The following is a 72,089-nucleotide window of genomic DNA, read 5'->3' as shown; positions in this document are numbered from 1 at the left end:
TCAGGGGATAGTGTTAAATTTTGCTATTTTAAATTTATAACTCCTCTATAGTGCAGGGTTTGCATTAAAATAATATCTGTACATTCTGCAGCATTCTCACAGCCTCTGACCCACCACCCCCGGTACCATTCTTTAAGCACAATGCCAGACAAAGCAAAAAAAAAAAAACAGGAAAAAGCTTAACATCAGTAATTTAAAACGCTCCTAAGCATGTAAAAATGCTAGATAGGTCGTAAACTCACATTTATGAGAGAGTGAGTGGAAATACCAGGCAAACACAAGAACATTCTACAACATTCTCACAGCTGCTACTCCCCTCCCAATCTCAGCACAATAATTCTGGACAAAGCAGAACATTATCATAGAACAAAGGCATCACATCAGGGATGGTTGTAAATGTCTTTATAAACTTGAAAATAAAATGCTAGAGTACCAGGGTTTGCATTAGTATACATTATGCATTTTGTAAGCTGCTACTTAGTCATCTTACATAATTTTACTAAACAGTTAAATAAGTAGTTTTCACGTCCAGAGTGGATTTGCCACTGCCATCCTACATGGTTTTTAGGTCTCCTCAGTTGCTTTCTCCAAAGTAGATTTTGTACTCTCCCTTTGGTAGGGATTTCTGTGTAACAGTGATAGGGAATGTTATAGTACAGTCGTGTATGTCCCATTTTTCTCTCTGCACTGCATGGGGACATTTCTGATGATCATCGTGTTTCACTGCTGCAGTCATTACACTTGGGTTATCCTGCCATCAGGCGGTCCCGCAGTCGGCCAAAGTCTTGGTCCGACGACGTTTGCTGTCGCTTCTTCCATGATGTCAGTGCGCCAGGGGTATATAAGATGCAGCAGACGCCAATTTTCTTCAGTCTTTCTTGCCGCGTGGTGCCCGAAGCAAAAGCAGTTCGCAAGTGCCAGTCGGCTGACTCCTGAGATTTTCAATTCGAATTTTCAGAACCGACGTTCATTAAAGCTAAGTACCCCGTTGGGGAAACTTTTTCTTGCCTCAGACTGATGTCAGTAAAAGTTAATAATTGTATTTCTTGTGGGAAGCAAATAACTCATAAGGATTTTCATTCTTAGTGTATTCCATGCCCAGGCCCAGACCACGACGTCACTAGTCGGTTTTGTGCTAGATTTAACAAATGCACTATTAAACGTCGGTTTGATTTTGCTCGCCATTACTTTGGACGAAGGTTTAATTATACCATGCCATCGGAACAACCGACCGGAATACACAAAAAAATGCAAAGACAAGGATAAGGACAGGCATCCGAGGCCCAAAACTGACTATGAAGCCTCTTCTAGGCCAGTTCGCCAGTTTTCAGTGAGGTGCTTTTGCAGCCCCTGACACCCGCTACCTTAGAGCCACAGGCTGCCTCCGACTCCCACGTGGAGATGTATAGGCCTCTGGATACTCAAGTTGTTGGGCCTACGGAAACTAACCCTTCAGATGGGTCCAGAGCCGCTGAGCAGGCATCTGCTTCTGAGGGTGTTTTCAGACCTTCACAGATTACCATAAAACTACAGCCAAGTCTAAAACTCCATTAAAGACAAAGAAGCAAGTACAGCATTCACCTGGACAGGCCTCCATGCCTAAAAAAAGATGCTCAAAATGGCCGAAGACTTAATTACCCTGATTAGGGGTACCCATCCTCCTCCTGATAAAAGGCCTAGGCAGGATACAGACTGATTTCTCTGACCAGGTTTCCATTTATTCTGATTCCTCTTCAGACCAGGGATACTCTTTACCCCCCTATGAGGACTCTGATGCTGAAGAATCAATTCCATCAGCCTCTCCTCCAGAGGATTATTCTTTTGGGGAAACTTTACATACCATGAGGGAGCATTTCCATTCTGAGAGCCAGGATTACTCAGAATCCAAGAAAAGGCTCAGAGATTTTCTTTTATTACCTCAGCACAGATCCCTTGCTATTCTGCCAGTGTTAGATATTGTGGATGATGTGTTCTCTGAATCCAGTTTAAATCCTGATTCTTTGCCACCTGCTCCAGTCAAGTCAGACAGGTACTACAGAGTCCCTGACTCCCACAAATTTCTTTATAAAAACCCTGTTGCTGACCCAGAAACTATTTCCCAGGGTCCCAAAGGGGTAAAGGCTTTCACGGCTAAGAATCCAGTTCCCTCTGACAGGGATTCTAGAGCATTAGACAGATGGGGGAAGAAAGTTTACACTTCTGCAACTTTAGCAGTGAGATCTTTAAATTGCCAGTTTCACATGCTTAAATACCAACAGTATTTAATGTCCCTGTTAAAGCAGAAAATGATTACAAGTTCAGAACAGCCCGACTATAAGGAAACGCAGGAGTTATTGCATGCAGCTGAACAAGTGGGCAAACATACTCTGCAATGTGGTGTTGATTAATTAGAGGCTTCTTGTAGAGCAGCAGTTACAGGATCTGTGATTCGAAGGCATGCTTGGTTAAAAGAACAAGGTTTACCTGATCATGTTAAGGCTAAATTATTGGATGCTCCTTTACAGCAGGATATTTTATTTGGTGTTAAGGCAGAAGAGGTATTAAAGAAAATGGAGGATAAGGCAAAATATATGCAAACTGTGAAGGATTTCTTACAGGTACAGCCACCTAGATTTAGCAGAAAGTGGCCTTCAAAAGAATTGGTCCTTTCCAGTGTCAGACAGACCACAAAGAGGCAGATACAGATGCCCAAGAGGCAGATCTCAGCCCCAAGGCTGTTACAGACCATGACAGTGGGGTACTTCAACCCCAAAAGGAGGTGAAGACAAGTCACAACCTTACAGGAAACAGTCCCAATGATTCCCCCCCTTCGAATGCCAAGCACTTACCTTTTGGCAGCTCCCTTAGGGGGAAAACTTGCACTTTTTTCTCAAAATTGGCAGATAATCACCCAAGACAAATGGGTTCTGAATATTGTGTCTCAAGGTTACAGGTTCCACTTTCACACTACCAAGGCTAAAAGGAATGCCAGACCTGCCATAAAATCAATGGGCAGAGGCACAAAAACAAATCACAGCCCTCATGGACATGAGAGTTATTCAAAAAGTGTTACAACAGGAACAAGGACAAGGATTTTACTCAAGACTTTTTCTGGTCTCCAGAAAAGGACAAAGCCTGGAGACCCATAGTAGACCTTTCTAAATACTTACCTGGATGTTCCGAAATTCAAAATGTTGACACTACAGCTTCTTCCCATGCTAGGCAAGAAGGCTTGGCTTGTTACTTTGGACCTCAGAGGCATACCTGCATGTCCCTATCAGACAATTGCAGAAGATACCTCAGATTCATAGCTGGTTCAATGCGTTACCAATTCTCTGCACTGCCCTTTGGCTTATCTACTGTGCCCAGGGTCTTCACAGAGTGCTTGGCACCAGTAATTGCATTTTGCAGACAAAAAGGAATTTCAAATATATCCATACCTGGATGACTGCCTTATTCAAGCAGAGAGCAAGGACAATTCTTCTAAAGCATCTGGCATTTGTAAAAAGGTTGCTAATTTGCCTAGAGTACACAGTAAATGAAAATAAGTCAAAACTAGTGCCCTCACAAGAGAGAATATTCCTGGGTGCCAGCTTAAATACTACGGCCCAGATGGCTTGTCTCACGCCGGACAAGCAAGGACAACTGACTCAGTACTGTCAATTGATGGCAACAAAGACCCAACTCCCTGCAAGAAAAATTCTGCAGGCCTTGGGATTCATGGCATCCTGCATACTACTAATTCCATATGCCAGACTGCATATGAGGAAATTACAGTGGTACCTAAAAAGTGTGTGGACTCAACACTGTCAGTTTGGAGGCAGTAATACCACTAATTCCCTGCCTACAACAGGAGTTCCGATGGTGGGCACAGGCATGTCACCTCAACAAGGGACAGCCTTTCACTCTACCCACAGCCAGGCAGACACTAACAGCAGATTCTTCGGATTATGCCTGGGGAATACACATGGCAGGAAAATGTATTCAGGGCAAGCGGACCGCAGACCAAATGCATCTTCACATCAATCAAAAAGAGATGTTGGCTGTACAAAATGCCCTAACAGCTTTCAAGGACCTTATGCATCCAGGACAACTATTACTAAAGACAGACAACACCACAGTTATGTGGTACATAAACAAGCAAGGGGGCACTCATTCTTATCTCCTGTGCAAACAAGTCATGACCTTGTGGGACACAGCTCTAGCTTATCAAATTCATCTACAAGCACAATTCCTGCCAGGAAAGAAAAACACTCTGGCAGACGACTTGAGCAGAAACATCATGGATCCTCACAAGTGGAAATTAAATCCACAAGTATTCAGCATAACGCAGAAATGGGGGTGCCCAGACATAGATCTCTTTGCCTCCCCAAAGAATTGCCAACTACAAAAATTCTGCACAAGGACTTATCACACACAAGCATGGAAGGTGGATGCTCTCTCGTTCAGCTGGAAAAGCCTAAACGTTTATGCCTTCTCACCACTGCCTCTCCTTTCAAAGGTACTCCTAAAAGTCAGACAAGAAAAACCACAGATGATCCTGATTGCCCCAGACTGGCCACGTCAGCACTGGTACCCAATCTTAAAGAACTTAGCTCAAGGCCCACCATGGATTTTATCTCAAACTCTGCACCTTCTGACTCAACAAAACAATCAGATCCTGCACAGTTAACTCAAAATCTTAAACCTGGCTGCATGGCAAATTCATTAGTCAAGCAGACAACACCTCTCTCTAAAGCTGTTATGGATGCCATTTTGGAGGCCAGGAGGCCTAGCACCAGGAAATCTTATTCAGAAAAGTGGAAGAGATTCTGTGCCTGGAACCAGGCTCAAAGCTTTGAGACTCTTGTCCCAAATATTCCTCCGATATTACAATACTTAACTGAGATGCTGGACAAAGGATTATCTTTTTCATCCATTAAGATCCACGCCTCTGCCATCTCGGCTCATTACAACACAGATCCTCCTATTTTCTCTCATCCATCGCTAAAACAGTACCTCAGAGGGGCTAAAAATATAAGACCGCCCAGGAGAGCACCAACACCAATTTAGGACCTCACTTTTGTCGTGGAAAAACTAACCTTACCTCCTTTTGAGCCAGCCAATTCAGCAGAATTAAAATATGCATCATGGAAAACTGCTCTGCTTCTGGCAATAACCTCAGCACGAAGAGTCTGAGTTACAGGCACTAATGGCAGTGGAGCCTTTCATCATTTTTCACCAAGACAGGGTTTCTTTACAAACAAAAACCCTTCATTTATGCCTAAGGTGGTATCCAGTGTGGCTCTTAACCAAACTATACAATTGCCAACTTTTTATCCAAATCCCCAGAATAAAGGGGAGAGACTTCTGCATTCCTTGGACATACACAGGCAATTACGTTTCTACTTGGACAAAACAAAAGCTTTCAGAAAAACTGAGCAGTTGTTTGTAGCATATGCTGCAGGATCACAGGGTAAGGCTATTTCAAAGCAGACCATTTAAAAGTAGAGAGGACACTGTATCCGGTTCTGCTACACACAGCATGGGAAACCTGTACCTAGTAATATTAGGCCACATTCCACCAGGGCAACAACCACTTCAACTGCCTACCTTAGAGGAGTACCTACCAAAGATATCTTGGAAGCTGCAACTTGGAGTTCAGTGCACACCTTTACCAAGCATTTTCAATCGCCTCTCTATTCTAGATCCAGAGCTGGCTTTGCCACTGCAGTGCTGCAGGGCCTCTTAGCCACCCCAAATCCTCTATAGAACCAGCCACCCTAACTCAGCTTTGGGATTCAATGAAAGTGTAATGACTGCATCAGTGAAACACAATGAACATAGTACAGTTTTGTACCTACCATAAATGTAGATGTTAGTGTCTTCACTGCTGCAGTCCTGGTTACCCACCCACCATCCCCTCTTTCTTAGCTGGGACTAATCTATATCTTTCTTACCCTATACTACCTATGTGGTGTATTTGCTGGTAACTGAAGGTTTTGTTTTACCTTGTATGTTTTATTAGCAATATGTATTGCCTACCTATTTGGGGGCACCTGACATCTGGGGCAAGAAAAACTGAAGAAAATGGCGTCTGCTGCATCTTATATACCCCTGGCGCACTGACGTCAGGGAAGAAGTGACAGCAACCGATGCTGGACCAAGACTTTGAAACTCTGGTCGACTGTGGGACCGCCTGAAGACAGGATAACCCAAGTGTAATGACTGCAGCAGTGAAAACGCACTAACATCTACATTTATGGTAGGTACAAAACTGTACTTTACTGATGTTTCATGGAAAAAGGATGGATTGCCATGGCTATTTAAGTGTTGAACTTGCTGATCAGAGACCTCAAAATCTGTTAAGTGGCAGCATCAACTGTTGAAAAGCTTCCATACCACAGTGTCCATTTGCCCATCCCTTTGAAAAGGGGTTTCTGACAATGGAATAATTTGAGAAGGTTGCTTGTGTCTTCTGTCTTTGCAGTGACGTCTTTGAACTTAATGTCAAATATGACTAAATTCCAGAAGGCACCATCTGATGGGATGTAGCAGATTATGTTAGTGACCAAATGTGTAGCTGAAGCAAAGACTACAGTCATAGCTGGGTTTAAATCTCAGCATGAGACTGGCATACAGTTCAGATGAAGACTCATCCGGGTCACAAGTACTAGTTTTTTTATGTGCTTTCCCATGCCTGACATTAGTTATGCTGAAGATACCAAAGTTACATTTGCCAGACTATCTTTTAATGGGTCCACAATATTTTGACTTGCTGTTTGCATCCATTTTGTTAACTACAAAAAAGATGTTAACACATTTACTGCTGTTGAAATATCAGGTCTCTAAGCACCTTCATGGCCAACAGGAAAAAAATTAAATCTCTGAAGAGCCAAAGGTTTTATGGAAATTTCCAAAACTGATTCAGCCCAGGAGTAGAAGTGACTGACCACAGTACAAGAATTGTGGCCCTCCTTTGATGAAACAGCAAGTTGACCCCTGAGGCTTCCCCACTTGTCCCTCTTTGGAGGCAGCCACCCCCCCCCCCTTTGCTGGCCATCACATATGACAAGTACTACACACTCCTCCCATTTAATAACTTTCCCTGGCCCCACACTCTTAACTTGTCTCCCTATCAAAATTTAGCTGCAGAAGGGAGGACTTAATAGAAAAATAACCCTTCTAGGATGTCTTGCTAGACAAGAAAGAGCAAGATCATTACTGAAGAAATGTTTTGATCCCAAGAAGACAAAAGGATCCTAGACCCATTTTCAGGTCAAGCAAAGTATTTTATTTCAAGACACACTGTAAATTATCACTGAACTACATCCTTCATGTCCTTCAGGAGGTGCTGTATGTTCTGTTTGGATCTGTTACGTACCTACACATAGTTGCTCAACCCCAGGGTGTTCACCAAATGCATGATGTGGTTACTGTAAACAAGAGGCTGCAGGGAGTGAAGATGTCCTTCAAGAATGCAACTGCAGTCCTGACATATGGGTTGTCCTGCCTCAGGCAGCCCTTCGGTCGGCCAGATTCCAAAGTCTGGGTCCGGCGTCGACCGATGTCGCCTCCTCCCCGACGTCAGAGCGGCTGGAGTATAAAGGCATCAGCCGACGCCACCTTCAGTCTTTCTTGCCGCGCGGTGCCCGAAGCAGAAGCAGTTCGCAAGTGCCGGTCGGTCAGCTCCTGTGTTTTCAGATTACCGAAGTCATCTAAAAGCTAAGTACCCCGTTGGGGAACATTTTTTCTTGCCTCAGCCGATGTCAGAACAAATTGTGCTGCCTGCGCTTGCTTTAATAAGCGCGCACTCAGGCTCCGGGCAGAGTTTGCTGAAGACTTTTTTGGCGAATCCTACGCTTACAACATGCCGTCGGAACAACCGACAGCACAAACGACCAAAAAACGAAAGGACCGGGGCCGACATCCTTGGCCCGCGTCTTTCCACCGATATAACGCCTAAGCCCTCTGCGAGTGCTTCGGTCCCTTCGGAAGCGGTAATTCAACCGCTCCAGGCCGACGACACCGCGTTAACTCATCCCTCTGTCTCGGAGACTACAGCGGTGCCGGTTGTTGACTTTCCTCCGGAAATCGAAGTTCTGGATCTACCCGACACCATTCCCGTGGACAAAGTTACCCCTGCACGTGGGGCAGCTAGGCCTCCTGTATCCATGTCAATCAAGGCCTTTGCACGTGCTAAGGCCGCCAGCCAGGCCAAGGCCCATCCTAAACCTACTTCTCAGGCCCCTTCTTCTGACAGACAAATCATGTCTCTGGCTGCAGATTTAATTTCTCTTATCAGGGGGTCTCAGCCTCACCCAGAGGTTCTCAGCCACCTGCAGAAAAAAGGCCTAGAACTGAGCAGGCAGACAACCTCTCTTCAGATGAAGCCTCTGGGGATTCAGAGCATTCAGATACCCAAGAAGAATCCTTCCAGGCCTATGAGGACTCTGATGCTGAGGAATCTATTCCCTCTGCCTCTCCTCCAGAGGATTTTTCTTTCGGCGAAGTCCTCCACTCCATGAGGGAACATTTTAAGTGGCAGGGTCAGGAATTTTCTGATTCTAGGAAAAGGCTACGTACCTTCCTTCAGTTACCCCAGCACAGACCTTTAGCTATCCCTCCAGTTTTGGATGTCCTGGATGATGTTTTCTCCGACTCCAGTGCTTCCCCTGATTCTCTCCCTCCTGCTCCTGTCAAGCCAGACCGATATTACAGGGTCCCTGACACTCACAAGCATCTCTTTAAGGCCCACTCTGTGGATCTAGAAACTATTTCACAGGGCCCCAAAGGAGTGGCTGCCTCCTCCGCCAGGAATCCACTGCCAGCTGACAGGGAAGCAAGGTCCCTGGAGAGATGGGGTAAAAAAGTTTATACCTCTTCCACCCTTGCCATGAGGTCACTTAACTGCCTTTTTCATATGTTTCAGTACCAGGATTATTTACTGGATGATTTGCAGAAAAAGATAGCCTCTCCTGAGCCTATAGATAGAAAGGCATTGCAGGATTTGGTTCATAATACCCAGCATGTTAGTAATCATTTTCTACAGTGTGGTTATGATGTATTGGAGGCTTCATGTAGGGCAGCTATGACAGGGGCTGTTATCCATAGACATGCTTGGTTGAAAGAACAGCCACTGGCAGATCATGTTAAAGTAAAGCTCCTGGATGCACCTCTGGATAAACAGAAGCTTTTTGGTACTAATGCTCAGGATGTGTTGAAATCTATTGAGGAGAAGGCAAAGTCAGTACAGACAGTAAAGGATTTCCTCCAGGTTCAGCCACCAAGGTTCAGCAGGAATTGGCCTTCAAAGAATTGGTCCTTTCCAGACTCTGACAAGTTTCAAAGGGGAAAGAACAGGCGTGCATGAGGTAGAGGGCAATACCGAGGCTCCTACAGGGGACGCCAATGGCAACCACAAAATCAGAGAAGTGGCACAGGTAGTTCACCTGCACCACAAGGACAATCACAATGACTTACCTTTCACTCCGCCTACCAAGGCTCAAAGAGAAGCACCTCTAGGCGGAAAATTATCTCTGTTCTCAAAAACCTGGCACATTATAACAAAGGACAATTGGATTCTGGACATAATAGACAGAGGTTACAGGTTCCACTTCCATACCTTACCAACAGGACAAGGCATGCCAAACCTGCCACAAAATCAAAGGGCAGAGGCACTCATAGAAGTCTCAAAGCTGTTACAAATAAAAGCAATAGAGAAGGTTCCTCCTCAGGAACAAGGCCAGGGATTTTATTCAAGACTGTTCCTTGTTCCAAGAAAAGAAAAACAATGGAGGCCTACATTGGACTTGTCCATTCTAAATACTTTTCTCATGGTGCCAAAATTCAAGATGCTGACGTTACAGCAACTTCTTCCCATGCTGGGCAAGGGGTCTTGGCTGGGTTACTCTGGACCTCTAGGAGGCATACCTGCATGTCCCTATCAGACACAGTTGCAGAAGATACCTCAGATTTCTTGCAGGAACAGAGCACTATCAATTCTCAGCATTGCCGTTTGGCTTATCTACTGCGCCCAGAGTATTCACGAAATGCCTGGCATCAGTAGTGGCACATTGCAGACTCCAGGGGATTCAAATATACCCTTACCTGGGCGACTGCCTAATACAAGCAGACAGCAAACAGACCTTGATAAAACACTTGGATTACGTCATTCAATTGCTGCAGGCTTTGGGATACACAGTCAACATTCAAAAATCAAGACTACTGCCATCCCAAGAGATTATTTTTCTAGGAGCAAAAGTGGACACACAGCTACAAATGGCTTTCCTCACAGAGGAGAAACAAGAGCATTTAACAGCTTACTTCAAAGGCCTAGCAAAATTAACCCACCTGACCGCAAGGAAGACCCTGCAGGCCCTGGGGTTCATGGCATCTTGCATTCTTCTAATCCCTTTGGCAAGACTACACATGAGAAAGCTGCAATGGTACCTAAAAAACTTGTGGTCGCAACACAGCCACAACCTAGAAGACATAATACCACTCATACCATGCCTGCAAAGGAAATTTTTGTGGTGGGCTCAAGCAAGTCACTTAAACGAAGGCATGCTTTTCAACAAACTTCCAACAAGTCAAACTATTACAACAGATGCCTCAGACCATGGATGGGAGGCGCAGATGGACGGCAGATGCATTCAAGGGCAATGGACTCCCATGGAAATGCATCAGCACATAAATCAAAAAGAGATGTTGGCAGTGATTAGGTTCATAGGTTCATACTAGGCTATCTGCCCGAGGGCATTTACAAGCCTAGTCCATAGTTTTGTGGCTTACGCCACCCCTTTAGCATGGGGAACTATACCCATTATTTTGCTGTGCCTCTGTCGAGCAGTGACACTGAGGTAATCCCTGGGGTATATCTGCGATCTCCCATCCATTGGTCAAGATTTCTCTTGAACAAGGCCAGCGAGGTGCTCTGCCTCACATATACCGGGATTTTGTTCCATAGCATAGGGAGTCTTTGGGTGATGAATCTATCCCTCCAGCACGTCCTATTAATAGCCGTGTTGAGGTTCAAGTCTCCCGCCCTTGTGGCTCTGATGGATCTAGATTTTTTGAGGTGAAGCATATTCATCAAATCTGGGTTTGACATGGCCTTGTATGTCAGGCAGAGGTCACCTCTGAGCAAGCGGTAAGCGACTGAATAGAGCTGGAGTTCTTTCAGTCGGGCAGCATAGGACAGATTTTTGAGACCCTTTATCCTTTTGGTGAGGAACTTTTGTGGCCTCTCCAGCTGCTGCAAGTATCGGGTCAGATACATTCCGAATGGGGCATTGTACTCCATCATTGGTCTGATGAGTATAGGGAGACTATGACCTCCCTTGATCTAGATGTGAATCCCTTCATGATAAGGTGGGTAATGTAGAAAGTCTTCCTAACTACTTTAGCTACATGGGTGTCGAATGACAGGCTACTGACAACCTGGGTCCCCAGGTCCCTGATACTTCTTCTGTGCTCAGTGGATTGCCACCTATATGGTAGCTAGGGGTAACCTTGTTTTTCCCGAAGGGTATGACTATGCATTTTTTGGCATTTAACTTTAGGCCATGGCTCTGGCACCAGTTATCCGTTTCTGAGACCCTTCTGAAGGATATCTGTGTCAGATGTGTTTTCGACTATGGCATCCAGTTTGCAGTCATCTGCAAACTTTGTCAGCCATAACCCTCCTGTGTTTGCTTGTACTTCAGAAAAGTAGATGCCAAACAAGAGTGGGCCCAGGACTGAGCCCTGTGGGACACCACTTGTGACAGGCTTTGAGTCTGACATGGCGCCAGCAACTCTGACCCTGATACATGCAATAGAAGCCTTTGGAAAATCTCTTCAGCAAGGTCATCTGCTAATAAGGACAGACAACACCACTGTCATGTGGTACATAAACAAGGGGGCTCTCATTCCTACCCCCTCTGCAGACTAACAATGATTCTTTGGGAAAAGTCCCTGAAACTGAACATGTACTTGCAATCCCAGTTTGTTCCGGGCAAGGACAATGTTCTGGCAGACAGGTTGAGCAGAAATTTCTTGGATCCACACAAATGGATGCTACACCCACGCATTTTCTCACAAATAGCATCTGCATGGGGAAGACCAGACGTAGACCTCTTTGCATCTCATCTCAATCATCACCTGGAAAGGTTCTGCACAAGGATACACCATCCTCTAGCTTGGAGAACGGATGCTCTTTCCTTCAGCTGGAATGCTCTAACAATTTATGAATTCCCTCCTCTACCTTTGCTCACCAAGGTGTTACTGAAGATCAAGGCAGAACAACCAAGAGGAATCTTGATAGCTCCAGACTGGCCAAGGCAACACTGGTATCCACTACTACTGAGCATAACTCACACCAAACCGTGGCCCTTGCCTCAATGGCCTCTGCTCCTGACTCAACACAGTTACAAGACTGTTCATCAGAACCTGCAAACCTTAAAGCTGACAGCTTGGAGAGTTCCATGACTCAGACCCATGACTCCCTCTCCGAAAAAGTTCAGGAAATTTTGCTGGAGGCACGCAGACCTTCCACCAGAAAAACCTATTTGGCCAAATGGAAGAGATTCACCATCTGGAATGTCAACAAGGGCCAGGATGCATCAGTGATGAACATACCTCGGATATTAGAATACTTGGCAGAAATGTTTCACAGTGGCGTCTCATACTCTTCCATCAAAATCCATGCTTCAGCTATCTCAGCATATTACAACTGTGATCCACCTGTGTTTTCGCATCCCTTGCTAAGGCAGCTTCTAAGAGGCATAAAGAATATCAAACCTCCAAGGAAGCTACCAATTCCTGCATGGGACCTCAATTACGTCTTGGAAAAATTAACTCTTCCTCCTTTCGAACCAGCAGCATCTTCAGAAATGCAATTTCTCTCTTGGAAAACGGTTTTCCTGTTGGCAGTCACCTCAGCAAGAAGAGTCTCTGAGATACAGGCCCTCATGGCAGTTCCTCCTTTTCTCATCTTTCATCAGGACAGAGTTTCCCTTAGGACCAATCCTTCATTCATGCCTAAGGTGATATCCAGAGTGTCTCTAAACCAAGCAATTCACCTGCCTACTTTCTTTCCTAACCCTCAAAATAAAGGGGAAAAGCTGCTGCATACTTTAGACATTCACAGACAACTGCGCTACTACTTGGACAGAACAAAGTCCACCGGGAAGTCTGACCAACTGTTTGTAGCCTATGCTGCTGGAGTGCAAGGAAAAGCAGTCACCAAACAAACTATCTCAAAATGGATTGGACACTGCATCAGATTCTGTTATTCTTTTCATGGAAAAAGTGTGCCAGCTAATATTAGACCACACTCCACCAGAGCTATGGCCACATCCACAGCTTTTCTAAGAGGAGTGGCTACAAAAGATATTCTAGAGGCTGCTTCATGGAGCTCCATGCATACATTTACCAAACACTACAACCTGCCATTATACTCCAGATTCCAAGCAGGCTTTGCTTCGGCAGTCCTGCAGGGCCTTCTAGCTACATCATCTCTTGCTTAGTCCTACCACCCCCAGCTTGGCTATGGTATTCAACCCATATGTCAGGACTGCAGTTGCATTCTTGAAGGACATAGTACAGTTTTGTACCTACCATAAATGTAGATGTCCGATAGATATGCAACTGCAGTCAGGTTTTCCCTCCCTCCTACCCCTCTGTTTTTCCCCTTTTGGGTCCTTTCTCCCCTTACCTATCAGCTGGGGATATATATTATGGTGTATCTGTTTATTACTGTTGTGTATGTCTGGTTTTATCTGTTTATCCATTCACAAAATTTAGCCTTCCTTGGAGGGCACCTGGCATCTGGGGCAAGAAACACTGAAGAAGATGGCGTTGGCTGATGCCTTTATACTCCAGCCGCTCTGACGTCGGGGAGGAGGCGACATCGGCCGACGCCGGACCCAGACTTTGGAATCTGGCCGACCGAAGGGCTGCCTGAGGCAGGACAACCCATATGTCAGGACTGCAGTTGCATATCTATCGGACATCTACATTTATGGTAGGTACAAAACTGTACTTTTTTTGTATGTCAGCGCCTGTCTCCTTGCTGCTCCCCCACCTTAGAATCATAGCTTCTCATGAGTCCCCTGATCATTTTTTTCCAGTCCTTGGCAGTCTGGATGAATGTTGCAAATTCTAAGCTGAAAGTGTTGCTGCTGCTCACTTATAGGCTGCACTTTAGCTCATTGCAAAGTCAGGTTACATCAAGAGAGATTCTTCCTGTTCAATTTATGGCACATAACATATCCACTCCTAGTTTAGCACCGCTGTTTGCCTCCAGTTTCTAAGATTGATAGTGGTGTCCATCCTTTCTGTAACTTTTGTGCTGTTGGCTTCACATAAGGGTTCCCCTATGGAACGTAAGAATACAGTGGTCACAGTTACAGGACGCAGTCTCTCTTTAAATCTGGGCATCAAAGCTTGCAAGGAGCATCTCTATTAGTTTGTTCAAAAGCACGTTCTTACCATAGAAATCCTTTTCACACATCTGTTCCTGTAGTGGCTGTACAGGAGTGTGTGTGGTGGTGGAGATTTTCATTGGTAGACTCCCCAAGGTGTATGATTGCAGCCAGTGGCCAGTCTGTACATAAAACTTATGAAGATGCTTTTTCTCTCCTGAAAGCCTTGAGACTTCCTAGGATGTAGTAGCCATCCACAGACATGGCATTGTTGTGGTATATCAATAAGCAGAGGAACTTGCTGTTTTACACTGTCAAAGCATGGAGGATGAGGTAATGGGCTTTGTCAAGCAGTAAATAATACAACACCTAACAACTTACTGATAAATACAGATATTAATTAGCAAAATATATACGCAAAAATGAAATATCTGGAACCATGGTGATAAACTATTTTAGCAACAAAAGCTTTTAGGGCAGTATCTTGTACTTTCTCAAGTTACTTTTTAACTTGAGAAAGCACAAGATATTGCATGAAAGCTTTGCTGTATTGGTAAAACAATATTTTGTTCCATGGTTCAGTTGGCTAATGACCACCAGGGCCTTTATAAGCTTAGCCATGCTATCCAACCCAGTTGTGTCCCTGTGTCATTGTACGTTTATTAAGAGGGGGGTATTCTAGGATGTTTCTAGAGATATGGAGGGATATTGATTTGGGCCTTACTGTCTGCCTCTGTCTGTTGGAGACAGTGAGGCTAGACCTGGGCTAAATTTCCAGATGTCCTTCATGGATGCATCTGCAGTCATAACAACTGGGTTGTCCTGTCGTCAGGCAGCCCTTCAGTCGGCCGGATTCCAAAGTCCGTTCCGGCTTCGGCTGATGTCGCACTTCACCCGACGTCATCTCTGCTGGTCTCAGGGTATAAAGGCATCAGCCGACGCCATTTTCTTCAGTCTTTCTTGCCGCGTGGCGCCCGAAGCAGAAGCTGTTCGCAAGTGCCGGTCGGTCGGATCCAGAGATTACTACTACCGAATACTACTTCGAAGACTTCTAAAAGCTAAGTACCCCGTTGGGGACTCTTTCTTGCCTCAGCCGATGTCAGAAAAAGTCAATAACTGTTTAACTTGTGGGAAACAAATACCTCATAAAGATTTCCACTCTTACTGTTTGCCTTGTTTAGGCCCAGACCACGGCGTAGCAGCCTGTTCGCCTGTGCTTCATTCAACCGACGAGCTTAGGCGTCGGTCGGAGTTTGCTGAACAGTTTTTCGGTTCAGATTTTGCGTACATTATGCCGCCGGATCCTCTGACTACCCAAATTAAAACGCAAAGAAAAGACCGACACTCGCGGTCCACGGTTTCGGCGAAACCATGGTTAAGCAAACGCGAGTGTCTCGGTTTCGCGAAACCGAGAAAACTGATCAAAGCACAGCTGAATCTTTGACTACTTCTGAGGTTCCTGCTACCTTACTTGAATCGGCCTCTGAAATTTTACCTACTACAGTGGTTCCTAGTGAATTATCAGACACCATCCCTTTGGATGTCTCTACCCCAGCACATGGTGCTGCTAGGCTTCCTGCAGCCATGTCCATTAAGGCCTTTGCCAGGGCTAAAGCAGCCAAGTCTACTAAATCAGTGCCTGTTAAACCCCCCTCAACCAGGCCCACTTCTAGTTCACAAATGCTTACTCTGGCAGAAGATTTAATATCCTTAATTAGGGGATCTCAATCTCACCCAGACAGGGCCTCTCAGCCCCCAGAGAAGAGACCTAGGGCAGAGCCCCCCGAGCCTGTTTCCTCTGATGATTCTGCGGATGACTCCGATATTACAGACCAGCCAGAGGCTCCTTTCTCCAATTATGAAGACTCAGATGCTGAAGAATCCATTCCAGCTGCTTCTCCACCAGAAGAATTCTCCTTTGGGGAAACCTTACATGCCATGCGAGAACAATTCCAATGGCAGCAACAGGATTTCTCAGATTCCAGAAAAAGACTTAGGACTTTTCTGCACCTTCCACAACACAGGCCCTTAGCTATACCTCCTGTCCTCTCTGTTGTGGACGATGCCTTTAATGATGTCTGCTCTGCACCAGATTCCTTACCTCCAGCCCCTGCCAAACCAGACAGATTTTACAGGGTACCAGACACTCATCATCACCTATACAAGGCCCCACTTGCAGACCCGAAACTATATCCCAGGGGCCTAAGGCAGTAGCCTCGACCACAGCAAAAAACCATATTCCTTCTGAAAGGGAAGCCAGGTCTTTAGACAGATGGGGCAAAAAAGTTTACACCTCAGCTACTCTCTCAGCTAGAGCTTTAAACTGTCAGTTTCACATGATACAATACCAAGAGTTTATGCTTGATCAGTTAACTAAAAAGCTATCCTCTGATGACTCTATAGATAAGAAATATGTATTAGAAATGGTAAATAACATACAACAGGTTAGCAACCATTCCTTAAAATGTGGCTATGATGCACTGGAGGCTTCATTTAGATCAGCCATGACTGGCACAGTGATAAGAAGACATGCATGGCTGAAGGAACAAGTCCTACCGGATCATGTTAAAGCTAAGTTATTAGATGCTCCTATGGATAAGACCAGTTTGTTTGGTACACCTGCCCAGCAGGTAATGAAGAAAATGGAAGAAAAGGCAAAATCTGTTCAAGCGGTTAAAGATTTCTTGCAGGTTCAGCCCCAAGGTTTAGCAGGAACTGGCCTGCCAAAATTGGTCCTTTCCTGACTCCACAAGATCCCAAAGGGGCAGGAATAGACGTTCCAGAGGCAGAAACCAATCCAGAGGAGGTGCCTACAGAGGACGACAGTGGCAAGGTAATAACAGAGGCACAGACACAGCCACTACCACTACAACAGCACAATCACAGTGACTTAACTCTAAATCCGCCTACCAGGGAACAAATAGCAGCTCCATTAGGCGGAAAATTAACCTTATTTTCAAAAACTGGCACTATATCACAAAAGACAAGTGGATTTTGCAAACCATAGACCAAGGTTACGGTTCCACTTCCACACTTTACCAGTCAAAGAGGAATGCCAAACCTGCCTCCAAATCAAAAACAGAAGCTCTACAGCAGATAATGCAATTAGCAAAGATGAGAGCTGTGGAAAGAGTGCCAATAACAGAACAAGGCAAAGGATTTTACTCCAGACTATTCCTAGTTCCAAGAAAGGAAAAAAGTCGGAGACCTATTCTCGACCTGTCCACCTTAAATACATACATCATTGTCCCAAAATTCAAAATGCTGACCCTACAGCAACTTCTTCCCATGCTGGGCAAGGAGTGTTGGCTGGTAACTCTAGATCTCAAGGAGGCATACCTGCACGTCCCCATTCGACCAATTTGCAGAAGATACCTCAGATTTCTTGCAGGATCAGAGCATTATCAATTCTCAGCATTGCCCTTTGGCTTACCTACTGCCCAGAGTATTCACAAAATGCCTGGCATCAGTAATCGCCCACTGCAGACTACAGGGAATCCAAATTTACCCATACCTGGACGACTGCCTGCTACAAGGGGACAACAAAAGCAAGCTGACAACAGATTTACAAAGGGTCATTTACTTGCTACAAGCACTGGGATACACAGTCAATTTACAAAAGTCAAGGCTGATACCATCCCAAACAAGGACATTCTTGGTAGGAATTGGACACAGTAAAACAAATGGCATTCCTAACGCAGAAAAACAAAAGAACTCCCTCTTTACTTCTTGGCTCTAACAAAACAGAACAAGTTAACAGCAAGAAAAGTTCTGCAGGCCTTGGGCTACATGGCATCATGCATAATCTTGGTTCCACATGCCAGATTACATATGAGAAAACTACAGTGGTACCTAAGGAATTTATGGTCCCAACACAGGCACAGCCTAGAAGCAGAAATTCCACTAATCCCATGCCTAAAACAGGAGTTCCTATGGTGGGCTCAAGCATGCCAGTCAAACCCAGGCCTACCCTTTCACAGCTATCAAGCAAGCCAGACCATCACAACAGACGCCTCAGACCTAGGATGGGGGGCTCACATGCTGGACAAATGCGTACAAGGATTGTGGACGCAGGATCAACTTCACCTGCACATCAACCTAAAAGAAATGCTGGCAGTAAAACTGGCAATCCAAAATTTCAGACCATTTCTCAGAGGGCCATTTGATGATAAGGACAGACAACACCACAGTCATGTGGTACATCAACAAACAGGGAGGCACTCATTCATACCCCCTATGCAGAATGACTTTGGAGCTTTGGACCCTGGCACTCAGCTACAACATCCAGTTACAGGCAATATTTGTACCGGGAAAGGACAATACTCTAGCAGACATATTAAGCAGAACCACATCGGATGCCCACGAATGGATGCTACACCCGGACATCTTCAAGACCATCTCAAAGAAATGGGGAAGGCCACAGATAGATCTATGCCCCTCTCAATCACCAGCTCAAAAAATTCTGCACAAGGACATTCCACCCACTTGCATGGAAAGTGGATTCGCTCTCCTTCAGCTGGAAAGGTCTAACAGCATATGCATTTCCACCTCTTCCCTTGATACACAAGGTATTACTAAAAATCAAGGAGGAACGTCCAAGGATAACCCTGATAGCTCCAAACTGGCCAAGACAACACTGGTACCCATTGCTGAGGAGCATGTCTCGGGACAACATGTGGCCAATACCCCGGATGCCTTTGATGTTAACTCAGAACAACTACAGCATCATGCATCCAAACCTAAAAGCGTTTCCACTGACTGCATGGAACATCACATAGCAGCAACTAACCCAGAACTTTCCCAAAGGGTTAAAGACATTATCCTTGAAGCCCGCAGACCTTCAACAAGAAGGAACTATGCAGGAAAATGGAAAAGGTTTGTCATTTGGAGCACTGAAAGAGGAAAAGATGTGTCAAATATAGATATGGCTAACATTCTGGAGTATCTGGCAGAGCTTCTACATACAGGCCTGTCCTATTCCTCCATCAAGATACATGCATCAGCTATTTCAGCAGAATACAGCTTTGATCCACCTGTCTTTTCACATCCTTTACTCAGGGAGTTCCTCAGAGGAATCAAGAATGTAAAACCTCCAAGGAAACCACCATTGCCAGCTTGGGATTTGAACTTTGTGCTAGAAAAATTGACACTCGCACCTTTTGAACCAGCAGCAACAGCGGACCTACAGCATCTATCGTGGAAAACTGCTTTCCTACTGGCAATAACCTCAGCAAGGAGGGTCTCTGAACTTCAGGCCCTAATGGCAGTACAGCCCTTCCTAATCTTCCACCAAGATAGTGTCCATGAGGACTAATCCTACGTTTATGCCTAAGGTGGTATCCAGAGTGTCTTTAAACCAGGCAATCCACCTACCTACCTTCTTTCCCAACCCACAAAACAGAGGGGAAAGAATGCTGCATACCTTGGATGTACATAGACAGTTACGCTACTACCTGGACAGAACAAAAAGTAGCAGAAAAACTGACCAGCTTTTTGTAGCCTATGCAACAGGAAGGGAAGGAAAAGCTATTTCCAAACAGACAATCTCCAAATGGATAGGAAATTGCATACGATTCTGTTACTCCTTCCATGGAAAACCAATTCCACAGAACATAAGGCCTCATTCTACAAGGGCAACAGCCACTACCACAGCCTTCTTACGAGGAGTGGCAACCAAGGACATTATTGAGGTGGCTACTTGGACCTCCGTGCATACATTTGCCAAGCATTATAATTTACCTTTGTACTCCAGATCCCGAGCAGGGTTTGCCACTGCTGTACTGCAAGGGATCCTAACCACACCATAATCTATTTTTTTCCTCCCCCCTTAGTTGGCTATGGTATTCTACCCAGTTGTTATGACTGCAGATGCATCCATGAAGGACATAGTACAGTTTTGTACCTACCATAAATGTAGATGTCCGAACTGGATAGCATCTGCAGTCAGGATTACCCTCCCTCCTTCCCCTCTGTGGTACTCCTAGGGTATTTACCCTCCTAATAGCTAGCTAGTGGGGGGAGTCTCTTATGGTGTATTTGTTTGTATATATGTACATACATGCTTATTTTCTGAGTTTGCCTTCTATCCTTTTGGAAACATTGGCATTTATCCAAAAATTAGCCTTCCAGGAAGGGCAACTGGCATCTGGGGCAAGAAACACTGAAGAAAATGGCGTCGGCTGATGCCTTTATACCCGGAGACCAGCAGAGATGACGTCGGGTGAAGTGCGACATCAGCCAATGCCGGACCCGGACTTTGGAATCCGGCCGACTGAAGGGCTGCCTGACGACAGGACAACCCAGTTGTTATGACTGCAGATGCTATCCAGTTCGGACATCTACATTTATGGTAGGTACAAAACTGTACTTTTCCCATCCATTGGTCAAAGTTATGTAAACAGGGTTAGTGATGGACTCTGCTTCACAAAGATGCAGAGCCTGTTCCAGAACATGGGGATCCTGTGAGGCACATCTGTCTTGCCAACACTCATGTCTTATTTATGTCACAAGCAAAATTTAAATCCTTGGGTTCTAGTGGTTCTGATGCTGTTTGCTTTTCAGATTTGCAAAGGTACATCAGAGCTGAATCCGAGGATGCCTTGTATGTCAAGCATAGACTGCCTCTCGGTAACCTATAGGATGCCAAGTATAGAGATGGGGCTTTAAGGTGATTGTGTAGGACAGTGTGTTTACTATCCTGGGTTTTCCTGATGAGGAATCCTTTGAGTGTTCCAGCTATTGCGTATGTTTGGTCAGTCACATGCCAATGAAGGCATTATACTCAATGATGGGTGTGATGAGGGTTGAATAAAGTGGCACTGTGACTTCTTTGAGCCTGGATGCCATGCCCTTACTTATAAGTTGGGTGACAGATTTATTCTTTTGCTGCCTTGGCTACATGTTGGTCAAGGGCCAGATTACTTGTGCTTCCAGAACCTTGACTGCTGGGTCAATGCTCAAGTGCGTCTTATCAGTGTAATTAGCTTGGGTGGCAGATGTTTTGTGTTTCACTGTTGCAGTCATCACCTTTGGGTTATCCCTGTTGTGGTAGCCCTCTGCCGGTACTTTTTCCAAAAAGGCACTATAATGCGTTTCTTGGCGTTGCGTTTTGGTCTGTGACTTTGGCACCAGTCATTTGTCTTTATCTCTTGTAAGATTTTTGTGTCATAGGGGCAATCTGTGATAGCTCCCAGTTTGCTGATATCTGTGAACTTGGTCAGCCAAAGGCCCTTGACATTAGGCTTTACCTCTGATAAGTGGATGCCAAGTATTAGCAGTCCAACATGGAGCTCTGTCGTACCCTTTTGGTGACTAGTCTTAGTGGAAGTCTTCCACCAATTCTGCCTTCTTGGGTCCTGACTTTGAACAGTGGGTTTATAGCCAGTTCAGTGAGTTTGTCAATTATACCCAAGTGGAGTATTGAACACCTTGGCTAGGTCCAGGTAGGCAGTATGCACCATTTTCTTCTCATCCATTGCCTTGGTGACCTTTTCAAAGAAATCCACCTTGTGAAGTAAGCATGATGTTCCCATGACAAAGCCAATCTGGGTGGGGTCTAGTGTATGAAGGTTGCCTGTGTCTTTGTTCATTTACATGATTTGTTCCATGGCTTTTCATATTAGACTAGTCAGATTAATAGGTCTGCAGTTTCTGAAGTTGGTTGATGGTCTACCCTTGGAAGTGGGATAGCAGTTGCAGTCCTCCATTCTCATGGTGCAGATCCCGTTTTGAAGTAGTTGAAGTGACTCAGTTTGTCCTGATAGGTCATGTTTCCAGTGATTAAGGACGCATCCTGGGATATTTTCAGGACCCATTGTGGCTCTGTTTTGGCCTTGGTGAGTGCCGCCAGAATTTGCTCCCAGTTGATAGTGGAGGGTGGGTAGGCTAATGGGTATTTCTTGGAGGGAGGTGGGGGAAAGGGGAGTGGTGGGTGAAGTTTGAGGTGAATCGGTCAGTCAGCTGTGTTGCTGTGCTTAGCAAAGGTGGCACCATTGACCACCAGTTCAACACACCGATGTTTTCCGCCTTTGAGTTTTTGGACATAGCTGTAATAGCCTTGTGGGTTGTCTTTAGCTTGTGAGGCTTTCTTGACCTCTTAATTAGCCTTGGACTTAATTAGTCCTTTTAGTTTCCTGTTTAGTTTAGAGAGCGCCTATCAACATGAGAGTTGCTCTTGTTGATTTTAGCAGTAACGTTTTTTTTCCGTTTGTTATGTACTCTGCTAAGGTTAGCATTCCACCACTGTGGTTTGCTTTGTTTTGGATTTGCTTCTGTTAGGTTACAGCCATTTACATGATTGTGCTGACTCTCTAAATTCTGCATAGGTTGTTATGAACTCTGGTTTGGGATGGGCATTGACTTGTGCTAAACTATCGCTTAATGGGGTGTAGTTTGCTTTGGAATAGTTCCTAACTGTTGCGGGGTTTGCTGGGTTTACCAAGTTGATTTTTATTTCGAAGACTGCATTGTGGTCCAACTTCACCAGTGAGGACATGACATTGGAGGGAGTGTAGAGCTGTCCCATATTGGTAAGTACCAGGTCCCATGTGTTTGAACCTCTGATGGGTGCACACACTATTTGGTTAAGGGTATTTGTAGTAATAAAGTCCAGGAATCATTGTGACTATGACTGAAACTGTTTCCTACTCTAGAGTAGTAGTCTCCCATGAAGAGAGTACTTGGTTTAATGTTAAGTGTCTCCAGTAGGTCTAGGTACAAGATATGGGTTTCTAGGGACATAAAAGGTGATCAGTAGTTTGCTAGGTTATGGTATGCGACTTTCTGTAGTGATTTGCATGCAGATAAATTCCAGGGCATCTTTCTGTTTAACCAACGTAGTTATGTTTGTTCCTAATATAGATTGAGACTCCTCCGCCTTTTTTCCCTGTCTGTGCAGCTGATGGTCTAAATGTGTGGAAGGCGCTAAACCCTTACAGATATTTCATTTTTTGGCTGTGTCAAGCAGTAGTGGTTCTAATTGCTAATCACATTCCTAGGAGGGCCACCTCTCTTGCAGATAAATGCAGTTGTCTTCAAATGGGCTCCAACTGTAACAGGAAAGATGTGCATCACTGGAGGAACCCTGACTGTGTTCTGTTTGCACCCAGCACCAGGTATAGCAACATTTTTTTCTTGATCCTTCTTCCAATGGCGCATCTTACTGGTACAGTGGATATAAGAAGTGTACACACCCCTGTTAAAATGCCATTTTTTGTGATATAAAAAAAGAGACCACAATAAATTATTTCAAAACTTTTCCCACCTTTAATGTGAAATATAATTTGTATAATTCAGTTGAAAAACTACTGTTTGGGGGAAAAATATAAAAAATAAAAAACATACAATAAGCTGGTTGCATAAGTGTGCACACCCTTAAACCTAATACTTGGTTGAAGCACCTTTTTATTTAATTACAACATTGTCTTCTTGGGTACACACCTGCCATCAATTAGAGACTCTGATTAAGCCCAAATAAAGTTCAGCTGTCCTAGTAGGATTTTCTTGACATTTACTCAGTTGTCTGCTACAGCAAAAGCAATGGTTTGCAGAGCACTTACAAATTATCAAAGGGATTTCATTGTTGAAAGGCATCAGTCAGGAGAAGGGTGCAAAAATATTTCCATAGAATTGGATATATCATGGAACACAGTGAAGAGAGTCATCAAAAAGTGGAGAAAATATGGGACAACAGTGACGTTCTAAAGAACTGGACGTTCCCCTAAAATTGATGAAAAGATGAGACAAAAACTGGTCAGGGAGGCTGCGAAGAGACCTAAAGCAACACTGAAGGAGCTGCAGTAATTTCTGGAAAGTACTGGTTGTGTGCTATGTGACAAAAATCTCCCGTATTCTCCATATGTCTGGGCTATGGGGTAGGGCTGCAAGACGGAATCCTTTTTCTTATACAGAAGAACATCCAGGCCCAGCTAAGATTTGCAAAACAATACATCAGGTCTCCCTAAAGCATGTGAGAAAACATGTTATGGTCTGATGAGACCAAGGTTCAACTTTTTGGCCACAATTCCAAAAAGTACGTTTGGCGCAAAAACACTTTGCATCACCATAAGACGACCATCCCCATGGTGAAGCATGGTGGTGGCAGTGTCATGCTTTTGGTTTGCTTTTCTTCAGCTGTAACTGGGACTTTAGTCAAGATGGAGGGAATTATGAACAGTTCCAAATACCAGTCACTTTTGGCTCAAAATCTTCAGGCGTCAGCTAGAAAGATGAAGAGGAATTTCACCTTTCAACACAATGACCCCAACCATACATCCAAATCAACAAAAGAATGGTTTCACCAGAAGAAAATTAAAGTTTTGGAATGGCCCAGACCTAAATCCAATAGAAAATCTGTGGGGTCACCTGAAGAGGGCTTTGCACAAGAGATGGCCTCGCCATCTGACAGATTTGGGTCACTTTTGCAGGGAAGAGTGGGCAAATATTGCCAAGTCGAGATGTGCCACGCTGATAGACTCCTTCCCAAGAAGACTGAATGCTGTAATTAAATCAAAAGGTGCTTCAACAAAGTATGTTTAAGGGTGTGCACACTTGTGCAACCAGCGTATTGTAAGTTTTTTTATTTTTTATATTGTTTCCCCTAACTGATTTGTTTGTTTTTCAATTGAATTGTACAGGTTATAGGTCACATTAAAGGTGGGAAAAGTTTTGAAATGATTTATTGTGGTCTCATTTTTTTATATCACAAAAACCTGGCATTTTAACAGGGGTGTGTACACGTTTTATATCCACTGTATGCTCTTCCCCAGAAGAGTGTCTCCTGACTGTCATATCTGCAGTTCCTCTCATTCGGAGGTTTTCAGTAAGCATGGCAGCAGTAACTCTGAATCAGTGCTCATAGCCCCATATTGTCTTCAACAAGTAACATTTCACTTGCTTAGACCTCACCTGCTGTAGATACTTTACCATCTTTGGTCCTTCAGTATCCTGTTGTCCCACGCATCCAGCAAGCTGCACCAGGAATTCTGTTCTGTACACTGCATAGTTACTTCAGTTGCATTAATAGGCAGAGAGCCAACCCTACCCTTCAAGGTAGTCCAAATTCTTTCTTCAACACAAATATGCCTTACCCAAAAAACAATAGATGCCTAGTACTAGGAACCCTTTAGAAGCAAATGGTAAAGGTTCCACATTTGTGCTTCTGCTAAAGAACTAGGTCCTTTTGCAGTCCATATCTGTTGCAATTTTGGATTGTCTCTAGTTTTTGATACTAGATTCATCTAGCTATTTAGAACTTTCAGAGTATATCTAATTCTGTGTCCTGCTTCTCTCAAAGTGTGCATGACATTTCTGAAGGGCACTTTTGTCATCAGGCCTTTACTAAAGGATGTTCATAAGTGTCCTTTGTTTTTTCTTATAAAATGCAAATGTACCTTCTTTAAAACCACTGCTGTTGTATATTTGAAATAATTCTCAAGGGAGTCTTAGTTGTAGCAATTACCTCTGCTAAAATGATTTTGGAGCTTCCATCATTATTTCCTCCTCCCTGTTTGATTTTCTTTGTGTAGCAGTTAAGGTAACCTCTGAAACAAATCTCAACTAAACTATTCATATTATCATAGGTTAGTACTAAGCTAACTTCCCTTGCGAGCTATTTTAAGCCTAGCCAATTATCCATTGTGAGACTTGAACCCTGCGTCTTGTGTTTGTAAGGTAAACACCTTAACCATTAGGTCACCCTCCCAACTATATTTTATTATCTGAATTATTTCCATGGAGGGGAGTAGCATTGCTCATTAATTTGCATAGCCAGACCAAAATCTTGTAGAAAAAAACATTTAATGTTACTTTCTGTGCTTAAAAAAGGTTGTAAAGCTTTGAAGGTTACTATAGTAAAATGGCTCTATAGAGTTCATTAAATTCTGAAATTTAAGGCTCTGCCTTTCTACCCAAGAGTGCATTCTGCTAGAGCAGTAGCTACTTTTCAGCCTTTTTCTGTAATACAGCTATAGATATTTGTGCAGCACCTACACAATCAAAACCGGAGTACTTTGCAAAGTGTTACAAACAGGATGTCCTCTCTAGATCCAGGGCTTCCTGTGGGGTCACAGTGTCAAATGGGTATAAAGGAAACTGTTCAGGAGAATGAGCTTAGGGTTGTAGTCTGTTACCCAGGATTGATGATCTCACCCCAAAGAGAAAAGTTATGTACTTGGCAAATGTATGGCTTACTAGAGTTCTGAAGGGGCAGGTCCTTGTGCAGAGCATTATCTGTAAAAGAGGTGGAGCTTGTAGGCTGGAAAACTGGAAGATGTTGAGCTGTTTTTTTTTCCTAATGGCAGTAAGCCTGCTTCTATCAAGGATGGACCTGATGGACTTCCAGGATGGCTGCACACTAATCATTTGTTGATGTGAGCACTCTGTGTGCCGATTCAGTCACTGGCTAGTAATTATACTGCCTGGATACCAATAAGGGGGAAAAATGGAAAACGTAAGAGAGAAAACCAAAAAAGGAGAATCAAATACTCTGGCTGGGAAGAATTCTGTAGTTTAGCAAAAAAAAAAACAATTCAAGTTTTAGCTTTTGTACAGGACTTGGCTTACATTAATGTAGAGGAAAAATAAATCAGATTTCATTCACAGGTGTTTAAAATAAGTGAAACTGAGGGAATTTTTCAGTTCATATAAGAAAGGGCTATACATATAGGTGTAGCTGTTTAGATGAAATAGAGCTGCAAAATTTGGATTTTAAAATGAACAAAAGGCTGGATGTGTATGAGGCATTTTAAGAAGAGATTTCAAAACAGAGTTGGAGCATGCAGGGAATTTCGCTGTTCTAAAGAAACTGGAAGGAGACTATTCATTTTATGAACATACAAATAAGCAGCTGGACTGCTGTGGAACAATTGAAAGAGCACTTTGTGCTCCAAACCTGGCTATGAGCAACCAAGACCTACAATAGTAAAGATGGAGTCCTACCTGCCAGAAAGGAAAATTATTAAAAATTGGAAACCGTGTTTGTGGAATATAATTATTTACTGTACACCAGGTAGAAGAGTAAAATGCAGTTGTGTAAAATCCTGCCATAATGGTGGATGTCCTTGCCTTCACTGCCGCTGTGTTAACAGATGGGATTCTCTGCAGTGGAAGCCCCAACATCTGGCCAGTCTACCAAAGACTACTTGTTGCTTTTCAAAGGTATGGCGGACGTCACCCAAATACTTCTTGCATAGCTTAGGGCATAACTGAACTGGTTGTCCCAGAAGGAACACAGTCTAAGAAACCCAAGAGGTAGCCTGTAAATCCGGGAAGGCAAAAGACTAGGGGGATGGAGGGAGCGAATAATGCAGCAGTGAAGGCAAGGACATCTACCATTATGGTAAGATTTTATACAATTGTACTATGTCCTTGCCTTCACTGCTGCATTATTCGCTCCCTCCACCCCCCCTAGTCTCTTGCCTTCCTAGATGTACAGGTTACTTCTTGGGTTTCTTGGACTGTGTTCCTTCTGGGACATTCAGTTATGCCATAAGCTATGCAAGGAGCATTTGGATGACGTTTGTCGTACCTTTTAAAAGCAACAAGTAGTCTTTGGTAGACTGGCCAGACGTTTGGGCTTCCATGGCAGAAAATCCCATCTGTTAAGAATATTATGGCAGTGAAGGCAAGAACATCTACCATTATGGTAAGATTTTACACAACTGTACTATGTCCTTAAATTCACTGCTGCAGTATTCTTAACAGATGGGAGAGTGTCAAAGCTCCAGAGGAAACTTGGCAGGGGAAAGGTGCTGAGGAGCCCCCTAAAAAGCCAAAAAGAATGGACTAGCAAAACCAGCCCTAGCTCTATACATATCCAACTTGTAGTGCTTGGTAAAGGTATGCACAAGTCCAGGTAGCTGCCTCAAAAATAGAATATCTAAGCCCTTGAAAAAAGCACCCAAAGAAGCCACAGCTCTAGTAGAATGAGCCTTAACTGAAGAAGGAATGTTCTTGTCATGAAAAAATGGCCTTAGAAATCCAAGAAGAAATAGTTTGCTTGGATACAGCAAGTCCCAAAGATCTAGGATGAAAATAAACTGATAAGATTTTCTAATAACCTTAGTCTTATCCTAATAAACCCTGAGTTGCCTGTGCACGTCCAAAGTATACAGCACCCACTCAATGTCAGAATGAGGACAAGGGAAAAAAGTAGGCAGATAGACTAATTCCGTGATAGCTCGTTAACCAGCTTGATTATAAAATAAGGGATAATGCACAAGGACACCCTGTACTCATGAAAGGTCAAAAAGGAAAACAAGCCATAAGGACCTTTAACTCGGACACGTGTTTGGCAGAAGAAAAAGCTAACAAAAGAACTGTCTTCCAAGAACAATGCAGCAAGGAAACTGAAGCAGCAGGCTCAAAAGGAGCCTTAGTAAACTTCTCCAAAACAAAATTAAGATCCCAGGGAGGAGGAACAGGTTTTCCTGGAGGTCTAATATTAGGAGTGCCTTTTAAGAAATTGTTTAACCTCAAATCTAGAAGCTAAAGGAGGTGAAAAAGGCAAACAAGCATAGATAGCTGATAAGTGGGCCTTAATAAAAGAATAGGCCAAACCAACATTGAGCAACTCACACAAATAAGAGAACTAAGGGAACGGAACATCCACAGTAAGTGGGTCCAGGTTATGAGAGACACACCAAATAGAAAACTTATTCCATTTGGATAAGTAGGATTTCCTAGAAGTAGGTTTCCTGCCCTCCTGCAGGACGTGCAACACATCCTCAGAAAAAAAGTGTCTAAGGAATCACAATAGTTTCACCCACAGTGTCAACTGAAGCATGAACAGGTGGGGGATGGATGAAAGATCCCTTGTCTTGTGTGATTAGATCCACCCTGTGAGGTAACTTGTGACTGATCCTGAGTAGATACAGAAGTAGAGGGTGTGAAGACTGGTAGAGATGGGTGAAGGCTGCAAGCCTTCAGATGAGATTTTATAGATAATTCTATCATTTGTATATACTGCAAAATGTTGAAATGCAGGCTTGCGTCTTAAATGAAAGAATGTGTGGTTAAATGTTGAACTTAAAACTATGTGGGGACATTGTCATCTGCTGTAAAGAAAGCTAAGTCCAGCATTTCTTGTTGGTGGTTTGAAATTAAACATCAAAGGCAGTTATGAAATAATTTTACAATTTGGCTCCAGCCGGGCTAAATGAAGGCTTCCTGCCTATTGTTTTAAGGCTAAAGTTAATGGCCATAATTTACATGTGGAATGTCCTTTATTGCTCTAAGTGTAAAATAATGTAAATGCAGTTTGTCAGCCTGGGAACACCAGAAAAGTGTGAAATGATGTAATGTTTTATCAGAACTGCAGTTTCAATTTAAACAGAGAGAACCAGAAGGCATTAAGCATTTTGGTCTTGACTGTCCTCTTATATTAATTGGTGGCAGTGGTTGGGATATCCTCACATATTAATTGTTTGGCAGTGGTGGGATATCCACATCACATATTAGTTGGCAAATACTAATTGGCTTGTAGTGTTGTGGGTAGAGTGAATCCAGTAGCTTGTGTGCAGTGAGCTTTGAAGGTGTTTTGTACTCTAAAAACAGCCACACATTGAATACTTAAGAGTTCAGATCACAACTGTTTTATCTGTTTTGTTAGCTTAGTTAGTCAGGGTGAGCAGGCAGCATGTCAGCAGAGTAGTATGAAAACCTGACAAAGAGCGAGCTGGCGGAGATGTGCCAGGCTAGGGAACTGGTGCATGGAAACCGGACTAAGGCAGACCTGATTGCAACCTTGGCTACAGCTGCATCAGAAAACAGCAACCAGGACGACAATCAGACTGGCAGTGGAGATATGATTCCCTTGGAGAATGGACAGCTCAAACTTTCTGTAGTGGACTTAAAAATCCAGCTGGAGCTAGAGAGACTTGAGTTGGAGGTCAGGCATGTGGAATTAAAAGCAAATGAGAGACTGACGTTTGCAGGTTGAGGAGAATGAGAAACTGTTACATCTGCAAGCTGAGGAACAAGAGAAGCAGCATGAGAAGGAGATGCTGACTCTTCGCCAGAGTAAATGAGATAATTGGGAAAGGGAGTGACTGGACCCCAGAAGCACAAAAGGTCAGTAAATTTCTTCTGCAGTTTAAAGAATGGGATAATTTTGATAGTTTCATTCATATGTTTGAGAGGGTATGTAAACAGTATGAAGTTGACCAAGGGCTCTGGATATGGTTCCTGACCCCCTTACTCCATGGTAAAGCTGTAACTGTTCTGTCCAAAATGTCTGACGTTGCATGTTTTGATTATACTGCTGTAAAGAAATGCCTTTTAGAACTGTTTAAGCTAACACCTGAAATGTATAGGAAAAAGCTTTGTGAGCATAGACGCAAGGCAGATGAAAGTGTGTGAATATGTTGCTGAACTGAGCACTTATTTCCATAGGTGGGTGAGTGGATGTCAGCATGCCACTTTTGAAGGGCTGAGACCTTTTGGTGAGGGAACAAACCCTTGGCACTTTGCCTGAGGACGTGAGGATCTGGTTAGATGATAGTGTTCTACTTCAGATGAGTTTGGGAAGAAGGGAGACCTATAACCTGGCAAACAGGGCAGCCCTGCACAGGAAGGGGACCCCCAGTACTGCTCATGGGTCTAAAGGAACCCATGGTGGGCAGCACAGACTGCCACAACAGAATCTGCCAGTAGCAGGGGAAGCGACTAGTCCAGGTACACTTACAGGAGCTAGGGTTTAAGTGTTGTGAATGCACCCAGTGGGGCCATGTGGCATGCAGATGTCCACAATGGCAAGGTGGGGAACCAAAGGTGAGGGAGCCAGTAAGTAGGAAAGACAAAATGCCAATAGTAGGTTGTCTGGAGACAACAGGGGTACCAAACTACCATCCTCCAGATTTCTTGAGAGGGAAGGATATGGATGAGGCAGTACCATGTGCTTATGCAGTTACGGTCACTAGGAGACCAGCATGGGGGTCTGGTAGCCTGGGGGAGACCCCGACAGACTGCATACTTGCAGCCAGGATTGGTGAGGTGGTTACTTCAGGGAGGAAGCTGTGCAATAGCACTGAGACTGAATGGGAGCCACAGCTGCTTGTGGGTACTGATGTTCCCTTGGACAGAGTGACTGCAAAGGTAGAGGTGAGTAGTAGTACCTAGGTTGACAGTGAGGCACCACTGTCAGAGGATGCCAGACTTCCTGTGGAAGGGTTACAAGGAGAGAGTTGAGACAGGCTCAGCTCTCAGACCCTACATTGCAATGCCTGAGGCAGGTAGCTAGAGAGGCACCTGGTTCTCAAAGAAAAGGGGAATCTGTATACTGGGACATAGGGTTACTATACAGAGTGGACCCCTGAGGGAGGGCTAGAAGGTGAGAGTGTACAGCAGTTGGTAGTGCTTAGAGCCCACCGTCTGGCACTTCTAGCCGTAGCCCATGATATTCCCTTTGCAGATCATATGGGCATAAAACGTACAAAGAGGTGTGTTATGCAGAACTTCTATTGGCCTGGAATTTCCAGAGATGTAACAGGGTACTGCAAGACCTGTGAGCAGTGCCAAAAGGTAGGCAAGGAGACAAGGTGAGAGCTTTTTTGATGCCTTTGCTTGTGATTGAGCCATTTCATAGGATAACTGTGGATATTGTGGGTCCTCCCAAGTTTCACAGGGAACAAGTATATCCTAGTGGTAGTGGATTATGCTGTACGATATCTTGAGGCAGTGGCTTTGTCCTCCATTGAGGCAGAGAAGGTGGCAAATGCTTTGTTAGGGATTTTTAGCAGGGTAGGTTTCCCAAAAGAAATACTGACTGACAGAGGTGCCAATTTCATGTCAGACCTGCTGGCTTCTCTGTGGAAGCCCTGTGAGATGAAGCACATGAAAACCACCCCCAGACTACTGGTCTTGTTGAGAGGTTAAACTCTGCAATCAAGTCCATGCTATGGGCATTTGCAGATCAGTTTAAGAGGGAGTGGGACAAATATTTGCCCCATCTGTTTGCTTACAGAGAGGTTCCCCAAGAATCCACAGGCTTTTCACCCTTTGAGTTACTGTATGGGCATAGAGTGAGGGGACATCTAGATTTAATTTGAGATGAGTGGGAAGGTGAGTGCGAGACACGCAAGGAGTCTGTTGTGGCATATGTCCTAAACCTCAGGACAAGGCTCAGGGAACTCGTGGGCTTGGCCCAGGAGAACGTGTCAGAAGCCCAACAACAAAAAAAGGTATGGTATGACGGGAATGCTCGAGCTAGAGAATATGCTGTGAGGCAGCAGGTAATGGTTCTCATTCCTGTCAGACAACAAGGCTGCAAGCAGCTTGGGAGGGTCCCTACAAGGTGGCAAGAAAATTAAGTGATGTTAACTACATGGTGGAACTGCTAGGCAGATGGCACAGGCACATATATTGTACCACGTTAAGATGATGAAACCTTACCTTGATAGGGAGGCTGAGCATTTGCACTGGATTGCAGGAGTAGTCTGAGGGAGATCTTGGGACTGATCATCTCAGTTAGGCTTGGGCTGACACCTCAGTGGAAGGGGTAGCAATGTCCCAGCAGCTGTCTCCTACCCAGGTTCAAGAAATCAGAGCGGTGTTGCAGGAATTTGGGGGTGTTCACTGGGAAACCAGGGTGCACCCACCTGTTGCAGCACCAGGTGGATACAGGACCCCAAACAGGCCCCTTGTAGGGTGCCTGAGAAAGTCCCACTCTGAGGGAGGAGGTACAGGAAATGCTGGAACTAGGGTTGATTCAAGAGTCCAACAGTCCCTAGGCCTCCCCAGTGGTGCTAGTGCCAAAGGACGGCAGCACCAGGTTCTGTGTGGACTACCGGAAATTAGTCACACAGTCAGATGCTTACCCCATGCCTAAGACATATGAGGCCCTAGAGCAGCTGGGTGGGGCTAAGTATCTTACAACCATTGAACTTACCAAGGGCTACTGGCAGGTGCCCTTGACTCCCAGTGCTAGAGAGAAGCCCACCTTTGTGACTCCTTTTGGTTTGTATGAGTTCACAAAGATGCCCTTTTAGGATGAAGAATGTCCAAGCGACTTTCCAGAGGCTGGTAGATAATATCCTAGCAGGAGGGTTTGCCCTTACTTACCTAGATGATATTGCCATCTACAGCCATTCCTGGCCAGAGCACCTTCAGCATGTTAGGGAGGTGCTGGGTAGACTACAGAGGGCAGGGTTGACCATTAAGCCGAGCAAATGTCAGGTGTGTATGGCGGAGGTCTCCTACCTAGGACATAGAGTGGAGAGTAGTAAGATAAGGCCAGAACCTGCCAAAGTGGAAGCCATTCAGGCATGGCCTGCACCTGTTACTAAAAAGCAGGTGAGGGTATTTTTAGGGATAGCAGGGTACTACAGAAAGTTCGTCCCCAGTTATAGTACCATAACTGCTCCCCTCACAGACCTGACAAGGAAGAACAGCCTAGATAAGGTAGTGTGGACCCCAGCATGTGACCAGGCATTCCAGAAGCTTAAAGAAACTTTGGGAGGACCCCCTGTGTTAGCCAGTCCAGATTACAGCAAAGAATGTGTTGTGCAGTTGGATGTTTCAAACCATGGGGTGGGGGCTGTACTTAGCCAGATTTCTTCAGAGGGGGAAGAGCACCCAGTGGTTTATCTCAGTTGTAGACTCCATCCCCAGGAGGAATGCTATGCAGCTGTAGAAAAGGAATGCCTAGCCATATTGTGGGCACTGCAGAAACTTCAGCCTTATCTGTATGGAAGAAAATTCACTGCTATGACAGATCACAACCCTCTAACATGGTTAAACAGAGACAGTCAGCAAAATGCCAAGTTGCTAAGATGGAGTCTGGGGTTGCAAGCATATATGTCATGTCAGTGCAGCACCACAGTGGGAGTAGCAATGCCAATTCAGATGGGCTCTCGGGACAGGGAATGGGGTAGGTATACTCAGATAGACCTAACCCTCTCAAGCGGAGTTTCTCAAGAGTCACTTGAAAAACTAGCTTGACTTTGGGGGGGGGGGGGTGAAGACTGGTAGAGATGGGTGAAGGCTGCCAGCCTAGCCAGATAGGATTTTATAGATAATTATTTAATTTGTAAATACTGTGAAATGTTGAAATGCAGGCTTGCTTCTTAAATGAAAGAATGTATTGTGAAATGTTGAACTTAAACAATGTGGCAAAATTGCCATCTGTTGTAAAGAAAGCCAAGTCAAGCATTTCTTGTTGGCCCTTTGAAATTAAAATTATTTCAAGACTGCCTTTGACATTTACAATTTGGCTCCGGCCGGGCTAGATGAAGGCTTCCTGCCTATTTTTTAAAGGCTAAAGTTAATGACCAGAATTTACATGTGGAATGTCCTTTATTGCTCAAGTGCAAAAGAATGTAAATGAGGTGTTCATCGTGTTACCCTGCTGCAGTCATCACACTTGGGTTATCCTGCCGTCAGGCATTCCTGCAGTCGGCACGAATTCCAAAGTCTTGGTCCGGCGTCGGTTGCTGTCGCATCTTCCCTGACATCAGTGCGCCAGGGGTATACAGGAGGCATCTGACGCCATTTTCTCCAGTCTTTCTTGCTGCGCGGTGCCCCGAAGCAGAAGCAGTTCGCAAGTGCAGGTCGGCCGACACCTGAGATTTTCGAATCTAGTTTCAGTCCGAAGTCTTCAAAGCTAAGTACCCCATTGGGGAACCTTTTCTTGCCTCAGTCCGATGTCAGAAAAAGTTAACAATTGCATTTCTTGTGGGAAGCAAATACTTCATAAGGACTTTCATTCCTATTGTATAACTTGCCTAGGCCCAGACCACAAAGTCACTGGATGTCGGTTTTGTGCAAGGTTCAATAAGCGAACTATAAAGCGACACTTTGATTTTGCACGACACTACTTCGGTAGGAAATTTAATTACATTATGCCGTCGGAGCAACTGACTACTGGCGTGCATAAAAAACGCAGATAGACAGGCAGCCTAGATCCAAGCCTGACTCCGAGTCCTTGGCTGGGCCGGTCACTGGTTCTCCGGTTTTCAGTGAGGCACCTATGCAGCCCCTGGCTACTGCAGAATTGGAACCCCAGACCGCTTTGGATTCTTTAGCAGAGAGTTCTAGGCCGACACATCCATTTTCTTTAGGCCCTACTGACGACATTGCAGAAGGAGAAGCCGGTGCTGTAGAAACACCTTCGGTTTCAGAAGGTGTCTTCAGACCGACTACTCTCACCATAAAATCTTATGCTAAGCTTAAGACTCCTCTAAAACCTAAAAAGACTGCACTTTAGTCTCCAGTTCAAGGCCCCATGCCTAAGAAGCAGATGCTTAAAATGGCTGAAGATTTGATTTCTTTAATCAGGGGTCCCCCCCCCCGACAAAAGGCCTAGACAAGAGGAGGATTATGCCTCCTCTGATCATGTGTCTATTACCTTCAGGCTCCTCTGAGGAACAGGATTACTCCTTTCCCCCTTATGAAGATTCTGATGCTGAAGATTCCATTCCCTCAGCTTCTCCCCCTGAAGACTATTCCTTTGGGGAAACCTTACATACCATGAGGGAACATTTCCACTGGGAAGGTCAGGACTACTCCGACTCAAAGAAAAGGCTCCGAGAGTTTTTTACTCCCCCAGCACCAGACCACTTGCTATCCCCTCAGTTTTAGACATTGTGGATGATGTTTACTTAGAATCTAGTCTAAATCCAGATTCTCTGCCTCCTGCTCCAGCCAAACCAGATGGATAATAGAGTGCCTGACTCTCACAAATTCCTTTACAAAAGCCCTGTTGCTGATCCAGAGACGATCTCCCAGGGTCCAAAAGGGGCTAAGGCTTCTATGGCTAAAAATCCTGTACCCTCTGAAAGGGACTCCAGAGCACTAGATAGGTGGGGGAAGAAGGTTTACACCTCAGCTACTCTAGCTATGAGAGCACTAAATTGTCAGTTTCACATGCTTAAATACCAGCAATTCCTAATGTCTCAAATGAAACAAAAGATGAGCACGCACCCTCAACAGTCTGAATTCAAGGAAATGCAGGATCTGTTGCATGCAGCTGAACAGGTGGGCAAACATACTTTACAATGTGGATTTGATTCCTTGGAAGCTTCATGTAGAGCAGCTGTTACTGGGTCTGTTATACGTAGGCATGCTTGGTTAAAGGAACAAACTCTGCTTGATCATGTTAAAGCAAAGTTACTAGATGCACCCTTACAGCAGGATGTCTTATTTGGGGTTAAAGCAGAAGAGGTTTTAAAGAAAATGGAAGATAAGGCAAAATCTATGCAGATGGTCAAAGATTTCTTACAGGTACAGCCCCCACACTTCAGCAGAAATTGGCCAACAAAAAAATTGGTCCTTTCCAGCTTCTGACAGACCACAGAGGGGTAAATACAGGCACCAAAGGGGCAGAGGACAAGCACAAATCCCTTACAAACCTCGCCAATGGGGCACTGCAACACAGAAGGGAGGAGAAGACGGGTCCCAAACTTCTAGAAGGCAAACACAATGACTTACACCTCAAGCTGCCAAGCAAAACTCTCTTGGCAGCTCCCTTGGGAGGAAAATTAGCACTTTTTGCAGACAACTGGTGCATTGTCACAAAGGATAAATGGGTCCTAGACATTATCTCACAAGGATACAGATTCCATTTCCACACCTTGCCAAGGATAAAAGGAATGCCAAACCTGCCACAAAATCAATGGTCAGAGGCACAAAACCAAATTATAGCTCTCATGGACATGAGAGCCATTCAACTGGTACCTACACAGGAGCAAGGCCAAGGATTTTACTCAAGGCTCTTTCTAGTCCCCAGAAAGGACAATGCTTGGAGACCCATTCTGGACCTTTCAATTCTAAACATCTTCTTGCAAGTACCCAAATTCAAGATGCTAACACTACAGCAGCTTCTTCCCATGTTGGGCAAGAAAGCTTGGCTAGTAACGTTGGACCTCAAGGAGGCATACCTGCATGTCCCTATCAGACAAAATTACATAAGATACCTCGGTTTCATTGCAGGTTCAACCCATTACCAATTCTCTGCACTGCCCTTTGGCTTATCTACTGCGCCCAGGGTCTTCAAAAAATGCCTGGCACCAGTAATTGCATACTGCAGATAAAGAGGAATTCAAATATATCCATACCTTGACGACTGCCTCATCCAAGCAGAAAGCAAGGACATTCTTTTACAACATCTGGCTTTTGTAAAACACCTAAGTTGCCTAGGGTACACAGTAAATGAAAACAAAACTAGTGCCCTCACAAAATGACATTCCTGGGTGCCAGCTTGAATACAACGGCCCAGATGGCTTATCTGACGCCAAACAACTACAACTAACAAGACCCAACTCCCTGCAAGAAAAATTCTGCAGGCCTTGGGCTTCATGGCATCTTGCATGCTACTAATACCATTTGCAAAATTGCATATGAGGAAATTACAATGGTACCTAAAATGCGTGTGGACTCAACACAGCCACAGCTGGGAAACAATGATACCTCTCATTCCCTGCCTTCAACAGGAGTTTCTATGGCGGTCACAGGCATGTCACCTCAACAAGGGTCAGCCTTTCACCTTACCCCCCCAGCCAGGCAAACTGACAACAGATGCATCTGACTATGCCTGGGGGGCACACATGGCAGGACGGTGCGTTCAAGGCATATGGACTGCAGATCAAAGGAATCTGCACATCAATCAAAAATAAATGCTAGCTGTGCAGAATGCCCTGACAGCCTTCAAGCACCTCTTACATCCAGGACAGCTTACAATAAGGACAGACAACACCACAGTAATGTGGTACATAAACAAACAAGGGGGTACACACTCCTACCCTCTATGCAGGCAAGCAATGACCTTGTGGAACACAGCACTGGCTTACCAAGTTCAATTACAAGCTCAGTTCCTGCCAGGAAAACAGAACACATTGGCAGACGACCTAAGCAGAAACATCATGGATCCCCACAAGTGGAAACTGGATCCACAAGTATTTGCAATGATAACTCAAAAATGGGGGCACCCAGACATAGACCTGATTTCCAGCCCCCAAAACTATCAGCTATCAAAATTTTGCACAAGGACATTTCACCGTCAAGCTTGGAAAGTGGACGCACTCCCATTCACTTGGAAAATGCTGACAGTATATGCCTTCCCTCCATTGCCCCTTCTCACAAAGGGTGCTGCTGAAAGTCAGGATGGAGAGACCCCGAATGATATTCATTGCCCCAGACTGGCCACTCCAGCACTGGTACCCACTATTAAGGAATATGGCCCAGGGCCCACCATGGATTTTTACCACAAATTATTCATCTGCTCACACAGCAAGACAGTCAGATCCTACACAGCCAATTAAAAACCTTAAATTTGGCTTCATGGCAAATCACCTAAGCAACCAGCCAGCTCCTCTTTCTCAAGCTGTTATGGAGGTTATTCTAGAAGCCAGGAGGCCCAGCACCAGGAAAGCCTACTCAGACAAATGGAAAAGGTTTTGCTCCTGGAACCAAGCTAAAGGCCAAAATACCCTTCAGCTGGACATACCTCAGATTCTACTATATTTAACTGAGATGTTACACAAAGGCCTTTCTTTTTCATCTATTAAAATCCACGCCTCAGCTATTTCAGCTCACTACAACACGGATCCTTCCTTATTTTCACATCCACTTCTAAGGCAGTTTCTCAGAGGGGCCAAAAACATTAGGCCTCCCAGGAGAGAACCAACACCAACTTGGGACCTCAATTTTGTTCTGGAAAAACTTGCGCTACCTCCTTTTGAACCAGCTTTCTCAGCTGATTTAGTTTATATCGTGGAAGACTGCCCTGCTGCTATCAATTACTTCAGCCAGAAGAGTCTCAGAGCTTCAGGCACTAATGGCAGTAGAGCCTTTCCTCATTTTCCATCGACAGAGTTTCTCTATAAACTTAAACCCTCTTTTATGCCTAAGGTGATATCCAGTGTGGCTCTAAATCAAACCATACATTTGCCCACCTTCTTTCCAAATCCACAGAACAAAGGAGAAAGACTCCTGCATTCCTTGGACATTCACAGGCAGCTACATTACTACTTGGATAAAACTAAGGTTTTCAGAAAATCTGACCAGCTTTTTGTATCCTATGCTACAGCATCTCAAGGAAAGGCGATCTCAAAACAGACCATTTTCAAATGGATAGGACATTGCATACGTTTTTGCTACACCCACCATGGAAAACCAGTTCCTGCTAGCATAAGACCCCACTCTACCAGGGCAGCAGCTACATCTACAGCCTTCCTCAGGGGGGTCCCAACCAAGGATATTCTGGAAGCTGCAACTTGAGAGTTCAGTACACACCTTCACCAAACACTATCACTTACCACTTTACTCTAAGACTAGGGCTGGCTTCGCCACTGCAGTTTTGCAGGGCCTTCTAGCCTCCTCTAACCCTGTTTGACTCCACCTCCCATCCTTAGCTTTGGGATTCTACCCAAGTGTGATGACTGCAGCAGGGTAACACGATGAACATAGTACAGTTTTGTACCTACCATAAATGTAGATGTTCGAGTGTGTATACCCTGCTGCAGTCCAGGTTACCCTCCCTCCATCCCCTCTGACCTAACTAAAACCTTTCAATACCTTAAAATCTGAAACAACCTTTGTGGTGTATTTGCTTATAGCTGGAGGGATGTTTTGGTTGTGATAAACTTTTATTATTGGTACTATCTTCTGACCACCTTTTGGGGGGGCACCTGACATCTGGGGCAAGAAAACCTGAAGAAAATGGCGTTGGATGCCTCTTATATACCCCTGGTGCACTGACGCCAGGGAAGAAGCAACAGCAACCGACGCCGGACCAAGACTTTGGAATTCGTGCCGACTGCAGGACCACCTGACAGCAGGATAACCTAAGTGTGATGACTGCAGCAGGGTATACACTCTAACATCTACATTTATGGTAGGTACAAAACTGTACTTTTCTGTCAGCCTGGGACCACCAGGGAAGTGTGAAATGATGTAATGTTTTATCAGAACTGCAGTTTCAATTTAAATAGAGAGAACCAGAAGGCATTAAGCATTTTTGCCTTGACTATCTAACTCATAGCACTCTGCTTTGCTCTATGTAAGCAAGTTATTTTAGAAGTGTGTTTTCTTGTAGCAATAGCTAGGAATTAGAAAGTTTGGACTGTGTTTTTCTCTGTCAGAACCGTTCTACTGATTTATTTTAAGTATTTGAGTAATCTCTGAACTCTTGACTAGCACAGACTGTGTAGTAGAAAGTGTCTGGTGGTTTTAATTATTTATTATTAAATATTTTAAAACCTTTTAACTGTGTTTGGTTTGTGTATTGATAATCTAAGCTCTTAAGAGTACTTGCATGCCTTTGGTAAAACTGTACAAAAGCCACTCTAATAAGCTTTGACTGTTTAGTCACATCTACCAATTGGATGATATTGCACAGTAACAATTGGACACCCTTTTAAGGGCCTTTGGATAGCTGATCATTATTAGTGGGCGGTGGCAGCTGGTACTACTGTATAGTCTGGGAAAAAGGGGCACCGCTGGAGAACCTGTTCCTGCATTCCCCAGAAGTGTGTGTGGTTGTGTAAACTCTTATCTCAAAGTGTGTGTCAGCTACTTGGGCAGGGACATGAAGCACACTGGTTGGACAGAGAGGGTGCTGTAGATTTTAGCTTGCCCACTAGGTTGAAATCTGGACCATATAGCTGTGGCATTGGGAGTCTTATTGAGGACCAGGGGAGCGGCCAGCCCTGGACTGACTTATGATCTCTGTGTGCTCTTAAGGGAAATTGTACTTTACTGTGTGTATTTGTTATCCTTTCCTCATGTATGAGACACCCTCTCTGGTGTTAGTGGTGAGGACTGAGTCTTCTTGATTGCTGGGCCAGGGCACAGGCATCACAGAGGGAACCATTGCTGTTGTGGACAGGAGGAGGTCATCAACAAGATTTTGGGTCATCCTTTTGAATCTTGAACAGGGATTTCGGAATGAGATGAAGGGAAGGGAATGCATAAAGAAACATCCCCTTCCAAGAAAAAGACAGGGCATCCACCTTCCTCACCAGAAGACTTGGGACTCTGGCACAGAACAGAAGTTGTCTGATCAGAGTGGAAGCAAAAAGATCCACTTGAGGTTTATCCCACTGATGGATAATGCTCAGAAACACATCCCTGTGAAGCATCCATTCGTGGGACTCTGGTAAGGACCTGCTCAGAGTGTGTGCCGCAATGTTCTGGCCAGAAGGGATCTAAACTGCCTGAGCTCCTGAGTCGCCCCCCCCCCCCCCACTTAACTAGGGTTAAACTATTCCTGACGCCATAAAGTCTGCTTTTCAAATTTTCCCTTGCAACTAACCAGGTTTTTAGTTTTAGCATTCAAATCTGTATCCTTGAGTTCAGCACTTGTTCAGAACTCATAAGCACTAGATAAGTTACAAATTACTACAGCACTCAACTTTCCTCACTTGTCTAGAGGAAAATAGTTTTTAGTACTTAATAAAAAAGCACCTATTCAGGCATGTCTAAAGGTCAGCTCCCGGTGTTTTCTCTTGTCTACCTGATTAATCTGGGCATCTTGGGACAATGCAACAATTGCCTCATGTACACAGACATCCCTCGCCTCCTCCCACACAACACTACAACCTGTGAGAGATGCACTTATATAGCCAAACTGGAAGCAAAGCTCTCTTCACCGAAGACTGGACTAGACAGTCAAGAGGAGAAGGTAAACACTTGCACCGCACCACACTCATCACATAGTCCCTCAAAACCTACACCACCAAAACATACACATAGAAGCACAAAAAACACATATACATTCATGGAGGCTCTCAGTAAAAATCTGCCCAAACAAACGAGACCTCCAAAGCAGAAATGCAAGCAACCTCCCCCCCCCCAACACAACCCAAGTGACACACAGCCCACATACTCAGTGTGCCACTCAACTACAGCCCATAAGGCATAACGTACCCAACACACTAGTCATAGGTGACTCTATAGTCAGGCACACTGATGTTCCACTCACCAGACTAAACAAGGAAAAAGTTACTGTCAGCTGCTTGTCTGGTGCCAGGATCCGCCACATAATGCACGCACTCAGGTCACTCCACAACAAGTACAAATATGACTCTGCCATTGTCCATGTTGGTGTGAATGACCGGAGACGTACCTCTCTGGACTACATGAAAAGACATGGAGGAGCTCTTCGATCTTGTAGTCCAGGCAGGTATGACCCTAGCCCTGAGTAGCATCCTGCCATCACCCAGAATGATATCACAGTACAAGGACAAAATAATTGACTTTAACAATTGGCTAAGCTTCTGGTATCATTCTAAGGGAATCCAGTATGTCTGCCTGGGATGACATGATCGACAGACCACGCTGCTTTGCCAGAGATGGCCTGCACCTGTTGCCCTTGGGATTCTGGATACTGGCAAAGGCTCTTGCCACCCCTATAGTGCCTTTTTTAGGCAAGGTTCAAATGACAAATTCACCACCGTAACAGGTACAAGCGAGCAAAATCTGAGGGTAATGCTACTCAATGCTAGAAGTCTAAACCTCAAAATGCATTCACTTGAGGCACTCCTTAAAATGGAGAACAATGACATCTGTGCAGTGACAGAGACCTGGTTGAAAGCTCCAGAGAGAACCCCTGCATTACCACGCTATAATTCATACCACACCTTTTGGCCACCAAACCCGGACCGAAACACTAAAGGTGGAGGTGTGTCCATATTCATTAAGGATATCCACACCTCCAAGCTAGTTGCTCAGCATAATGCATCCGAGGTTATCCAGGTTCAACTAACTCTGGGCAAAACCACAATCCAGATTGTAGCTTGCTACAGACCCCCCCTCCATGCCCCAGGATTTCCACTCCTCTTTTCTTGATACACTGGAAAATATTAAGGAACAACCCAACGCACTCTAATAATGGGTGATTTCAACTACCCTACCATTAACTGGGAAAACTACTCATGTACCAACTCTCTTGCTCAACGGTTTCTGGAAATCAATTCCAATGCCTTGGATCAACTTATCCACCCCCCACCAGGAGCAGCAATATCCTAGACCTGGTCATCACCCACATGGGTGACCGATGTTCCACACCACAGGTCAGCTCCTCAGTCAGATCTGACCACAAGCTAATCTCCCTAGACATTCACATCCCGCTCCCACCCCCCATTAGGAAAACAACTGTAAAAAATTTCTCCAAAGCCTACTTCACGCTTCTTAAGACAAAAGTGGCAAACTTCACGACAGCCATGCAGATGGACAGTAGAGGTACGACTGCTGAATCCTACACAAATGCACTTTATAAGCACTTGCACGAGTGCCTGGATCGTGCTATCCCTAACAGAACCAAGATGCTGTCCTCCAAAAAAAGGAAGCCAATCTGGTGGTGGTCTGCCATAAACTCTACAATAGAAGAAAGAAACTTGCCAAAAAGAGTAAAATCCCACAATTGGAGGAACTCCCTGGTCAGCCTCAGTAAGACGCTGAGATGCCTCATAAAATCCTCCAAAGCTAGTTATGAAAACAAATTTGCCACTGATTCTAAAGACTACCGCAAAGCATTCTATAGCTATGTCAAGAATCTCAATGGCAACACTCAGATCTGCTCTGAGTTACAGCACAATGACACTAAATATACAGAACCAACTGATATTGCCAACATCCTGGCAGATAGTTTCAGTGCTAACTTTACCCCCCTCTCACCCCCTAAAGGGCCCATCTTTATACCGGAAGAATGCAAAGTTCCTGTAATCACGGCTGCACAGGTAAAAACCTCACTCTCCAAAGCAAGAACACAGCATCCATGGGACGTGACAACATCCCAGGCTGCCTTTTACCCAAACTACAGAATGAACTTGGCACCCCACCTAAGTACCATGTTCAATCATAGCCTCACCTCAGGCTTTGTGCCCATTGAATGGCGCACTGCGACTGTTATCCCACTCCACAAAGGGGGGGGCCACAGCAGACCCTGGGAACTACTGCCCCATTAGCCTGACTAGCCTGGTCTGCAAGGCCATGGAACGTATCATCATGGAACTCATAAACAAAGACATTGGAGATCTCCAAACTCTGGACCCCACACAGGTCGGGTTTGTAAAAGGCAGATCATGTCTCCTAAACCTGATAGACTTCTTTGAAGTAGTCACCAAAGCCATAGATGAGGGAAAGGTAGTTCACTCAGCCTATCTAGATCTCACTAAGGTGTTCAACACCATCCCCCACTCTGGAATTATAGATAAACTCACTAAACTAGGTATAAATCCCTATGTTACTAGATGGGTTGCCAACTGGCTTACTGACAGAACCCACACTGTGAAAGTAGCAGACTCCAAATCAGACTTCAGGCCAGTGACAAGTGGAGTACCACAGTGTTCAGTCCTGGGTCCTCTCCTGTTTGGTATCAACTTCTCTGAAGTACAGGCTACACAGAAGGTATTTGGGTAACTAAATTCGCAGATGACTGCAAACTAGGAGCTATAATCGAAACTCCTAAGGATGTGAACATCCTACAAAAGGGCCTCACTGGGACAGATACCTGGTGTCAAAGCCATGGTCTCAAGCTCAATGCCAAAAAGTGCATTGTCATCCCCTTTGGTAAAAACTCTGTACCCATGAACTACCACATAGGCGGTAGTCTACTTAACTCCGAAAGTGTGATGAGACCTTGAGACACAGGTGGACAGTAGTCTCTCCTTCGATAATAACATCATCACAGTGGTCGGGGAAATCCTTCTACATGGCACACCTCATCACAAAAGGTTTCTCATCCAGAAAGAGGTCATTGTTCCCCTCTACTCATCACTCAGACGCATTATAGAGTACAACGCCCCTTTTGGTATGTGCCTCACAAGACATCTACAACAACTGCAAAGGCCGCAAAAGTACCTCACAAAGAGGATTACTGGCCTCAAACAGATGCCTTACGCAGACCAACTCAAACAACTCCAACTTTACTCCGTCGCATATCGCCTACTCAGAGGTGATCTCTGCCTAACATACAGAGCTATGTCAGATCCAGAGCTATTGGACATGCTCCACTTAAAGAAATCCCAATCCCTCTGAGCTGCACGCTCTAGGGACCCCTAAACCTTGTCACCACAATAAACAGAACATGCTGGAAGGATAGATTCCTGTCCCAGAGACTTCCCATTCTCTGGAACAGGCTACCTATCTGTCAAACAAAGCTCCTCATTAGCACTCAAGAAAAATCTTGATTGGATGGGTAATAGGAAATTCACCCCGGGGATGACTTCTGTGGTTCTGCTTGACAGGGGCACAGGAAAATAATTTTCTTGGGTGGCAAAAGCCAGGGTACCTTTTTGGCTAGTCTTGTGTAGGCCCTAGGGCCAATAGCCTAGTTACCTACCTATGAACCGAAGAGTCACTTGATACTTGACAGCAAGATCCCATACCAGAAGTGCCATCCAACAAAGAAGATAAGATCTTGTTCCTCCCTGTTATACCACAAAACTGTGGTATTGTCTTTGAACACCTTGAGAGGCTCTGGAGAGAGGGGAGGATGAAAGGCTTGAAGAGGCAGCAGAAGGGCTCTCATCTCTTTTTCATTGATTTGCTGCTCCTGCTTAAATGAGGAGACCACAGCCCCTGCACTTCTAGGAAGACATGTTGCCCACCCCCCCACCCCCCTTCCATGTCTACAGCATATGTGAACAATTCCTGAGAGGGAAGGGGGAGGCATACCTGGATTTAGAGACAGCTGCTGACTCCACCAGTGAAATTTTGAAATGAGGAAGAAGAGGAACTGCAAAGTCTAGAGAATGTTTGTTGGAGCCACCTTAACTGTAGAAACCACTGAAAGTTTCATATGAAGTTTGACCAGAGGGAGCATTGGAATGGTGGGTGCCATGAATTCCCAGAACTGTCAGGAACTCTCTGGTGGTAATGGAAACCAGATGAAGAGTTTGAAAGAAAGAAGTGAGACTTGAGGCCTTTGGAGGGGGCAGGGATGCAAGCATTCACACCATCTGAATCTTGCAAACCAGAGAAGACTTTTTGAAATGTATAGTGAATCCCAGACAATGAAGAATGGAAACGGCAAAATGAAGATTTTGCAAAAGGGTCTCTGGAGAGGACAACCTGAATCAACAGGTCTGAATAAGGGAATGTTTGGATCCCTCAAAGCCTGTAAAAAAAAAAAAAAAAAAAACTATCACAGGAGCAAGGCATTTGGTGAACACTCATGGGGCAGTAGAAAGGCCAAAGGGCAAAGCAGAGAAATGAAAATGCCAGGAAGCAACAGAGAAACTCAAACTTCCTAAAAAGAGGATTGCTCTCATAATATGGCGCTAAGCTTCCTTGAGATCCAGAGACACCATATAGGCCTGAGGGAGAAAGAGAGGAAACAGAATCTGAAGGGACAACATCCGAGATGAAGGCTGTTTTAGAAAAGTGTTTAGATGAGAGAGGTCTAGAATAGGTCTCCAAGTGCCCTGTTTTCTGGGTAGTAAACATTCTGGAGTAAAAACCTTTCCCCTTTGGCACACAAGCACCTCTTCAGTAGTACCCTGAATCAAGAGATTTTGAAGAATCTCTGGAAAAAGGAAGTTATTCCCAAGGAGGCTGAGGAGTGCCATAAAAGAAAGGCAGGATTTCCACACCATGAAGTACCCCTGGTGAATAATCGACACAACTCGAGAGTCCTGTGTGATTTGAAGCCAAACAGGAAGAGAAAGAGAGAGGAATGTGACTGAGAAGAGAGTCTTACAGCACCTGGTGTGTCCGGAAAGGAAAGCTCTGGAGTCCCTGAAAACTGAGTAGCCTTAGCAGGAGGAGCCATTTTGCCACTCTTCTGCCTGTAGTAGAAGGGTGTGATTGCCTATGAACAAAGACAGGTTTAGTGGGGTAGTTTCTCTGAAATTTAGGCACAGGAGAAACCAACACATTTAAGCTCCTGTAAGGCTTTACCTTTATTGTGAGGGGGCTTAAACCAGCAGCAGCTTCCCCAAACGAAAGTTTAGAAACCGGAGGAGATCCATCAACTTATTTTTAATATCATCAGGGAGAGGTTGAAGCCTAAGCCAAGAATACCTCCTCACTGAACCAAAAACAGCAGCCCTAGAAGAGGCATTTACTGCATGATAACTTCATTTAATAGAATGATGACTTGAGAGGAAGTCCCTAGCAAGGAAAGAACATCAGTTTTATTCTGATTCTGGAAAATCAGAAATAATTTGACAAGCCTGCGAAAGAAGAGCCAGCACATAGCTAGACATATGGGTCTAATGGCTGTAAAAGCTATGGTAGCAGAAGTGTAAACCTTATTGCCCAGCCTTTCCATAGTTCTGCTGTCCTTGTTAGAAGGTGATAACTTGGGCGAAGAAAGCAATTGAGACAGCTTATTGGAGGCTACAGACACAACATAGGGGTCGACAGCAGGATATTTATATAGGAAAGAACAATCCTCGGCAGGGGCAGAGAATCAGGCGCATGAGACATTGGAAAAAGCATCCAGCAAAGCAGCCAAAACAGGAGTAGCAGCCCACAGGTTTAGGGGATTCCAACTGTAGCAACTCCTAGTACATCTTACGGATATCAGAGAACCGAGCACAATCCCTATTAAAAAATCCATCATCCTAGTGTGTGTCCCCAAAGGAAATTTCCTCAGAATGAACATCTGGGCTTAATATATTCCTTCTACTCTGATCCATAGCCTAAAGGAGAGGGAAATTGAGTAGAATAAGTCAGAGATTCATTATCCAAATCCGACTCAACCTTAGAAGAATCCTGTTATTTAGGCCTTTTAAGGGGAGATAGAGGACCAAGGAGGAGCAGGAACCAAAACCCCTAAAGGAGGTTTTAAGGACATTAAAGCAGTAAGTAACCCCTGAGTGAAGGCCTGCCACTCACTTTGTGGATATCTTGGAGCAGAAGAAATGTGTTTTAATTTTTTGTTCCTTTTTTAAGGGAATATCACCACCAAAAAACAGAGGAGGCTCAGACCCAGGATAGCAGTTGAGAACTGTCCTAGGAACTTCTTACCCAACCAAAAACTGAGGAACTCCCATAAGGCCCTCAGAAAAAATCAGCAGTGGTTCCCACTGAATGTCTGAGATGCCTGGAAAGACTCTTTGATGTGCTGGCAGCTGGACCCTCACCAGCTCCGACAGGGTGGTGGCAGAGAAATCGGACAACACAGCGGGCAAGCCTTTGGGTTTGTAACTACTCGGGAGAAACAGCTGCCAAAAGCTAGACAGCAGAATATTCTGGTCACACCTTTTTCACCTTCCTCCCTAACAGCTGACCCTAGGGGGCAAGAGATTCCTTCCATTGTATCATTAGCAAGAGGCTTAAGATGCTGGTAAGATGCAAGGAATGGTAACAAAGTCTGCTATAAAGGGTTATCAGAACAAACGCGTGACAAATAGAACAAGTCATATGGTCATGAGAAGCTCCTAGACAAAGACACTTGTGACAGTCTTTATGGGGAATCTATCTCCCAAACTGGCATTTACTTTTCCTGGATGACATTAACCTCAGAGCACAAAAGAAAAAAGAAAAAATCCTCAATGGGGCACTTATCTGCAACTGCAATAGATATCAGCAAACCAGTATAGGTAGTCATTGGAGAACGAAAATACGTTCAACTGGCAGAAAATGGACGCAAGTAAACAAACAGTAAAAAGATACGTTCAGACTGGCAGCAAAGATGTTCTGATTATGGTAGGTCTAAATGTCAGCTTTGCCCTACGCTGCGCAAGGAGTGTTTGGGTGACATTCAATGTACCTCGTAAAAGGAACAAGGTAGTCTTTGGTAGACTGGCCGGATATTCGGGCTTCCATGGTATGGTATCCCATCTGTTAAGAATACTGCAGCAGTGAATGTAAGGGCATCAAGTTTATCACAGTAGTCAAGAAATCTCAAGAGGCTGGTGTGAAATTTAAGCTGCTTATATCCAACTTTTTCAAAATTTTTTGTCCTGGAGGATCAGAGACTTTTTTGATGCAGAAGAAGCTAAGGAGGAAATAAAAATCAGCAGAGCGCCAGCAATCAGAAAACTCCTGCTTGTCATTCTTCTGACAGCCCTTAGACTGTACCAGTGAAACCTTTAATATTCTTCCAAAGAATAATGCTTGAAAGACAAAAAAAGCACACGAGCAGACTAGAAGAAACAGGAGTACCCTGGACTGAACCAGAAACTGGTATTGGGAGATGGAGATCACGAAGACCACCAGTAAGACTAAAATTAGTGAGTAAATGGTAAAACTACAAAGCATCAATCCCACTTGTCTATAGGAGTAGACAAATAAGAGCAAAACTGATAACACCAAGAAGAGTAGTTCCAGAACCGCAAAGTGAAGACAATAGTTCGTAAAAAAGGTAAGTCCTTTATTAGTTGCCAAGTGGTAAAAATCCAAAGACAGTTGGTACAAAGCAGCAAAATCAGACCAAATGGTAAAAATCCAAAGTCAGTAGGTACAAAACAGCAAAATCAGACAAGCGCTTTCGCTTGGAGAATGCCAAGCTTTTTCAAGTCAAAAACAGTTGCCTGCAGTGAGGCAACTGTTTAAATGAGGATGTTAATTAGTCACATGTTTGGTTAGAGCTGAGTTGCATTAAGAAACAATTGAGACTGTTTTGAGCAAATGAACAGCCAAATAATAAAATGAAACATTAAAATGTGCATAGGTTAAATTGACATTGCATTGTTTATACATGACTGGTAAACCAAGTGAGTGTTATGATGAAATTAAAAACTTTGCTTGTCCAAAAGGTTTGGATAGAAATACAAATACAAATACAAGTGGAAGTTTAAAAAAAGCTGTGTGTGATTCAAGTGAGTTTGAAGTCAGCAGTCCTGTGTAATATGAGAATCAATGTAGTGCTGTTATGTTAGCCTTAAAATAGATGTTGTGATGCATATGAATTTAGCTACTTGGTGACTTGGGGCAAGTGTGTTCAATGGGCAAAGAAACAGTGTTGAAAAATAGTGAAAATAGGATGAGACATGCTATAATCTAGCCCTTCTGAGCTTCAGAACCGAGCCTATACTAAGTGTGCCATTTAACCCCGGGGGCCTGCCTGCATCTAGCTTGAGTTGCCAGACAAGCTCCCTGTATTCCAAGGTCGATTCCCAGTCCCTCCTCTAATGTTAGGGTTCACTTGTTCAAGGATCATGAAAGACAACTTGTAATTGGGACATGTAAGTGAGTGTTTGAAAAAGCGTTGCTTTCCTTTTTCTTTTCAATGTCGTAAGTGTGTTCGTATAGCCTTTTCCTGAATTCCTCTCTGTTTTGCCCACATAAAAGGCACCACAGGTGGTGCAGAGCCCAATATAAACAACCCTTTTGTTCCACATGAAAAGTGACAGGGGATCTGATACAGGTGTGTCTGGATGCAAGGTAGATGTGGGATTTGTTTGCAATGAGAGGACATTGCTTGCAGGCACCACATTTGAAGGTGCCCTTGTTGTTGTGAGAGTTGTGAGTAGTTGCAATGGGTTTTCTCGAAGATGTCTTTGAGGTTTTGCCCCTCTTCCTCACAAAATTAGGTTTGTCCGAATGATACTCCTGAAGTCGTCATTGCCAGCCAGTACAAACCAGTATTTGGATACAATAGTTTCAATTTGTTCAGAGTTGTCGGAGAAAGTGTAAATGAAATTGCCGTCCATTTCTTTGCTCTGTTGTAACATGAGGTTGGGGATCTGCACTTGCGTCGTCAAGCAGTGGGGGTATAAGGAGTCCCTTTTGGCAAAGATTTCATCTTTTAGTGAGTTGAGCAAGTTCTCAGGATAGCCTCTTTGGGTGAACATGTCATGTAGATTGTGAGTCTCTTCTAGAAAATCGGAGAGTTTACTGCACATTCTGGATGCTCTTATAAGTTGGCCCTTGACTATGCCCTTCTTTTGATGAAAAGGGTGTTGACTCTCATAGTGTAATAGACAGTTCGAAAAAGTGGGTTTCCTGTAAACCTTGGAGTGTAGTTCCAAGGATTGGGCATCCTATAAATGGTAGCGTCAAGATAGTGCAGATGTTCATGACTGATGTTGTGTGTGAAAGTCAGAAACTCTGTGGTACTGTTGATGTATTCCAAAAAACTCGACAGTTGGAGTTCAGTACCTTTCAAATGAGGCAGATGTCGTCAAGGTATCTGCAATAGAAGGTGACAAACTGTGCCCAAGTAGTGCCAAAATGTAGTCCTGTTCCCATCTGTGCAAAACCACATTGGCATAGTTGGTGGCACAGGAGGCCCCATTGCTACTCCTTTTTCCTGTTTGAAAAGTTCCCCATTAAAACAAATGTAGTTGTTGTTTAAGACTGTGCTCATCATGTCAATAATTAGATTGATGAAGTTGTTACCCAAATTCGTTTCTTTGGTGAAAAGTCACTAAACCAGTCTAGTCCTGTAGAGTGGGGAATACTGGAAAAAGGTCTTTGATGTCAATGGTGACCAGAAAGGAGGAGGGGGGGCAGTTGGACACAGGGAAAAGTTTCAGAAATTCCCATGAATCTTTGCACACGTATGTGAGGGCATGGGTATGTTGTTTTGTGATGTGGTCGATGAACTTGGCAATAGGCTCAGTCACACCCCGCACCCGAGACAATGGGTCTGAAGGTCAACGGACTGGTGCCCTTGTGGGTCTTTGGGATTCCGAAGATAACTGGTACAATTGGTTTGTTGACAAGTAGAAAATTGTAGAGTTTTTCATTAATGGATCCCTGTAGCAAACTGTCATACAAAGAGGATTTAATTTTTGCAAGTGCGATGTTGTATTCATTTCGGGACGTGAGGCAGTATTGGGTGTCATCATGCAGTACATGGTGCATGCTAGCCTCATAAGCAGACTCGTACATGAGAACCACACCACCACCTTTATCAGGTTTCATGATTCTAATATGCTCTTCAAACAACTTGTTAATGTATTCAAAGTCTTGTGTTCAGGTTGGTTGAGTGTGGTCTGGGGGTTGTCGTACATGTTACGCAAATCCTGTTCAATTAATTCCTCGTATAACTTAAGAAGTGGGTGGGTGGGGGGATTGAAGGTACTCTTCCTGCACAGTCCTGTGGGTTGCCAAGTTTGTCCTTTGAAAAAATGTTTGAGGTTGAGTCCTCTGGTGAATAACTTGAGATCAACTAGTAACTGAGCCAAATTTGCTCTGTTAGTGGGGACGAAATGGAGTCCTTTGGTAAAGAGATTAAAGGCTGTGTCATTAACCACCATGTCTGTGTAATTAAAAATAGTAAAATCATTCTTGGTATAAATAGTGCAATTGGCATGCTTGGTTATAGTGGTATTGGAGCAAGGCAGGATAGAGTGGTCTGCAGGTTCAGTACAGGGGGAGGTGTCTTTAGGGGGATTTGCCACATCTTGGGTGTGGGTGCCTAGAATTATTTGTTGGTCCACCTCCATCCAGTCCTCTGTGGTTTTGGTCCCCAGGCCCCGGACCTCCCGGGGTGCATGGGAAAATCCTGCTCACGTTGTCTCTTGTCTTTTTCAGCCAAACGCTCACTTCTCCGTGGGACGTGGTGTGTGTCTGGCTGAAAAACTTCATCCCCGCCATTACCAGGAATGCTAGTTGATCTAATGGTTTTGGAAAATTTATTGTGACAGGGGTAAGCTATATCATTCCTATATTCATCTAAGTCTCTATCGAGCTTTCTAATTTTCCGATTCATGACCTTATTACAAAAGAATCTACATCATCGAACACCTTGTCATATTCATGTTTGACCATGGAGAAATGATTGTCAGAAATAACCAATTGGTGCAAAGCATTCAACTCAGTGTTTAAAATATTGGCTTTACTCTCGTATTCTGAGATCATTAACTTCATTATTTCGATCCCTGCCTTATCAAATATGTCACACATCTGTCTATATTGTACAGTGCCATGCTTAACATAATTAGGAAATTTGAAAAACCGTAGTCCCTTTGGGATACGTTTAACATTGATACATTCATATAAATAGTCTATTTCCATTTGGTTGCTTCTCAGGCTATACAGTTTGTTTTTAAAATCATCAAAGTCACCTTCAATAGAGGTGGAGTTAATTGAACGAACAGTACCTTTCTGGAAAATAAAGGGTTTGTTAGCCCAGTCAGCAAAATTGAAATCCTTTGGTTTGTCCTTCCCTCGTTTGGTTCTAGTGAGGTTGGAGGACCTGGTACTGGGAGCGTTGTTGTGAGCATCCGTATCAGCATTAGTTGTAATGTCCGGAAATGTTTTTTTGCTATGTAGATCTAGTGTGTACGTTTTGTTAGCAAGAGTACCAGCTGAAGGTGCAGAGTTGTTAGAAACATTGTCGGCGTTGTGCATGCAGCAGCCCTTTCAGCTCAGCTAGCATGCTAAGAACCTCATTGAACTCCGTGCGTGAAACCGGAAGTGAATTGTCAGCATCTTGAAGCAAGAGCGGTGTAGCCGCAGGATCGAACGTCTCCACAGCAGCGGTCATGGTACAAAGCACCGTTGAAGAAAAATAAGAGCAAAACTGATAACACCAAGAAGAGTAGTTCCAGAACCGCAAAGTGAAGACAATAGTTCGTAAAAAAGGTAAGTCCTTTATTAGTTGCCAAGTGGTAAAAATCCAAAGACAGTTGGTACAAAGCAGCAAAATCAGACCAAATGGTAAAAATCCAAAGTCAGTAGGTACAAAACAGCAAAATCAGACAAGCGCTTTCGCTTGGAGAATGCTAACATAACAGCACTACATTGATTCTCATATTACACAGGACTGCTGACTTCAAACTCACTTGGATCACACACAGCTTTTTTTAAACTTCCACTTGTATTTGTATTTGTATTTCTATCCAAACCTTTTGGACAAGCAAAGTTTTTAATTTCATCATAACACTCACTTGGTTTACCAGTCATGTATAAACAATGCAATGTCAATTTAACCTATGCACATTTTAATGTTTCATTTTATTATTTGGCTGTTCATTTGCTCAAAACAGTCTCAATTGTTAATGCAACTCAGCTCTAACCAAACATGTGACTAATTAACATCCTCATTTAAACAGTTGCCTCACTGCAGGCAACTGTTTTTGACTTGAAAAAGCTTGGCATTCTCCAAGCGAAAGAGCTTGTCTGATTTTGCTGTTTTGTACCTACTGACTTTGGATTTTTACCATTTGGTCTGATTTTGCTGCTTTGTACCAACTGTCTTTGGATTTTTACCACTTGGCAACTAATAAAGGACTTACCTTTTTTACGAACTATTGTCTTCACTTTGCGGTTCTGGAACTACTCTTCTTGGTGTTATAGGAGTAGACATGTAAAATGTGGCTTTGCAAGAAAAAGTGATTGAGAAAGGCTTGAACTTTATTATTAATGTTTAGAAGGACAATGATGGGAATGAAGAGCAGCAACGTAAGTAAAGCAAGTTTTGTTCTCAGTACTTATATAAAAACCATTATGCAAATTGCATGTTATACTGTAAAGCATTTTTAGTGTGCTGTTAGTGGTGTATTAAGTATGATGTGGGGGGAGTCTTGTCTGTGACTGCTGTATATTTTAAAGATGTTAAAGCAAGTACTTGTTTAGTTGTAAGAGGTGCAGACTTTATTCTATAACATGCTGGGTTGCCAGCTGGCTTACAGACAGAACTCACACGGTAAGAATAGCGGGCTCCAGATCTGACTCTAAACCAGTCACAAGTGTTGTCCCGCAAGGCTCAGTTCTGGGACCCCTACTGTTCAGCATATATTTCTCAGAAGTACAGGCAAACACAGGACTATGGCTAACCAAGTTCGCCGATGACTGCAAACTGGGAGCCATAATTGACTCTCCACTGGCACAGACATCCTCCAAAAAGGCCTGAGACAGACACCTGGTGTCAGTCATGGCCTCAAGCTAAATGCCAAAAAATGCATAGTCATCCCGTTTGGGAAAAACAAAACACCCACGAATTACCACATAGGCGGCAGCCCCCTTAATACAGAAGAGGTAATAAGAGATATGGGGACTCTGGTAGATAGTAATCTCTCCTTTGACAGTCATATTACCAAAGTAGTTAGGAAATCCTTCAATGTGGCCCATCTAATTACTAAGGGGTTCGCATCTAGAAATAGAGGTTATAGTGCCTCTCTACTCGTCACTCATCAAACCCATCATAGAGTACAATGCCCCATTTGGGATGTACCTCACAAGACACTTCCAACAGCTTGAAATACCACAAAAGCACCTCACCAAGAGGATTACTGGCCTCAAACGTATGTCCCCTGCAGCCTGATTGAAAAAAACTCCAGCTGTACTCAGTGGCATATCGCTTACTCCAGAGGTCAGAGGTCTCTGCCTGACGTACAAAGCCATGTCCAACTCAGAATTGATGGACATACTCCACCTAAAGAAATCCAAGTCACTGCGAGCCACGCGCTGTAGTGAGCTAAACCTTGCCACAACAATAAATAGAACATGTTGGAGAGATAGATTCCTGTCAGAGACTCCCCATGCTTTGGAACAAAATTCCTAACTACATTAGGCAGAGCCCCTCACTAACACTCTTCAAGAGAAGCCTTGACGAGTGGATGGGTAACAGAAAGTACACCCCTGGGATCACTTCATTGGCTCTGCTTGACAGAGGCTCAGTTAATTAATCAATGGGGCGGCGAAAGCAGACTCACACTGGCTAGGCTTATAAATGCCCTCGGGCAGATAGCCTAGTGCCTACCTATGAACCTATGCTTCTGACCAGATTTTTCTTTCTAATTTCTAAAGTTAATATAATGCTGTGACCTTTGGCTACTGGGTTGGGATGTTATGTAAAAGTGTTGTTGATACATGGGGAATTAAGATAGTAATTGCAAGTTATGTACTTACCATAACTTGGCATCTCTGTTGTCCATTTCATTCTTCCTCACCACTGGGTCTAGGATCTGAACTTCGCATCCGACTCGACCGCATTATTCAAGATTTTGGAGCCAAGCCTTATTATGCTCCTCCCTTTACCCATAGCCCCCTAGGACATCTCCAACTCTCAGATCAAGTTTGCTGCATTACTAGTCAGTCATTCAACATCAACTGTGTAGAAATCTCAGAAACCAAAACAGAAGTGAATTTCGGTCAAACCGATAACCTGAGGGTTCCTACATTATCTAGAAAATCTTCCAAGAACATTGGAAGTGGGGATGGTTGGGGGAGGGGGGTTGAGAGAGAAAGAAAATAAACAACATCAATGACAAGCTATGGTAAGTACATAACTTTTAAATCTGATATTGTCCTTTTCAGTCTTCCTCACCACTGGATCAAAGTCCCCAGTTACGCAACTCTTGGGGTGGCCTTCATTGAAGCATATGCCAGAGCACTGTCAAACCAAAATAAACTCTGCTTCTAGAAATAATTTCCAGTTTATAATGCGTGACAAATGTTTGCAGTGTTGACCAGTTGGCTGCCACACAAATATTGTCAGTTGAAATTCTGGCAGAAAAAGCAGTCGCAGTTGATGTGATTCTAGTAGAATGGTCAGGTAAATTTAAGCCTTTCTGGTAGTCAATCATTGAAGTACAATCTGTAATCCATTTGGCCAATGTGAAATTTGAAATTGCCTGACTAGGAAAAGAACACAGAGGTGATCAGATTTTCTACATTGTTTTGTTCTGTGAAGGTAAAAATGTAATTGTCGATGAAGATCAAGAAGGTATAACATACATTCACCTTTATTTGAAAAAATGGGAAATACTGGAAGTTGAATGGATTGCTTAAAAGTGGACTCTATGGCTATTTTGGGCATAATGGAGGTTGGTTCTCAAGGACACTGTCTTTATGGAAGATATAAGGAGGTTTTGCTGATAATGCCTGCAGTTCAGATATTCTTTTTGCTATGTAATGACAACCAACAGAATATTTTTCCAAGACAGATATTTCAAATTGCAGCTGCTTGCTGGTTCAAAGTTTTTTTTGAGTCAAACCTTGAAGAACCATGGTGATATTCCAAGGTGGAAGAATGTACCTTTAAGGGAGGTCTGAGGAGGAAAACTTCTTGAAGGCTTTGCTTAATTTAGAAGTAGACAAGGATAGATGCTGATTTGGATGAAAATTAGATTTGGCCTCTGACTGCAACTTAATAGTAGAAAAACTAGCCCCTTGTTCGAAAAGATGACCAAGAAAAAAATGTCTGGAACAGGAGCTGAAAACGGATCAGTGTTCTTCTTGGAAGCCCATATAGAAAATATTTTCTACTCACTTTTGTACACAATTTTGGTGGAAGATTCTGGAAGGCCAAAACAATATCTCAGACTGGGGAGGCAAGCCTGGACTGTTCATCACTGGAATTGGAGAAACCATGTGGTTAGATTGAGGGTGTGGAGATTGGGGGTGGAGTTTTGACAGGTGTGACAGGAGATCCTGAGTGGCTCCAGAATCCATGGAGGATATTTGAGATTAGAGCATAGAAGGGGGAGCCACACCTGATGAGGTCAAAATGGGGCAATGTGGGACTGGTGAGCATTGTACTGCCTATCTAATGCTAGATGAGTGGTTTCCAGCTCTGAAATTGTAATTTTATTAGCCTTTTTGTGCTGATTTCTATCCCTTTCATCTTTCTGGCATAAAAACGTGTGTTTGCACATTTTTCACATTGTGCAGCACTGCGTGGCTACAGTTAAACTATTCCAGGTGCCAGAAAGTCTACTCTTCAAATTTTCCCTTAGAACTAGCTGGTTTCTCAGTAGTAGCAGTAAACTGTGGACTCCCGTGACTAGCACTTGCTCTAGAACCTGCTGGAATGCACTAGGAAGCTTGAAACTGATTCAAGCACTCAGCTCTCCTTGTCAATAAGGAGAAATTAATTATAGGCACTAAACAGCCTATAATTGCAAAGTACCTTGCAAAAGTAAGAGAAAACAACTCAAAACTTTACAAGAAAGCACTAGGAAACCTGAAACTGATTCAAGCACTCAGCTCTCCTTGTCATTAAGGAGAAATTAATCATAGGCACTAAACAGCCTATAATTGCAGATTACCTTGCAAAGGTAAAAGAAAACAGCTCTTAAACTTTAAAAAAGCACCTAAACAGGCATGTCCAAGGGTCAGCTTCTGGTGATTTCTCCTGTCCACCTGGTGAATCTGGGCATACTGGGGCAGTGCGGCAACTGCCTCATGTACACAGACAATCCTCTCCTACCACCCAACACTACAACCTGCGAGAGGTGCACTTACATAGCCAAACTGGAAGCTAAGCTCTCTCCGGCCATGATTGTGCGAGACAGTCAAGAGGAGAAGGTTAACACCTGCATTACACCTCAAGCATCTCATAGCCCTTCAAAACCCACACCATCAACACCCACACATAGCAACACTAAACCGGCAGCCCTTAACATTAACCTGCCCAAGCAACAAGGACCCTCGAAGCCGAAATGCAAACAAACACCAGTCACAACCAAAGTGACACAAAGCTCACAACACCAGTGTGCCACCCAACAGCCCCTAAGGTAAGACAATGTACCCAACACTTTAGTCATAGGTGACTATAGTCAGGCACACTGATGTCCCACTCACCAGGCTGAACAAGGAGAAAATTAGTCAGCTGCCTGTCAGGTGCCAGGATCCGCCACATAACACATGCACTCAAGTCACTCCACAACAAGTACAAATACGACTCTGTCATTGTCCATGCTGAAGTGAATGACTTGAGATGTACCTCCCTGGACTACATGGAGAGACATGGAAGAGCTCATGGATCATGTGACCCAGGCAGGTATAACCCTAGCCCTGAGTAGCGTCCTGCCTTCGCCCAGAATTATATCACAGTATAAGGACAAAATGATTGACTTCAACAATTGGCTAAGCTTCTGGTGTCATTCAAAGGGGATCCATTATTTGTCTGCCTGGGAAGACATGATCGACAAACCACGATGCTTTGCCAGAGATGGTCTGCACCTGTCACCCCTGGGATTCAGGTTACTGGCTAAAGCTCTTGCCACCCCAATAGTGCCTTTTTTAGGCAAGGTTCAAAGGATAAAACCACCACCGTAACAGATACAAGCATGCAAAATCTGAAGGTAATGCTACTCAATGCTAGAAGTCTAAACCTCAAAATGCACTCTGTCGAGGCACTCCTAAAAATGGAGAACATCGATATCTGTGCAGTAACTGAGACCTGGTTTCAAGGCTCCAGAGAGCACCTCTGCATTACCAGGCTACAATTCTTTTGGCCACAAAACCAAGACCGAAACACTAAAGGTGGAGGAAGTGTCCATATTCACACCTCCAGGCTAGTTACCCAACACAATGCATCTGAAATTTTCCAGGTGCGACTAACACTAGGTAAGACTGCAATCCAAATTGTAGATTGCTATAGATCCCCCACCATGCTCCAAGATTCTTACTACACCTTTCTAAACATACTGGAAAATATTAAGATACAACCAAACACCCTATAATACTGGGTGAGTTCAACTACCCTGCCATTAATTGGGAAAACTACTCTGGTACCAACTCCTTTTCCCAACGGTTTGTGGAATTCATAAATTCCAACACCCTGGATCAACTAATCCATTGTCCCACCAGGGGAGCCAATATCCTAGACCTTGTCATTACCAGCATGGGAGATAGATGCTCCACACCAGTGGTCACCCCCTCATTGGCCAGGTCTGACCATAAGCAAATCACCTTTGACATCCACATCCCACCCCCCAGTAAGGAAACCTCCTTAAAAAAACTTCTCCAAAGCCAACATGCTACTGAAGTCAGAAGTAACAAACTTCACAACACCCACGCAGACGGGATCTGGAAGTTCGACTGCAGAATCCTACACTAAGGCACTGTGCGAGCACATCCACTCGTGCATGAATCGTACCATCCCAAATAGAACCAAGATGCTCTTCTCCAAAAAAGGAAGCCAATCTGGTGGTCCCTGCTATAAACAAACAAACTATATAACAGAAGGAAGAAACTGTTGCAGAAAAGAGGAAAATCCCAGGATGCAGAAAACTCCCTCACCAGCTTCAGTAAGAAGCTGAGATCCCTCATAAAATCCTCAAAAGCTAGTTACGAAAATAAAATTGCCAAAGACAGCCACAAGGCATTCAATAGTTATGTCAAGAATCTAAATGGCAATGCTCAGATCTGCTCTGAGCTACAACAGAATGGCATTAAATGTACTGATCCCAAGGATATTGTCAATATCCTGGCAGATCGATTTAGTGCCAACTTCACCCCCTAAAGGGGCCCATCTCAATACCAAAAGATTGCCAAATTCCAATAATCACGGCCACACAGGTAGGAACTGCACTCTCCAAAGCTAAGAATACAGCATCCATGGGAACCAGATGACATCCCAGGCTGTGTACTACATGAACTACAAAATGACCTGGCACCTCACCTAAGTGTCATGTTTAATCATAGCCTCACCTCGGGCTTCGTGCCCACTGAGTGGTGCACAGCTACAGTTATCCCGCTCCACAACTGAGGATCTGCCTTGGATCCTGGGAACTACCGTCCCATCAGTCTGACAAGCCTGATCTTCAAGGGCATGGAACTTCTGCAAGGGCATGGAACTTATAAACAAAGACATTGGCAACCTTCAAACACTGGACCCCACCCAGTTTGGTTTATGAAGGGCCGATCTTGTCTGCTGAATCTGATTGACTTTTTCGAATCAGGTTTCAGAGCTGTGGACAAGGGTAAGGTGGTCCACACAGCCTATCTGGACCTCGCCAAGACTTTCAACACCATCCTCCACTCTGGAATCAGATAAACTTACTAAGCTGGGCATAAATCCCTACGTCACTCGATGGGTTGCCATCTGGCTTACTGACAGAACCCAGGCTGTAAAAGTAGCCAACTCCAAATCCAGCTCCAGACAAGTGACAAGTGGAGTACCTCTGGGTTCAGTCCTGGGACCACTCTTGTTTGGCATCTACTTCTCTGAAGTACAGGCCAGCACTAAGAGACTCTGCCTAACAAAGTTTGCAGATGACTGCAAACTGGGAGCCATTATTGAATCCCCAAATGATGTGGATATTCTACAAAAAGGCCTTACAGAAACAGATGCCTGGTGCCAGAACCATAGGCTCAAGCTTAATGCCAAGAAATGTATAGTTATCCCCTTTGGAAATAAACATGTACCCATGAATTACCACATAGGTGGCAGGATGCTAAACATCGAAAGTGTGATGAGAGACTTGGGGACACAGGTGGACAGTGGTCTCACTTTCGGTAACCACATCACCATAACAGTCAGGAAATCCTGTGTGGCACACCATCACTAAGGGCTTTTCATCCAGAAAAAAGGAGGTCATTGTCCCACTGTACTCATCTCTCATTAGACCCATTATAGAGTATACTGCCCTGTTTGGTATGTACCTCACAAGATATCTGCAACAGCTGGAAAGGCCACAGAAATACCTCACTAAAAGAAGCACAGGCCTAAAGCAGATGCCATATGCTGACCGTCTTAAAAAAAAAAAAAAAAAAAAACTCCAGCTATACTCTGTGGCATATCGTCTACTCAGAGGCTATCTCTGCTTAACATACAAGGCCATGTCAAACCCTGAGCGGCTGGACATGCTCCACTTAAAGAAATCCAAATCCCTCAGAGCCACACGCTCCAGGCATCTAAACCTTGTCATCACAATGAACAAAACATGCTTGAGGGGATAGGTTCCTGACCCAGAGACTCCCCATACTCTGAAATAGACTGCCCATACATGTCAAGCAGAGCGCCTCATTGGCCCTCTTCAAAAGGAACCTTGATGATTGGATGGGAGATAGGAAATTCACCCCTGGGGATCATGTCAGTCGCCCTGCTAGACAGGGGCCCAGAGAAGTAAATATTGTGGGAAGAAATATCCAGGGAATTGGGAATTGTTATGGCTAGGCTTGCACAGGCCCTAGGGCTGATAGCCTAGTACCAACCTATGACTGAGCTCTTTGAGCGTGACTGCTTTCAGAAGAAATCTCGGGATCAGAGGGGAGAGGAGGATAGGTATAGAGGAGACCAGGAGGGCCAGTTGTGGACTAGAGCATCCCTTGGTGACTCTCTCTGAGGGAGGAATCAGAGCAAGTACTCACCTCACTTGTGGTTGAGGGGAGAGGAAAATACGGCAGAGCAAGGCTGTGTCCAGTGGCTGAAAATCATGTTCACTAACTGATTGAGGGACCACTCGTGAGAAGTCAGAATGGACCTGTTGAGTCTGCCAAAATATTTATTTTCTCCTGTATATGGATTGCATCCAGAAAGCAGTCTGAAGTGATCGCCCATTCCCAGACCCTCATGGCCTGTCTGCACAATGGGTAAGAATGAGTTCCTCCTTGCTTGTTGATGTACCAGACCACAGACATGTCTGTATGGATAGCAATTGTCCCAGAGGGCGAACATCCTGAAAGGCTTGCAATGAAAGGAGGACTGCTGTCTGTAGGACGTTGATATGCAACTTGGTCTCTAAGGGCTACCACTTGCCCTGGACCCAAGTAATGCCCCCACCCCAACTGGGAAGTGCCCGTGGTCATTGTGGCTACTGGAGTTGGGGGGAGAGAACAGCCTGCTCAAGCACAGGTCCTGTGACTGAATCCACCATCGAACATATTTACAGATTGGAGTGAGCTTTATAAGCACAGAAGGAGGCTAATAAATGATTTACCATTGAATTGTCAAGGTCCATTGAAGTCTCCGCATGAAGAACCTGGCCAGAGGTACTAGAATGATGGCTGCTGACATTGACCCTAGTGCCTGTAACACCAACCTCACTGGAGGAGAAGGGTGGGATAGTAAATCTCGTACTTGAGACTCAGGGGAATTCCACGTTTCCACACTCAAGTGAGCTGCTATGACTTCTGCATTTGGTGAACACCTGGGGGGGGGGTGAGATGAAAGGGCAGCACTTTGAGCTGATGGTGATTGGCTCCCAGCCAGAAGTGCAGACATTTCCTGGAGTGCCTTTCTATTTTTGTGATGGTATACACCCTGAAGATCTATGGAGCATATCCAGTCATTCTTGCACAGAAGCAGCAGAATGGACTGGACTGTAACTATTCGGAACTTGGACTTCTTTACATAAAGATTTAGATTGCTTAGATCCAGGATTGGTGTAGGGTCCCTTGTTTTCTTTGGCATGAAAAATAAGTGGGAGTAAGTTCCAAATCCTGTCTATTTGGTCGGGAACTTTTGGATGACATTTTTTTTTTTTTTTTTTTTTTTAAAGTAGCTTTTGAACAACTGCTATCTCCCTCTGACTGGGTGGAACTTTGGGGAGTTTCTTTTGTGGTTCAGGATGTGGAAGATTAAAGAGAATGTAATAGCCTCTGGATATAATGTGTAGTAACCAGTTGTTTTTATAATACTTCTGGGTGAGAAGAAAAAAGTCCTCCGGCTGCTTCCAGAGATGGACAGTCAGGCAGCTCTTCAGGAGCGCTGATGGGGCTTGTCGGGAAAGGCATCCCTAAAGCCCTGGTTCTTCAGCCCCCCCCTCTGCCTTTAGGGCGACATTCACCATTGAAACCACCCCCTCTGCCTCTAGAAGAGGAATCTTCCTATGAGTCCTAGAAAGATTCCTGAGATTTACCGGACCACATTTTCTTACCCAGTTCAGTGATTCCTAAAGAAGATATGCTGAGGGGTATAGAATTTGATTCCAACAGCAGACAGGGTCTTTCCCTCCTGCTTGCTGTGGGTAAGTGTATTTTTCTCTGATGTCCCAAACAAAGATGAGCCATCGAAGGGGGGTGTTAAACGATACCTTGAAGGATTCAGCAAAATTGGAGAGCCTCATCCAGGCAAGATGTTATATGGCTACGCCTGAGCCAGCTGCATGAGAGGTGCATTCCACTGCATGGGAAATGAGCCTCATTGATGAATTAGCTACAGAAGATAGTGGCCAGTTGCAGAGAAACTTTAAGATCCTCTTCCTACATGGACTCAGCGAGAGCGTTTGAGAGTTATTTGATCAAATCTCTCTGCAAACCGGTGAAATGGGCCAAGAAATTTAACGACCTGAGTGCGAAACCAGCTGAGGCGTAAACGTGCTTCCTTAATCTGTTCATCACTCTGGTCTCCCTGTTTGGTGGATGGACAGTGGAGCTCTCCTGCGCTAGCTCCTTTTTTGTAGCTGCTGCCACACCCATGGCATCCACTGTGACTCCTTTGCTCCAGAACAGTCTTTGCAGGTGGGGAAAAACTTAGGTGCTTAGAGACAGGTTTAATAGTGTCCAGCTCCTTTCAGGCCCAGCAGAAGAACAAATAAATCAGCTTATCTATTGGGGGTTTGGGTCACCCAAGATATAGATAGGTCAGCTCCGAAGGCCTCCAAGAACACAATTTCCTTGGGAGAAGGATTTTGGGATGTCCATCCACATCTTTGCCTTAGAATTTCCAAGATGTCCTCGAAGGAAACATCAGGTAGTGATCGGGGAATCCCTCACCTTCCTCAGTCTGCGTACTGTGAGGGACTCCAAGGGGGGGGGGGCTGTCTCCTTATATTCTCTTCTGAGGGACTTCCTTAGTGGGGTGGTCTGGTGAGGTGTAGGAAGAGGTGGGGAGGCCCTGTGGGGAATGTGAGTGGAGACCTTCTGGAATTGGCTAACCTGAAGAAAAAGAAAGGATGGACCCAGAGCTCAAAGCCAGTGAGGGGCAAGAACCAAGATACAAGAGGATGGTTCTCCAGCCATAGAGAGTGTGCTTTCTACAATCCAGAAGGCTGACAAACCCAGAGAAGCCTCTCTTTCCCCCTCAGAGCCAAACCAGCCAAAGAAAGGAAGTTGAGGCCATCCCCGAATCCGAGCTGCTCAGAGGAAATCAGGCCTGAGCTGTCTAGGGCACAGGCACCCAGAGGAAGGGGCTGATATGAAAAAATAAAAGCCAAACCCTACCCATTGGACCCGGCACAGACTGCTCAGATCCGAGATCTGCTCTGATTTGAATGTAAATGAACAAAACTGGTCAAGGTAACCTTTGGATCAGAAGGAAGGGACCTCCTCTGATCCAACTATGTACCTCTCTCAGATCTAGGATCCCTGGGCTCAGAAACCGAAGGGTGGATCGGAGAAGATGAGTGTTGTCTAGGAGGAGAGCTCAAGAATTCGGTAGGGGATGGAGTTAGAATGACCCCCATATTAATTTGAGCTGTAAGAAAAATCCACATCATTCTATCCATAACAAGTGAAGTAGCTCCTGGAAGATGTAGACTAGGTCAAGGAAGGGTAGTCTTGAAGGTTTAGTGGAGTCTGAAAACCCCTTGGTGGCAAGATGAGAGATGCTGCCTGTATGATCAAATCCAATGAATGACCTTTAGCTGTAGGATTTGAGGTCTTAGAATCTGAAGCAGAGGCCGGTTGAATACAGGAAATAGCCATGGGAGCCAATGATGATGGATCTGAGGATCAGTGTCTGGACAAACAGTAGTAAGATCCAAGGACACTGGATCTGTCACTTTTCTCTGTTTAGCTGTTAGCTGTGAGGAGGGAGACTTGTGATGTTTCTCTTGGCTCTGAGACCACCTGTTTGGCAGGGGATTGAGCCCCAGCAGGCAGCAGTCCTTTAAGGATCAACTTATTTATTCAATCGGAGAGAGCTGTTGGATTGAAGGTGATGCAGTTAGAACAAGGAGTGTCCAAATGGACAGCCCCAAACAGACACACTTCTTACAGGCGTCCGAGTTTGGGATCTTATGCCCACAAGAACTACACTTTTTGAACCCAGTTTTTTTCTGGCCTGTCTGACGTAATCCTAAAAGAAAAAGTAGCAGGAAGAATAAAACTTGAGAAAAAAAATTGAGTCACAAATGCACCATACACAAACTGTATAAGTAGAAAAATACAAACTGTATAAACTTGAAAATTTTATAGATTTTACAAAGATTGTACAAATTCTCTGACCAGCAAGAAAAGGGGCCGTAAGAAAAACACACACACACACACATACACAGGAACTGTAACTGAAAAACACCTGTCCCTGGCACTAGCGGGAAACTAAGCTAATCAGAAAATCCAATAAAGATCACAAGCAAAATGTTTAACTATAATTTTCTTGAAATCCTAAAAACTACCACCAACTACTAAATTCTAAGTGACTACATAAAAAAAAAAAAAAAAAAAAACTTCTAGAAAAACAAAAGTACTACACACTAACAAGAAAAAAAACTACAAGTTCTGTAAATGGAGGAGCAAAAATAAGCTATAGAAAAAGGTCACCAATGAGGTGAAAAACACTTTTTTAGCAATTCTCACGCGAGAGGCTAGATCTTGCATCTGACTGTAATGGCGGCAAATGAGATCTGAGGAGTTGGGGATGTCCTGGAGGTTATGGGTAAAGGGAGGAGCATGAGGCTTGGATCCGGAATCTTGAAAAATGTGGTAGAGTCAGATCTGTGTTTTGGATCCTAGATCAGTGGTGAGGAAAAATAAAAAGGACAACATGAGATTTTCCTGTTTTTTTTACAAAGTTACATGAATAAATTGATGCTTTTGGTTTAAGCTATAGATACATTTTTAAGCAAATTGTTGAAAAGTAAGACAATGAAATGTTGGGATATGGTAGGTTTCTTGCATTTGCAAATTTATGAAGTCTGTACGTTGTGTTCAGTGTAAAATTTACAAAGATGCTTGTGTTTTCAAAGGTGTTGGATGCATTGTTCCTCATTGCTAACCATTTTACTTGGAGACCAGCTGTTTGCAGGTGCAAACCATTATTCTTGAGACTTCTGAGCACACTGTGCTGAAAGAAGTATATTATTTAAAGGCACTATGGCACTAAGACTGAAGTTTGAAACTGTGGGAAGCGAATAAGTTATAGTAATAGCCTCAATACTTCAATGCATTTAAAAGGACAAAGTATAGTTTAGTTTATTTAAGGGTAGCTAATGTACTTTTTTTAAGGCTAAAAGCTAAGTTAGTGAAAGCATGCAAGCTTACATTTGGAAAGAAAAATGAAATGAGAAAAGAGCATATCGCAATTATTGTAAATGTAAGTCTGCTTTAGAATGGATAACCTTAATTTTAGATCAGGTAGTGCATTTGGGTGCAGCCATCGATTTGCACAACTGCTGCTCTCTGGAGGGATAAACTTTTTTTGTTGAAAATATAGATAGTTTATGTGCACTTGTGAGATAGGGCTTCTGAAAATGTTATTTTATTTGAGTGTTTTCAATGAAGCAAAAAGTTTCAAAATGTAATGCAAGTTTAAATGAAGAGTAGAAGCAGCTGCTTGTGATTAGATATAAAAGGCTTGAGATGCATCAAACTTTCTTGTTAAAGGAAAAACTAAAGGTCATGTCAGCTAAACCCCAGGAAACTGAGGCTTGAGAGAGGGTGTTTTGGTTAAGGAAAGATCTCCCTTCAGTTAAGAGATATGATTAAATAAGGGTGGGGGGGGGGGGGTATTTTCATCGTAAACCAGTTAAGCTGATTGAATTGTTTTGAGTGCTGTCCAACACAGATGAAATACTTAATTCATTTCTTAGAAAAATATCTGCATAGTGCACAGTTTAATATCCCACCATCAAAGACCTCACCTGTGAAGATTAGTCCAATTTTGTTGTCTGTGACAAGTGCATTATAAATTCCATCTTGGAAGCCGTACAGTGGACAGAGGGGTGATCTTCATGCTGCTATTAGGGTATTTCTTTTAGCCTAACTTTCAATGTTCATCATTCCCATTGCTGCAATAGCCTGTAAGGATATATATAGGTTGCTTCCCTCCTCAAGGAACAGCAACCAGCCAGCTTCATAAAGCTGTGGCTCCCCCAACGCCTTCACTCTGACTGCTTATTGTCTAGTCCCAAGAAAGGAAATCAGCAGTCATAGTGAAGTTTTCTTCGGTATTTTCTTGCTGCTTCAAGGAGTAGCGTCTTGGGGACTTCAAAGGAGTAGCAATTGGACAGCAGCTTCATTTCTCTCAGATAAGTCCCCATTAGGGAATCCCTCCACATGGAATGTGTTGTCTTTTCAAGAAATTACTGTTTAATTTCATTTTCTGTCTAAAACTGGTATTTCCCCTTTAAGAAATCTAGTATGTATCAATATCGGATGTTTCCTGTCAGGGACTGCTAATTTTAGCTGAAGTGCTAAGTAATTAGAGGCTGTTTTTGTGGAAAAAAAAAGTACTGCTTGTGTAAACTTTTATTTGTGACTAAAAGCTTCACTTTGGGGTTGGAAAGAATGTGTTTTATCAGTGTAGGGCTTCTGTTAATTTTGTGACAGTTTGCCTGCCTTTTGTTTTATTCTGTGTACTTAATACTTTAAAAGGAACACTGATAGGTAATTTGTGCTGCTTGTGCTTTTACTTTGTGAAGTGGCTGGAGTAAGAAGTGTGAATGCAAGTGTGCTGCTTGTGGACACTGTGACAACTTATGACAGATGCAGTCTAATAATGCTTAGTCATTTTGGCATCTCCTACTTGGCTACAGCATGGATACTTACTCCAGTCCTGATGGTTCCACTCCCTTTATATGTAGAAAGAAAAATGACTATGGCGTTGTCTGTGCTGCTGTCTTCGTCTACAGCTAAGTCAATAGTGGGTGAGCTTGTAGCACCTGTTGGTTGTTCCTCAGACCATTTAACTCTCCAGCTTCCTCTAGTCCTTTAGGGCACCACAAACTGGGAGTTAGTCACGTCCTTTTCAGCTCTTCCAGTGTTCAGTCATGGGCTTGAGAGAACCATCTTTTCTAGGGCTGGGAGATAATTTAAGTGATTTGTCATGTTGCAGCTGAGGCAAGAAACTATTAGGCCAGTCAAATATCCCTCCTACAAATTGATCTTCCACAGTGACTCCTGCAAAGAAAAAGCAAAGGATTGCATATGGTTTATCACTATAACTTATTATAGTTAAGAAAGATGATTTTCTTATCAATGGAGAAAAAAGGAACATCCTGTCTTAGTTTCCAACTGCTTGTGTTCAGCTATTGCTTTTTGTTATTCCCACCATGGCTGATCCATTCCAGGCAGTATCAAGGCTCATTCTTCTAGAATCTTGTCTTCCTCAATGGCATACTGAGAATGGGTGGACGCTAGAAGTATTCTGGAGGCATCTACATTGTCTTCCATACATACTTTTAAAAAGCATTATAAACCGGATTCCTTTTCAAAGTCCAGTGTGAGCGTTGCAAGGGCTATTCTCCAGAATCCATATCCTTCCTCCTCCCAGGTTGGATGGGCTTTGGTAGTCAGCCCATATAGCCTGAAGGTTAATACAGCCCCAGGAATGATGAACATAATTAAGTTGTCTGTTTCAGCTTCTCATAACAGTAAACATTCTAATTACTCACTGCTGCAGTTGCTGTATCCACCCTCCATTCCCCTGCTGTTGTATGTAGTTGGGATATAAGGTAAGATTATTTGTGTTTCTACTTTCACTGCTGCTATTAGTGCAGGATAAGCTCCTCTCACTGTATGGGCAAGAATGTCCTGAAGAAATCTTCTCTCCCTGAGGCTAGCCTTTGAGCAGTCAGAATGAGGGGGCATAACTTCTGTGAACCTGACAGGTTATTTGCCGTGCACAATAGAACCCATGTATCCTAAAGGCTGCTGCAGGAATGAGGAACTCTCTAAAGTCTACTATTACTGCAAGTACAACTGTACTTTTCGTATGGCAGCCTCCATGAGCAGGACTCCTCCACTGCAATGCTCATTGACCCATATTCTCATTTTTGCCCATTGCTCTTCCTGTTAGATATTCAGTAGTCTGTGCTTCTTCCTTCTGCAGTTTGGCTGAGCAGATGTTGGCCATGCACCCCCACCCTGCCAGGCTGTCTGCTTAAGCACTTTGGTCACTGGTTTATTTTAGATTGTCTAGGCTGCATTCAGGGTTTTTTGTTTCTCTTGCCCGAGAGTCTGTATAAATGGATTATAAAACTGGTATAAAAATATTGAGGAAATGGCAGTTCAGGACCCCACAAACACCATCAATTTCCTTCATTGGTATTTTTCCCTTCCATGAAAATGTGCTGAGTGAACTGCCATCATTTTCTTAATGACTTTTGTATGACTGGGACTTGTATGCATTTCAGAACTTGAAAATAACTCAACTGGAAGAGTTACGGTTTACAAAAGTCCAAAAACAATGCAGCACTAGGTGATTTTGCAATATAAGGGAAGGAGGATCAGGACTTTACAGAGCTGTAGGTGAGGAATTTTACAATTAGGGAGTATGTTGTGGGTCTGATAGTAGGCATCTTGCATAACTACTGATCTGATGTCAATTTTCATTCTGTCCTCAACAGATGGGTTTGGATCTGATCCCTTGGATCAAACTCGACAGTTGCTAAAGCTTGTGCCCACCAAGAACTCTCATTCTTCCCTTACCCACATTGCACCAACCCCAATTACCTCAGATCTCGTTTGCTGCCTTCAGTGAAAGGTGTGGTTCACTCTCAAGTGTTTGTCAGGTAAATGTTAATATTTCTTCAGTGTCTTATTCTATTTTATTTGTGGTTATATAAATTCCTCAAAGAAAAGACCTCATAAGGGTACAACTTCAACCTCAAATCTGAAGAAACAAAAGATGTCCGATACGTCTACGTCAGGTCTGAACAAATAAAAATTACCAGATCAGACCTTTTCAGCCATGCTGCAGTCCCAGTCAGATCTGACAGCTAGTGGACCTTCAGTAAGTGGTTTGCCAAGAACTCTGTATTCATACCTCTCAACCTGGTAGCATCAAAAATCAGGACAAAGGCCCGTGAAAAATCGGTACAAATCTGTACGCTGATTAACATAACATTTGCATACATAATTATGTAACACCATCCACTACAATGGAGTTTTGGGATATCAACTTTCAAATGCAAACGGAAGAACAGACAACCAAAATATGGCCCTAGCCCAAAGTCCTTCTGCAGCCGTTCCAGTATCCCATTACTTGGCTATTTCTCCCCATTTACCATAAACACTGTAATGTGCACACTGCTTCACTTCTACAATGATTTAGATTTTATTTTACATTTTTTTGCACAAACACTAACGGACATCTGCTAAACAAAGCAGTAGAGTCTCACAGTGAAAATAGACTTAGCATTAAACTTCTCTGCCCTTGAAACTTACATTCATTGAAACAGCATTGAAACCCACATCCAAAGAAAATGCATTTGGCCAGTGGCGGATAAGATTACCTTTGGGCTGTTTTCAAATCATAGGACCCTTGCACACAACATACGTGTGTTCTTTGATGCAACTTCATAGGTTCATAGATTGGTACTAGGCTGTCAGCCCTAGGGCCTATACAAGCCTAGCCATAACAATTCCCTGGATATTTCTTCCCACATTATTAACTTTCCTGGACCCCTGTCTAGCAGGGCGACTGACGTGATCCCTGGGGTGAATTTCCTTTCTCCCATCCAATCGTCAAGGTTCCTCTTGAAGAGGTCCAAAGAGGCACTCTGCTTGACATGTATGAGCAATCTATTCCAGAGTCTGGGGAGTCTATGGGTCAGGAACCTATCCCTCCAGCATGTTTTGTTTATTGTGATGACAAGGTTTAGATCCCTGGAGCGTGTAGCTCTGAGGGATTGGGATTTCTTTAAGTGTAGCATGTCCAACAACTTCCTTAACTGAAGATCAAATATTGCTTGAAACCACCACGAGGAACAAGGTATAAATCTTTTTTATTAATAAAACGAGCGCTTTCACGCACACAGAGTGCACTTCATCAGGTTACAATCTTTACTAAAACTTCTGCCATTTTTATACTAAAAAGTATTATCAATTATTCAATCAATTAATGAACAAATCAAATGCAATTAAAACAATTTGTCAATATAGCGCTAATGTATACGTATTCAATAATAAAAACAAATGTGTTACAGTTTAAAAAGTTTAAAACATACATATCCTTCGTTACATGACTTCATATAGATTCATATAAATCAGAAATGTATATTATACCTATAATTGATGCAGTCACAGCTGTTATTCTGGTTCTCAAGCAAATCA

Source organism: Protopterus annectens, chromosome 4.part1 (assembly GCF_019279795.1).
Source record: "Protopterus annectens isolate FY-2018-M chromosome 4.part1, PAN1.0, whole genome shotgun sequence".
Taxonomy (NCBI): domain Eukaryota; kingdom Metazoa; phylum Chordata; order Ceratodontiformes; family Protopteridae; genus Protopterus; species Protopterus annectens.
This window is presented reverse-complemented; position numbering follows the sequence as displayed.